The following is a 70,904-nucleotide window of genomic DNA, read 5'->3' as shown; positions in this document are numbered from 1 at the left end:
GGTTGTGCGTGAAAATCCCGGTAGATCAGCAGTTTCTGATCAGACCAGCCCGTCTGGCACCAACAACCATGCCACGTTCAAAGTCACTTAAATCACCTTTCTTCTCCATTCTGATGCTCAGTTTGAACTTCAGCAGATCGTCTTGACCGTGTATACATGCCTAAAGGCATTGAGATGCTGCCATGATTAGATATTTGCGTTAAAGAGCAGTTGAACAGGTGTCCCTAATAAAGTGGCCGGTGAATGTATATCACAGTTGTTCCAACTGCACAATTCCACAGAGCACAGAGAGGTGTTGAAGCACCACAGTCCAACTGTCGACATTAAAAATTCCATAAAACAGTCTTTTAAAAAGCCCTCTAAATAAAGAGTATAATTTTATTGCACAGATGTTCATTCCCAAAATGCTGCATTAAAACACAGAACAGGTGTCAGTGATCATAAGCGCGTTTACTCTCAGCACGGTGATGCCTCACGAAAGGGCCGGGGGGTCCGACCCGTTTGCAAGAGCACCTGAGCAAACGGGGACGAAGCCACCTCTGTCGCTCGGTGGGAACGCCTCTGCGTCGCCGATTCCTCTCGACTCTCAGAGTTTCAGAGGGAAAAGAGCTCCCGAAGAGCTCAGGTGTTTGTTGCCATGGAGGCACCCTTGGAGATGTGTTATTCCTGCTCTTCAAGTCTCCCTGGACGACTCCCGCTTGGCCGCGGGTTCGGATCTCGCTCCGCCGATGGGACGCACCCGGTTTTGGTAGAAACAAGGGCGTACTTCACCTCTTGGTGCCATCGGCATTATTTATGTGCGTCGCTGCACCAGGCCTAACCGCCTGCCCTGGCGACACACATGACATGAGTGGATGAAAGAGCATCATGCAAGTTGAGTACCGCTGCTCTTTGGAACGTGTGAAAATACGGTATAATTGTGAAAGCTGCGAGTAGCCCACTTTCATATTCTTTCGCTTACAACGCACTGCATTCGGTATGCCCTGACAGTGTTTCCACACAGAATTATTGATATATTTTATTATTATTATTTCATAGATACACTTAATTAGGCCTCCAGGGAAAGTGAAATGTCTTTTTTGTAAAGTGAATCAGTGTGTGAATTTGAGTTTCAATAGATGTATCATGTAGATCATGAGAGGAGTTTTTGCTCCTCAGTTCTGTCAGCAACACTGATCTTTTATTATTAGTTACAAGAGACGCTTCTTTTCAGCTTTCGGGCTTCAGGGAAGTAAATCCAGCAAAGGTGTGGTTTTTTTTTTTTTTTTTTTGAATAGTGTCTACAATGTTTTCCTTCCTCATTCTCGGCTTCCGGTGCCATCGATGCGGCAAATTCCCTAGGAAACCGCATGAGCTGGATTTTGGATACCTTTATATTGTCTGCATCTTGATGAGTCTTTAACCATCTCCCTGCAGTGTGTGAGGCTCCCAGCTGTCGAAAAGGTCTCCGTTCAAACCTGAACCTACATGATTAGTGGAAATCCATTTTTTATACTCGTTAACTTCTCCCATGTTCCATCTTCTGGCCTCAGATACAATTCGAATGCACTGATTTATTCAGCTGTATCTGGCTTTTCTGTAGTTGTATCGGTCTGACGGTGTCATGGACAGCTGAGTCCAGCACGGAAACAAGGTCTTCGCCTCCTTACCAGGCCGATGAGAATTTAATATGTTCGTTGGTTCGCTGGTCTCTCAACCTTTAAGCCGTAACAGGCTGATAGAATGTCTCGAATTTCTGCCGCTTTTTCATCAATAAAATGTAGTCTGTGCTATAATGATACTATGAGAAATATAACTTGCACCTGATGACTGGGTATGAAAGTATCAGTATTTTATATCCTATATAAAGTATTTGCAGTGTATAACTTTTTCCTGAGCTTTTCCTGCATAGAATCTGAAAACATGTTGCTATTGACCAGATATGTTCTGTTTTACATCCCTGGTGCCCTTGCTGCTGAAGCAGCACAATAATGCAGCGGTGTGTGCGACGCTTGTGCTGAGCGCAGGGGGGCTGTGCAGAACCCGTGTCTCTTTACTCTTCCTCATTTGTCCCAGTTCCGGCCAGGAGCAGCTGTCTGCAAGGCGAATACGACGTTTCTAACTCCAGAATGGAGGAGGTAGATGGAGCCGTCAGTCTTCAGGATGAACCTTGAAGCCACTGTGACTGAGAAACGCTGCTCCACCAGGGCTTGGACAGCCTCTCCGTACAGTTCTGTTCCAGCTGGTCTCCTCATGGTGTCCGTTCTTCTGGAGGCGTATCCTCCGTGCTGCGCACCATCTGGATCCTTCTACGTGCGCATCTTCTCATTGTCCGCTTTGACCTTTTGCTTGTATCTCACGATGTATCATCACGGCATCTGAGGGAGATGATCCTGGAGGACACCTTCTGCCCTGTGGTTTTAACCAGGTGTTGACAGGGGGCAGATGATAGAGTAGTGATTAGACATGATGCCTTTGGACCAAAAGGTCACAGCTTCAATCCCCACCTCCAGTAGCCTTGAGCAAGGTCCGTCCATCTGAACCGCTTGCCCCGCACGGGGAACCAGAGCCTAACCCGGCAACACAGGGCGTAAGGCCGGAGGGGGAGGGGACGCACCCAGGACGGGACGCCAGTCCGCCGCAAGGCACCCCAAGCGGGACTCGAACCCCAGACCCACCGAAGAGCAGGACCCAGACCAACCCACCGCACCACCGCACCCCCTACCTTGAGCAAGGTACTGGTCCTAAATTGCTCCAGTAGAATCACCCAGCTGTATGAATGGGTAAATAACTAGTTAGCGTAATGTTGCAATTCGCTTTTGGAGAAAGAGAAATGAATAAATGTGTTGATGTGTTGAGATGTTCTCCGCGGATGCCTCGCTCTTTCAGCTCGAGTGGCCAACCATCTCTGGGAGAGCCGGAGAACTCGCGTCTTCCTCCCGCCGCAGCAGTGCCCGCTTGCCAAGAAGAGCCTTGCACAGGCGCCAGACAAAATTTACCGTGTGGCAGCACGGCAGCTCCTAGTTAGCGCTCTGCGTTTGATCGCTCATTTGTAGCGATGAGTGGAAACAGACACGGCAGCCGGCAAAGACGCAGCTGGAAAAGGTCTGGGCTTTTGTGCTTTGTACCTCCTCCAGCCGAGAGTTCCCGTTAAAGCGCGCGCGCTGAGTTAAGCAGTGCCGTTAAATTCAGGGTGGCGGTCGCCCTTACTCTGGAATGTGCCGGGGAAGTTCACGCGCTCCCGGATGCCGTAATTTCACACATCTGCCCGTGGGTATTTACTAGAGTGGTTCCGCTGGTGAAGCTCACTCAGGGGTTCCGTTCCGGCGCGGGGGAAAACTCCATATCTTCAGGCCAACATCGATGCGCATTTGCATGTTCGAGCTCCTCAGGAACCCCCAGGAATACACCGGTAATGTGAGGCTCAGGAAGTGGGAGATGCGCTGCTGCAAAGCTAAGCTGACAAATGCTGTTGTGTGAGAGGGGCTTTTAGTTGTCTCGTATGAGCCCGGTCGCTTGTGGATGCGGGCCGCAGTGCCGCCCTGATGGTGGCGCGGTCACCCGGAAGTGGGACGTGCCCTGAGGAGACGGTGCTGGCTGTTCGAGGAGATCCCCCAACCGCTTCCCTTTCGGGGTCTCTGGGAGGAACGGAGGCTCCGAATTTGATGATGTGCTGAAGGAGTGTGGCGGGGGGAAGCCGTCAGTGTGATGGGGCTGCAGAATGGCATGATGGGAAACGCAGGGCTGAAGCATCTCTGCTGGACGTCTTTTCCTGGTGTTTCATGTGGAAATGGACGGCCAGTAGCGGCTGCACTCTGACGGGCGGTAATATTTGTAAGCGGGAGCTACTGTTTCCCAACAGGAGGTGGCCACTGGCTCTGGGCAGCGCTATAAATAAGCAGTCTGGAAACTGTCGGTCCTCGCGTCAACATTTCATGTGTGCCTTTCAGTGAATGGGAAGTTACTGCGAGTCGCTCGCTATAGCAAGCGAGCAGCAGTCAGCCGTGTCACCATTTCTCCACGGTGCCAAAATGTTCTCCTGCTCCTGTTCTGGGGTGTGAGGAAACAGCTTGTAGAATCCCTGCTCTTTAGTAGAATTACCTCAGCAAAGGGAAATAATAAATACATCAAGTGTCGGACCTAGAGGGCATACGTTGCACATTCTAATTAATGAAATAGATGCAGGGATGGCATGATGGTGCAGCAGGTAGCACCGTTTCAGTGGATTTCCTTCCACGGTCCAGATGTGTTTCTGTTGAACTGGTCACTCGAAATTGCTTTTTGTGTGCACGTGTGTGTGTGTGTGTGTGTGTGTGTGTGTGTGTGTGTGTGTGTGTGTGTGTGAGAGAGAGACAGAGTAAACCTGGGCTAACGTGGTGATACCTGCACTGAGCTGGAGAGGATGAGAGAGGCTGACGGTGAACTGGACACCCTTTGGGTTCGGTCACCAGTCTGGAGGCTCCGGTGTGCGGCTCAAAAATAAGCTTAAACAGCATCTTCTCGAAAGTAGCCCCGCCGAAGACAGGAAGCAAAGAAGCCGTGTTAAGGTGCCGCTCCGAAACAGCGCCCCCTGTCTGCGGAGCCCTCTGAACCCTGCAACTCCAGTCCAACCCCAGAAGGACGTGAAGGTGGAGAAGCACGAAAGGCCCTGCAGTAATTCAAGCCCATTCATGTGCTCTAGTTCTAAACCTACAGTAGTCCTGCTGTAAAACTCCTTCATCCAGGATTTATAAACATCTGACCCATCTCTAGGGCATCCTTCATTTGCATGCTGAATATTAAACAGTATCGTACCATTCTTGATAGTGTGTAAAACAATAATTCTATTTTTTTCCAGCAGCAGTTTGGTTTGCTTCGATTGGTCAGCACTGGTGCTATTCGTTTTGTTTCGGCAGAGCCAATTAAACAGCGGTAACGGCCCAGCGGCAGCCGCAGCGGGGGAGCCGCTCGCCGGCGCCACCGTCGCACCGTGAGCCGTCGGCATTCTGCGCACATCGCAGATCGCACGCACCGCAGGTAAACAGTCTTTTTCAACCACGCTTTCTTGCGTCGGCCTTATTTGTATGACACGTCACACGGTACATCCGCATAATACTTGAAACTTTTCACAATTTGCCGAAACGGCTACGTTTAGCAGAGAGGTCGAGCGCCCCCTTGTGGGAACCTTGAGATCGACGCGCTCTCTCCTGGCACTGTTTCCATAGCAATGCCACCAGTGTTAAAATTGCTCTGGAGCTTTATCCCCTCATTAAAATGAAGCTCTAATGTACTGCATCTTTTCTAAGCAGAGAAGCTGGACAACGTGAATCTGCCTGCAACATACTGTTGTTGAAAATTAGAAAAAGCAAAACATTATCTTTGTTTGTTGTTTTCCTTGTACATCCTTAGAATTAACGAGGGGTGAATAAGCCAGTCGAGCCCATTCGCAAGTGAAACCCTTGAAACTTGGTGAACAATGAACTATGACATGAAGTACTCTAAGCTGCAGTAAAGAGAAGAGTCTCTTCTTTAGAGAAGGCAATAAAGCGGCGCGTTACGTGACCGTCTGGACAGACACTGCATACTGTGTACAACACAGATGGATTTTGGCTCAGTGCTCAGCTCTGCCGTCCACGCTCAGGTTTCTTTATCAATGAAAGCAGACATCTCGTTCAACATCTGTTGCTGAAGAGATGCTGACCCCCTTATATTACCCCCTTATTAGTCAGTTATCGGTGAGAATTACAAGATGAGCATTTAATTTTTAAAATCATATTCTCGCCGGTGGAGGGGGAGCTGCTGTTTTTAATTAACATCCCACTTCTTTGCTTGGCTCTGATCTATCTTTTATGTCTGGGAAGAAGCTAAGAGTAACAAACGAGCGCTTGTCATACATTCTGTTTGATGGCTCTCGCGATCTCACTTTCAGTGCCGCGATCCCAGGTCCTCACAAATCACATATTCATCCTCAGTGGCAGTGGGTTTAGGACAGAATATATGATTAAACTTTCAGAAGCCTTGGAGGTGGGGGGAGCAGCAGCGCGGTGCAATTCCTCGGTGGTTTGCACAACTCCACTTGTCTGGTGGGTCAGCAAGGACAGTGTGTGCTCCCTTTAATCGCAGTGCTGCCATCTGATTCAAGTTTGGGTTTTTGCAGTCTTCATGAGTTGAAGTGTGATACCGATAGGACACGGTGTCGCGGCCTGCAGATAATCCACAAGCACTCACTCGCACAAATCTCCTAACTTTTTCGACACATTTCGGCGGACAGTTATCGTGTCCAAGCTGAGGGTTACGGGGTCAGAGGTCATTTCCATCAATGGGTTACAGCGTAGGTTGAAGTGCATCCCTGAAACAAGGACGACACCGGGGGGTCGCAGGGTCTGTCTGACGGTACCTTCCCACGGAGAGGAAAAGAGGCTCAATATCGATCTCTCCTTTCTCCGGTAACACAAACGTCAGGAAGCAAAGCGGTTAAGGATCTGCATTTCGACCCTAAGGCTGCTGGGTCAAACCCTGAGAAGTTTTGGGTTGTCCAGATGTTCTACCTGAGATGCTCCAGCAAAATATTCACTTGTGGGAACAGGCGAAGCCACTTGGGATAAAAGCACCAGCAATGAACTGAAGCTAAGATAAGGGAGAGGAAATGAGCTGGAATGTCAGACACACGCATGAAGTGGCCTTTGACAGGACATAATTGCCACTGGTGGGACTGCGGTGAGTGCAGCACTTTGAGATGAGGCACACCTCCACTCGGACCCTCGCACAGGACCAGGACGCACCTGCAGCCGCACCTCGTCCCTCAAACAGAGGAGCCGCACTGCGGTCAGCCGTCCCGGACGCGAATGCTGCTCCGTCCCTCGTCCAGCAGGAGCTGGCAGTCGGTGGAGCGCCGAACAAATGAGGGCACGCGCAGGCCCCCCTGCAATAGCCATCAGGCATGATGGGTATTGTTCAAATCAGAAAGCTGCAGAGGGAGCCCGGTGCCATTTAATTGCAATGAAGCCAAATGGAGGCTAATCGAGTCCCCCCTGGACAGGCTGTATGGGATGTGGAACCAGAGGAGGTGCTCTGTGTGTGTGTGTGTGTGTGTGTGTGTGTGTGTGTGTGTGTGTGTGTGTGTGTGTGTGTGTGTGTGTGTGTGTGCGCGCCTGGCCCCTACTGGGTGCAACAACAACGGCAGAGTGTTGGACGGACTGCTGCTCATTGTGCGATTTGTGCGAACCACACAAATAGTGTTTACAGAGGCAAGGTGCAGAAATAACACACACCCGCTCAGGTTCCCGAACAGCCCGTTCCCACAGACACCACATAATGAATGCGCATAATTCATGTAACCATCACACACCTTTTTTGTCCTTGTTGGCACCTATGTTGCATTTTCATGAGGCGGACCCCGAGCGGCCCGCGACGGCTCTGGAGCAGGCGTTCCGCTGCCGGCGTAGCCCGGCGCCGCGGATCGCCCTCAAAACACACCGAAACCCGTGAGTCGCTTTAGAAGAGGATCGTTTCCAAGAGGGTACGCTGCAGGGGGCCTAATTTCACCCGATGGAGTCTCTGATGAGGGTGTGCTACCTGCTGTCACTCTGCCAACGGCAGTCACACCTGTCTCGCTGCTCGCTGCCGCCCCTTCGCAGTGGAGCGTGTGCTGGGAATCGCAGGTCGCTCAAAAGTCCCTTTAAAGGCAGACGTAAAGAAAGGCGAACGGACAGATGCGTATTATCACTTGTCGAGGTCCTTATCGTCGAATTTCAGAATTGCGAGACCAATCCAGCCCCCTGCCAGTGGAATGACGGGAAAGGTACGGACGTGTCAGCGCGCACTTTGTTCTTCCGCGTTGACCGCGCTTCTTTCCTCGAAGCTGAAATCTAGCTTGTAAGCCGGGCGCGGTCCTCAAAATCAGGAGTGCCCTTTGGAAGCGAAGGGACTGAGGATTTGCTTGTAGTGGAGATATTGCACTTCTATTCTTTTACTCTGAGCTTGAAGTGCTCTTCGTATAAGGACATAGGAGGTGGGGGGGACGTATCCCCCTATAATATTTCCCAATGTCGGGAGCGAGGGGACCGTCTCCTTCCATAATAATAGCATTATATCTCATCACAGGACCTCTGTTGGAAATGTTTTGCCGCATTCTTGTTATGGAAGGTCCTTGGCTTGTTGCGAGTGACTGAGCTACTAGGTACGCCAGGTACATCAGCATGCCTAAAGTCTTCGTCTCAAGTGGAGGTGATCATTTCTCAACGCTGCGCGTCATCTCCGAAGTGCCCTGGCATTTCCATCGCTCGGCCGGAAGATTGACCCAACTGCAGTCGCCGGCAGATAAGCAGCCGCCATCAAAAAGGTTGTGCTGAGCTGCTGAATAAACAGTGGTGAGTAGCTCCCATTGGCGGTGCGAACGATCTAAAAATCCAGCTAGTTTCCCTTCGGAATCAACTGAGTCGATTGAATCGGTTAACAGAGTCTCAGTCTTTCTCTGCTATTACAGATTAAAGCAAAAATACTGTATACAATGCACTGTGATGGACTGGCATCCCATCCAGGGTGTACCCTACCTCGCACACGATACCTCCTCGCAGAACTGCGGGCCATCATAACCCTGCATTGGACAAGCAGCTCCTGATGATGGGTGGATGTGTGAATATTGCATAGGGTACATATGACACCTGACTGAATTCCAAATGAGGTGCAGCTCAGAATTTGCACTGCGGTCACATGGCGTCAATGTGGAAATAACGTACACAAATGATGAGTTCGCGACACGGCCGGGAGAGCCACGCAGGAGAAATGAGTGTGAGTTTGAGGGTGGACGGAGTTGCGCTGCGCCGTACGACCATCCCATCGCTGCAAATCGTTGTATTCTACATCACGTGTCAGGTTATGTTTTTCAGACAAAGGTCATAGGAGAGTTTTTCCAAACATCTCCTTCTGAAGCCCGATTTACTGTCCCCCACCCTCCTCTCTAAGAACTTGCACTTGAACGGTGTGTAACAAAAGCCTCGTTTCCTTGTGTTTTTGCTGTCGCCGGACGTCCTTTGGGTTCGGAAGCGGCGCATCGCCGCGGCACCCCGAACGACATTCCTCCTTTAAAAGCGCCCACGCATTTAGATTTTTGGGAGCGCATGCAGCACGTGGGCCTCTCTATCATTTTTCAGGAAAGTTCAAAGCTGCGTCGAGGACAACGTGAGGAATCTTTTCACCGCGTTTCCGCGAGGACGCTGCGGCGACGTTCGGACAAACCGAAGCGAGGAGGTAAGTGACCTTCAGATGAGAAGCGCAATTTAGAAGTATCCTACACTGCGACACATGCTTCTGAGTCCTGCGACATTCAAAATTCCAATCTGCAAAGGGACTGTGTGTGTGAGAGAGAGAGAGAGAGAGCGAGAACCATGTCTTTGCTCTACCTACATTTGTTTTATAAATCCAACAAACACCGAACGAGTTTTCTCGCAGATGTTCCATCGCAGTGATGCTCTTCTCATGTTCGCCACCAGCATGAAGCTCGTCCCCCACCCTTCTCTCCAAGAACCTGCACTTTAACGGTGTGCAACAAAAGCCACTCGTTTTCCTCGTGTTTTTGTTGCTGATGTTTGACGTGGTCGGAGTGAGCGAGAGTGATTTGCTATGCGGACCCCCCGCCTCCTGGAGGAGAAGCACGCCGCCGCCCTCCGCACCCACGCACGCGGCTCCCGATATCGAGCCCGATGAACCGTGTGCTCTCTGTTCGGTTGCACTCCAGGATGGATGTGTTTGCGGTCAACGAGGTCGTTTTGTGACGGCCGAGGTCTCCCCTTGCTCCTCGCTGTGGGCCGGAGGTGCCCAGCTGCTGCGGTGAGCTGCGTTCGCGGACGCGCACCTGGGTGTTCGCATGTACTGGAGCACAGCTATATTTAAACATCACGACCTGTTGTGCCACTTTCAATGTGGGCCAAACAGACGTGGGAGGCAGCAGCAGGAGAGGCTTTTCAAAGGCTCCGCCCCTTGGTGTTCAGTATTACTATGTTGCTTAGGAGATGCTTTCTGTTTAATTTTTTTTTTTTTTAAATCAGACTTCATAAATAACCCTCATGAAAAATTCTGCCTATTTATAAAGCAGGACACTACAGGGAAGCCGCGGGTTTAAGATCCCTTCCGTGACAGGACCCCCGTTGACCCATGTGCACACATCATTGTGCGTGGATGGCCTGGGAGCCCCGGCTGGGCACCCGGTTGACCGTAGGGACGCGGGGATGGATGAAAGGCAAAGGCGGCCCCGGCGGACACTTGGACGGCCAGGAGTCCCCGTCATCGTGCCCTACTTAGTGAGTTTCTCTTCGTTGCGCTATCTTGGGAAACTGGTGGGCCAAGCAAAGGGGCCCTGCGGGGGGGCAGGTTAACCTGAATGAGCTGGGAACGAACCCAGGACGTGCAGTGATGACCCAGATGCAAACAGCGGAGTCCCCCCTCGAGCGTGGTCCATGTTTCCCTCAGGCCTGCGGCGATGCCCCCATCGGGGACCCCCAGCTCAATTGTGTTGTTGAACACACTCTGGTTACACAGCGCTTGTCTAGAACTGCTCACAGAGCTCCCTGCTTCCTGCTCAAGTGCTTCCTACACTTTGGTCTCATTATAGTCTGTGAAGACTGTGGAATAATACCACACAGGTGAAACTATATGGATGGGATGACATTAGAAAGCGCACACACACACACAGAGTCTGAAACCGCTTGTCCCATATGGGGTCACGGGGAGCCGGAGCCTAACCCAGCAACACAGGGCGCAAGGCTGGAGGGGGAGGGGACGCACCCAGGACGGGACGCCAGTCCATCACAAGGCACCCCAAGCGGGACTTGAACCCCAAACCCGCCCGTTAGGAAGTAGTTCAATAATAATCCTTCCGGAAAACTATTCAATCTTTATTTTTTTTTTTTTCCAAGAAATTTTTTATAAATCTTTATTTCATGGCAACAGCTGCAATGCTGGTTAGAGCTGTCACCTTGTGTTTAGAGGAGCATGGTTTAAATCTAATGTTGTAAGTAGCCTTGGACAAAGGCTGAAGGCCAAAACTAAATATTGGCTAATCCAGTGCTGTTGATCCAATTCTACTCTGCCATCAGCTCCTCCATCACTGCGTGGGTCAGATCACAATGCATCACCTCCCGCTGAGCACAGAGGAACACGGGCTGCGAATTGCCCAAACTCTAGCACCTCTGCAGCTCCAGGACCAGGAGGTGTGTAGTGTGTAGGCCAGGCCAGATCGTGGCAGATCCTTCCCAGCAGAGCTGTCAGCCGTTGCAGTCGCTCGCTTCTGGGAAGCCATACTGGACAATAAGGACCCGATGAACAAAGTACAGGAATTTAAAACCCTTCCCACACTTGAACGGATACTGAAATTCCACTGTTGGCATCTTGCTCCTAAACTTACTGCAACAGGTCATTTCCACTGGTAGCAAAGTAATAGATTCATGAAGGCTTTCAACTGCAATATTTGTAGTGTTTTTCTTTTTTCGGACTTCGTTAACGTGACGCCAAATGTGTCCGAAGGGATATCCTCCGCTCAGGTTCCTCGTACGTGCAAACAAACCTGGCCGGCAAAGTGTTGCCTGATCTTAATAATAATGAATAGATAAATGAGATGCGCTGCTGTTCTATATAACATTATAACCTTTTATGCTGTTCGATTGCACTGATGTATTTGGGATCGTGCTGGGACCGCTTCCGATACCAGCCTTAGTAGAACAGCTGAACGAAGGCGATTGCCGCACATGACCCGTCCCTGGAAAGACCACAGTCCCCGCTGAACCCGAGCCTGGTCCTGAGCGCTTCAGTCCAGCGTGGGTGCACCTCATCGACGAGGGTTGTTTTAAAGCCTCCCGCGTCCCGGTGCCGGAGAACTCGCACTGGTCAACGTTGCGCTAATCTGGCTTCCGTGAACACGATTCTTCCGTCTTCTCTTTTTCACACGGGTAGCGGAAGCTTTTCTCTATTTTCCCACGACTCGCTGATGCTCGATCTGCCATGCAGTATATCACTAGTGTGCGAGTGGAGGCATCAGATAAAAATCCTCTGGGGTCCATGAAATACTGTTTCACTACCATGGATCATTGCACTGGGCCCTACAAGGAGGGAGCCAGCAGAGGCATTTTCCCACATCTTACCTTAGCCAAGGGTGCATTACAGCATAATATACAAACTAGTGGATCCAGCGTGCCTAAAGTTAAGGCTAAATACAACTGTAGAGTCACGCACTGTACTTTTTTTTTCCCCCCATGTCGATCTTTACGTCAAATTGTTTTTCATCCCTCTTCCCAAACAGACGGGGGGCCTCACGATACGGAATGTCCTCAGCCTCATCTGAGCTCTCAGAGGGCCTGCGCTGAGTTACATTGCTTTTACTCCTGACCAGGTAAATCAGAGCGAAGGTTAATTGCATTTTTCACAGCTCTTTGCTAAATTGATCCGGGACCTAATGTTTGGAATTCTTGGTTTTGATTGTCAGGGCAACACATTCACGCCATGGTTTGAATCTGCTGTCTGCGACAGTTAAGAAGTCGGGATGAACTTCGGAGCAATAATTCGTCAACGGTCGTCATTTGCTCTGATATGGTAACTTGATGAACCGCACTAACAGATTAGTGAAGTTATTTCACAGCGTTATTCAGAATATTTAATCACCGAGATCAATCTGATGTTGACAAAGTTTGAATCCCACAAGTTGATTTTAATAGATAGCTTTGCAAGCGGGAACAAACGGCGCGCAACTCTGCGTATGGACATCCGTCAAAATCATCTGATGAAAGCTGCCGCTGTGATGCGATAATTTGTGTGTTCATATGTGTGCTACGGTTTACCTGTAGGCCGGAGATAAGGCTCACACTCAACGGGGCATTTTGGCAGCATCCGCTGGGGTTATCTTTGTCTCTCTTTGTCTCCCTTTGTCTCTCCAGTCAATATGTTGGACGACTTGTTCCGGATTCCTAATACCGCATATCTTCACTTTCTCGTACATTTTATCATCGAAACATGTCACTTGCTGAACATTGAGCATAATATTTATGCATTTCCTGCCACAGATTTACAAAGATTGGTGCACAGATGATAGCGCAGCTGAAAGACAATCAGAGGTGAACTTTCCAAATGTGTTCCTGCAACCTGCTGCGGTATTAGTGTCCGACTTGCGTTTCGTTCCATAGCAACCGAGTTTGACTTGATAATTCTGCTGGAAATCGACTGGAGAACTTCTTGGGGCTTGAATTAACAACTTTATAATTCAGACACAATACACATTTTCAGCATGTGATTAACAGCACAGATAATAGCAGTCTCAAGTAAACCTAGTTTGTTCCCTACCGCTTGCTGCACCGAGGTCCATCGTTCAAGTAGGTGCATAAAACACAGGATAGACAAATCCTGATACCCTCCCACCAATTTTTTTTTAGATATTCTAAAATACACAAATAAGCAAGTACAATGCCAGAGTAGTGGCTGAATAAAGGTTGTATCTGGGGATACTTATGGAATTTTGATGCATGAACAGTTACACCAGAAACGAGCTGGAGAGATCTTGGGCGAAGCGGCTCTGGAAAAGGTTGGTTTTCAGACCCTTCTTGAAAATAGACAGAGTTTCCGCAGTTCTGAGTGACAGGGGGGAAGGTCATTCCACTGCACTCCCATGAATAAGTATATAATAATACTAATTATTATTATGTACTTATTCATGGGGGTGCAGTGGCGCAGTGGGTTTGGCCGAGTCCTGCTCTCTAGTGGGTCTGGGGTTCGAGTCCCACTTGGGGTGCCTTGTGATGGACTGGCGCCCCGTCCTGGGTGTGTCCCCTCCCCCTCCAGCCTTGCGCTCTGTGTTGCCGGGTTAGGCTCTGGTTTGCCACGACCCTGCTTGGGACAAGCAGTTTCAGACAGCGTGTGTGTACTTACTGGTATAAATGAACTGTACATATTTTTCAAATCCTCATTACATGATAAACTGGTGCAATTCGTCTCTTGGAAAGTTTCCACAGCTACACCTGGAGATGTAGTATTTGTAAGGGTAAAAGGTAACGAATCAATGTCAATAAACTGAGGAAAAACTGCATCGTGGCTGAGGTAAAGCGAGGGAAAATCATTTAAGGATTAACATGAATCTTTCCACTTACCGGGAAGGAATATAATTACTTTAATAACGACACTGTATTCTAAACATGAAAAGCAGAAAACACAGGATATATTTCAGGTGTGTAAAAAAGTGCAGCGCGTGTCAGTAGGGGGTTCAAAACGTTGATGTAAACACATATTTCATCATACTGCCGATCAAAGAAGTTTTCTTCGTTTTAACCTGGCTCCAAGCGAGGAGAAACACACTCATATTTCATAAATTAGATAATTTGCCAGATAACTGGAGAGGTGTCATTCTGATTTAGATATGATAAACAGGCCGTGCAAGACCGGGATTCAACGGGGCGGCTTATTGTTTTACGAAGATTGCCGCTGATTTACTGGGATAACACGAGGAAAATGACCCTGTGCAAAATATGATGAAAATATAACGAGGCATGACAGTTTCTGATGTGCATACTGATGAGGCAATCTTTTGTCACACTTTTCAATCTGCATGTTCACTGAACCGGGATTTCTTACATGGTATTAATTCACCTTTTACTTATTTTTACATTTTTTTTTTTTTTTCTAAAAAGTAATTCCAAGTTTTGCATACATATTCAGATTGCTGTTGCAGTAGCTGACTGTGAAAGACTGAGGAACCAGGGATATATAAGCCTCCTCAGTCACAGAGCGAATGTCCAAGAAGGTCCAGGAGTCGCAGCAGAAGAGCATCGGGTGGATAGAGGCTCTACCTTAGTGTCACGAGGGCTGCAGTGTGAGTCCCAGGGAACCTTCTGTTGTACTGGAGAGGAAAACACAGCCAGAGCTGCTTTAGTATGACTGTCTAGAAGCGTGAAAGTGTAAATATCTAAAATGTAACGTGTACAGTGTGAGTCATTTTAGGTAACATGAAGGTAAGTAAGCAAACATAATCCGATTTCAGGCCCCGGAGAACCTGGCTGACAGCTCAGAGCCGCTACTTCCACAGTTGGAATATCGTGATGGTAATGATGCCACGCCAATAGTGCACACACCCTGAAGAGCGAACAGGTGTTGTACCCAGATAGCGCCGGATGACAAGTTAAAGTCAGCGGAAGCAGGGCGGAAGCGGAGCCGGGGGGGGGGGCACGGAGCTGCCTGATCCAATTTCAAGATAAATAAGCAAATAAATGGAGGTGTGTCAGAAGCTGCTCTAATCTGTGTATCTGAGGGGTTTGGGCAGTGTTGAAACACTGCGAGCGCCTGTCGGGTCACGGGGGCGACACACCGAGCCACGGTACACTTTCTTTCGGCGGAGAGAGCCAGTGTGTCCTGTGTCCTGTGTCCCCGCAGTGCTACAGGGGGGGTTACATCCTCTTGGAAGTGGCAACAGAAATAGAGCTGTCAGTATTTCCAGTATTTACACCCCCTGCTGCAGTGCTCTTGTGAAATATGCACTTTTCCTTTAGCTGTCCTCTAGAGCACAACCAGATTTTACTCTTGTTTCCATCTGACACTCTGATCCAACGTAATTTGGAATTTTAGTTATACTGTATAAGTTGTATACTGTTATGCTTATACTATATGGGGGGGGCGTAGTGGCACAGCAGGTTTGACCGGGTCCTCCTCTCCGGTGGGTCTGGGGTTCGAGTCCCGCCTGGGGTGCCCTGCGATGGACTGGTGTCCCGTCCTGGGTGTGTTCCCTCCCCCTCCAGCCTTGCACCCTGTGTTGCAGTTTAAGGCTCCTGCTCGCTGTGACCACCGCTTGGTTTCAGACTCTCTCTGGCTGTGTGTGTGTGTGTGTGTGTGTGTGTGTGTGTGTGTGCACCACAGTCACAGCATCTTGTCTGATGAGGTCTTATTATTGAATTATTGTCAGAGAAATGTACGTCTTCTGGCGTGTTATGTTCTGTTTTGTGGCAAAGCAAAAATGCATACTAGACCATGGCAACAGGTATCCTTCAATTTTTTTTTTTTTCTTTCTTAGTGGAGAACGCCACCTTATGGTCCAAATGTGCACCTCCAGACCAGGAATAATGACAGGAGGCTCTTTTGAAAAACAATTTGTCTTTGATTCATGGCCAGAGTCGGGTAGAGGTGTCAAGAACGCTCGCCGACTTTCCTTAACTTCTTCTCCAAGTCAGAGTCGTGATGGTGCGGAGCCTATCCCGGAAGCAAGTAGGTATAGGTACGCAGGGCTAGTCGGAGCAGCACTGTGGACACATTTCAACTGTCACAATATTAAAAAACATATTCTTAACTTCTTAAACATATTTAAACCCGATTTTATCCCGCAGAGATCACCTGCTTGGCCATGAATGAAAGGCGAGACAAATCTCAGGAACCCAACCTTAACCTTTCCGACTGGGAGCATCATACAGAGAAAAATGAACCCTCTATGGTACTAACACGCCACTCATAGCGTGCGGGAGTCGAATGATATGCGATGGGTAAATGTAACTTTTCACCGCTCGCCTCTGTTTTTAACGCAGGGAAAACGACAGATGTCGGAGAAACGTGATCCCGGAGAGGGAGCAACCCCAAGTCCGAGTATCTTATGTGGAATATCTTATTTCTCATTTCTCGCTTTACGCAGCTGTTCTTTGAAGAGAAGCTGGGTGGAACAGACTAACACTACCGACGAACAACATAAACCATCGACACACTTCGCGCTGATATATTTATCATGGCATTCAGGGGTTTACATTACTGCTGATGTCAGCTTCCCTGTCGGAATAAAGATGCACTTTATAAAGAGCTTGTTAGTAAACTCCAGTTGCATTTGTGCACCCGAAAGGGCCTCATTTAACATGTGCCACTTCTAAAAAGAAGCCCGGGGGAAAGCGAGGGAAAGCGAGGCTGCGGCATTCAGCAGATCCTGCCGAGCAGAGCATTCCTGGCATTGGGTCACGGATCACGGAGACGAAGACGTGTGTGGCGGTGCAGAACTGGGGGACCGTACTACTGAACAAGGCAACGAGGGCCTTGGGTAGAGTGCAGCTGACAGAGATTGGCTCCCGATGGCGACGTCCCTTCCAGCTTCTCTGTTAAACTCCAACGAGGCTCCGAATAGCTCAAGACTCCAACTGAAACCAGAGGTTTTTATGTTTTGCCGAAACGTCCAAGATTCAAGAGGAGCACCTGCCAGGGATGAGAAAATATGCCAGTGTGAGCTATAAAAAGGAGCACTCCATAGTCAGTGTGTAATATTTTGGGGTGTTTTGTCATTTTCACTTGTCTAAACGTCCTGTTTTCAACAGCGGGCACATAATTCCAAATGTGTTGCGCATCAGGTACCCAGTGGACAGCAGTGTTCGCTGATATATTACAGAGAACACTGCATAAAACACACACACGGGCAGTCTGAAACCACTGTCCCAAGCGAGGTCGCAGCGAACCTGGTCACACACGGAGCAAGGCTGGAGGGGGAGGGTACGCACCGAGGGCGGAACGCCAGTCCATCGCAAGGCACCCCAAGCGGGACTTGAACCCCAGACCCGCTGGAGAGCGGGACCCGGCCAAACCCGCTGCACAACCACGCCCCCCGCATAAAACATAACATGGTAAAAATGAGGTACTTTAGAGAAAAGATTATGGACTAATAGAGATAAAAAGAGGAAAAAAAAACACAGTCACCAAACAAAGGGTTGCATCAAAGTATTATGTTGACACTGAAAGGCTTCCGTTCACAGCACAAAGCGTATTGACTCAGTGATCAGTGTCACACATCAGAAATAATGCCGCCTTTTGAAAAATGTGATTTATGAAGGAAAGTATGGCTATGTGTTTGAAGCAGTATGATGTCAGCCCACAGCCTAGAGCTCTAAACAGGGCTCTGATAGCATCCAGAGCTGCCGCAGAATTACTGCCCATGAAAAAGGACCGAAAGAACAAATATTTCAAGTTGTGCTGAACAGGAAAAAAAAAGTGTTCATCTGTTGTTTTTTTTCAGTTTTGTTAGCTTTCTTCTCTGAGTTTGGAAGATGACAAGCGCGCACACACACACACACACACACACACACACACCATCTGAAGCTGTTTGTCCCATGCAGGGTCACGGGGAGCCGGAGCCTAACCCGGCAACACAGGGCATAGAGCTGGAGGGGGAGGGAACACACCCTGGACAGGGCACCAGTTTGTCGCAAGGCACCCCAAGTGGGACTCAATCCCCAGACCCACCGGAAAGCAGGACCCGGTCCAACCCACTGAGCCACCGCGCCCCCATGATGACAGGCTCAAGGCATTATTTTCTTCAGTCAAGAAGCAAAACACATCAGTGCCATAAGAGAGCGGAGCCACTTGTTTAATGCGGACAGACATTTCTCAGCGACTGTGTCCTCCAGCAGGTCAACGGTGACGCGGCACGGACGAACGGGGGCGCTGTCGACAGGGGCGTAGTGCCTCGCGTCCCCACACACTCAGTAAAGTTGTATGGGAAACAAATGCTGCTCTTGGCTTCCACCCCGCGTGTGCGTGCCCCATAAAAACGCACAGTCAGCAGGGGGTCTCCTCTGACTCAGCGCAGTGTGAGAGGACTGCGCAAGAAAAACGCCCCTCGTCTTGAAGTTGCAGACAACATCCACAAATGTTTTTCCCTTGCTGTCCGCTGTGCTTGATTGTGGTACCAACTCTGCCTCTCCCACTTTTTGTAAGAATAGGAACAGCATGTGTCTAAAAAGTTTAAACCCGGTTTTAGGTCTTGCTTTAATTATCGAAACGAAAATAGTTGAAGACGATCTAGAAATCCTTCTTTTTAAATAAGACCTTTTAATAGACAGACCTTTCCATAACATAAACAGTTTTATAACATACGCATATAAATGACACGCTGCAGAAACGTCGGGACATTGGCTTCGATAGACAGGACAAGGCAGGAACTCATGGACAATGTGACAAATCATTGCAGTAATGCACTACAGTGGCACAAGGACAGGAAAGGGTGACATTGTCCCGGTGCTCTCAGATCACAGTGAGGACAAAATGCCCCTGCGGACCATGCATCCCCCCCCTCCCCTTGGTCCACCAATGACTCGGACCTACGTTCCTGCGCTGGACCAAGAAAATTTCCCCGGAGGAACACAAACAACAGAACAGTGATGCATATAGTTAAATTTTCATGGGGAAAATAAAATATTAAATATCCCCCATTTGAGACATATAGTCAGAAACACTCCACTCACTATCCATTAAATTTTGCATAGATTTTGCATATTTTTAGCAAGATGTGTGTGCAAATAACACTATAATAAGGCTTCAATAAACGGTATAACACGGTAACATGGCGCACAAAGTGGGGGAGGGGGAGAGCGCGATAGCCACAGCTCAGAGACATGGAGGCGAAGGTCAAAGTACAGCACCCGTTCATGGAGGAAGAAGAGTACAAACAAAGTCCTTCACCCACCGTCCCACACTGATCAAGGTGGAAAGACACGAGGACTGGCTGATGTCCACGGCCACTTCGGCTCAACGGGCAAAGCGGCCAGCTGCCAGCGCCGGCACACGAGAACATTGCTTATGTAAGGCAGCAATATCCAGGGACAGACGACCAAGAGTAGTCTAGGATCTGTACGGCGGAAAATGCCCAAGAAGAGAAATTTCAACAGCACGATATTCTGTAGCAACACTTACAGCTACTCCTTAACTTTAGTCAAGTGACCCAAACTGACCCTACTGTTTTATTGCAGTGTAATGGACTTACTACGGCAAAACCAAGTCTTGCACCCTAAAAGGACCCGGATCAGTGCAAGTGAAGGAAAGAAAGAGATACCACTGCTTTTCTGAGCTCCAAATACATAAATTAAGATCCATCATCACACAAAGGATGGCTTCAATAGTAGGAAATATCAAGATAATGTAAAATATAAGGTATCCGTATTTAAACGTAAGGTTTCGTCTCACAAGAGGTATCTTTGTTGTCAAGTAGTGTCAGGAATGTGAAAGGTTTCAAAGGGCTTTCAAATGTTCAGCTGTCAAAAATATTGTAACGGGAGGCCTGATGATGTGACCCCGTTGACCTATTCGTTGAAGGGCAGGTGGGACTGGATGGAGTGCTCCTGGGCGATGGCCGCCAGCTCTTTGAGGAACTCCGAGTAGATGACCGTAGCAAACGCTGCGTTCCTGGCCTGGGGAGGGATCCTGGGCAGGGCCGGCATGTCTCTCGGGGTCCGGCCGCCGGGGGGCAGCGTGCCACTCTCGCCGACCGAGGAGTCATGATGCGCATCTGCAACAAATGGAGAGGGTCAAAGCCAATGGAGAGGGTCAAAGCCTGATGATGGGCCACTGGGCTCCAGTGCAGAGGACTTTCTGACACAAACAGCTTCTAGAAACATTTACTATAGATTTACTGTCTGTCTGTCTATTGCTGTCTATCAGCATACTGCCGTTTCTTTAAAATTAACCAGTGTCCCCGGTGATACCGGTGGATAAATGCAGCTCTCTAGGAGATACTCACCATGACTTCTCAGCGCCTCTTCCCTGGCCTGTAAGTACCGCTGTGCCTCTGCCACCAGCACCTCAAAGTCAGGCCTCGCGGAGACTCTCTGGTTGATCTGTGTCTTCAGGGATGCGAGGACCTGCAGGTGGTACACAGGATGCTACTGCACTAGTGCCAAAGTAACAGTGAGAGCTGGGGATGTAGGTCATAACTGCATGCAACAGTGTAAGTGTTTAGCAAGTGGTGGAGTGGTTAGAGCTGTTGCCTTGCATGTGAAGGACACAGGTTTGAATCCTGTCTCCTGCTCCAGTACCCCTGATCAAGGCCCTTACTCTGAATTAGTACAGTTAAAATTACCCAGCTATAGAATGGGTAGATCGGTGTAAGCAGCCTTGAGACAAAACGTCTAAAGTAAATGAGTAAAAGTGAGTGCAGGACCTGGTAGAGTGAGCGCACGCTGGGCTGGAGCACCATGTTGGTGTTGAGCAGGAAGCAGCGCAGCAATGGCTGTGGGTACGTTGCCAGTTGAGCCAGGATGTCCGTCAGCAGCAGGTTCACATGCAGCGAGTTTTCCAGCATGTTCTCCAGGCGGGACAGCAGCACGCTGATGAATGGCCCTGTGGTACAGGGTGGAGACAAATGGCCTTTACCTCCAACATGTGACACAGCAGTTTGGCAGACACCAAATATGGGAAGAGGAGCCATCTCACCCGTGAAAGGGGCTGCCTGGACGTTGCTTCCTTGACGACTTCTTGATCCCTCTGGTGACGGGGTCTTCTCTGCTTCTGGAGTGTCAGCACTGAAGGAGGAGAAGTCCACCTCATCTTCCTCCGCAGGGCTGATGGTCCTTCTGAAGCCACTCTGGCTTTTCGTTGGGCTCCCCGACTCCACTCCCAGAGCCCCGATGAGCTCCTCATACTGGGAGATGAGGTCCTCTCCTGGCCGGCTTGGGGGGCCTGCGTCATTGCTGTGCTCTGGCTTGTCCCAAGTGACACCAACGGTCAGCTGGTTGAGTTCCTCTGGCTCTGGATGCTTTGTGATGGAGCTCAGCCCATTGAGAAGGGGAATGCCTGGCTGCTCCTGGCTCTGTCCCTGTGGGGCTCCTTTCTCCGGGCTGGACGTTGCCGGCTCCATCCCTTGGCGCTTCCACTCACTGCGATCCACCACGTCTTGGGCATCCTTCTGTGCGACAAGACTATACACCATGACATCATCCTGAAATTCAGACTCCTCTACATAGGAGCCCCTGATAAGCATGAGGGCGCTCCTCTTCATCTCCTGGATGTGTTTCGGTGGCTCTGCAGGGACCGAGGGCCTGTTGGTCTGCAGCTCTTCGCTCTCACCAGGGCAAGGGACAGCATCAAAACTGTCGTCCCACTCGAGCTCCAGGTGATTGACCTTGTCATTGGCAGAGACCAGGTGTGAGCCCTGTGTCCGTCTGGGTGGGCTTCCCAACCCATCCTCCGGAGGGCAGGACTGAAAGAGCTCAGGAGGAGGGTCGTAGCCATCGTACGGGGCCGACCATACCCGGCACGCCCGGATACTGTGGCTAACGCTATCTCGGGCATCATACAGGTACTGCAGGTAGTCGACATCCATGGAGACCTCTGGCCCGATTATGCAGGAAAATTCCATGCAGTGTTCTTCGGAAAGCGCCTCGCCTTGGTCGGAAATACAGGGACCTTCAGCGGTAGCACACAAAGGAGATATTAACAAAACAAGCTACTGCAATACAGCATCCCAAGCTAGGCGACCACCACTGATTTAGAGAGAGGATAATTCTTGTTTTCGATGATATCGAGCATTATTTCATTATTTTCAACGATGTGCTAAAACTGATCTAAAAGCAAGCATGGGGGCAAGAATCCTTGCTCATAAATCAGAGATGAAAAGTGAGAGCACACTATGATTCAGAATAAAATGCCAGTTTTGAAAAGTACCAACAGGTTACCATAGCAACGCAGACGTTACCACGGTTTCTTCCGTAGGGGCCGTCTGCGCCCTTGGACCAGAGGATGCAGTCCAGTGGCGGCGTGTGCAGAGGCCTGGGCTTCGGGAGACAACAGGCAGGGATGAGGGACAGGAAGCGAGCCGCTGACACCGAGTAGTAGTCCCCCTCCCTGAGCACCCGCCGCTGGCTCGGCATCATGTGGCTGCAGGGGACCAGGTACCTGAAGAAATGTGGTGCAGTGATTCATGTGATTCATGGTTCTCACCTTGCAAAGACAACAGGGGCTGGAAGCCTCTTTGGATCTCCATCTGTTCATAATTCAAACATTACACCATAATCAATAAAAGTGCAATAATACAGACATCCTGAGGTTAGGTTCTGTAACAATTGCAGGAAAAGCTATAATACATTTAAAATTTGCTGTGAGGACTCTATTTATTTACTCCATTTTTCTGAAGCACTTATCCTTTGCAGGGTCCCCATGTTCCAGATCCCATCCTGGAAACAAAGGGCATAAGGCAGGGAACATTGTGAATGGTAGGTCAGTCCATTATCGGTCTTTAATTTTGCTGTTTTTTTCATAATCTTGAAAGTTTTTTGTTAGCTTGAAACAACATGTGATTATTTGTCAGAATTTTGCTACTTTCAGCTTGCTTTTTTAGCTCTGCAATCAACAGAAGAGTATTGACAGAGATGTACCTGGATTTATTTATAGGTAAGGTCATGCAAAACTCTTGGATATAGCCATAATAAATAAAAAATATGCAGTATTACTTTATTATTTGAACACTTGATTAATTCTGAGCTATATTACATTTAAAACTATTCTAAAATGACAATGAAAATAAAAACACGTAATTTGTACAAATTCCTTTTTCATACAGATTAATGGATTTCTTCCATTAACTCGTAAAACATTCCTCCTCTGCTTATTGATCATCGACGCAGTGTGACGCCCATAACGGTGCGGTTTCAGAATCGAATTGTTTTTATATCTGCTGATTAATTTACTCACTTACTGTAGAGTACAGTCAACTATTTCCAGTGGCGACTCAGGGTGTTGTTCAGCTAACAGCCACTAGGGGCGCATTGCACGGGATTAGTTGCGACTGTGACGTAACACCGCTGCGTTCTTGTCGTTATTAACGAAGACGACGCGAGGATGGGAGCAGCGTCTCGTTTTGGCGTCTGTCTTTTTAAATTCGGGTTAGTGTCTAGTAAAACAGAGCCCTCGCCCTCGCATCCTGAAACTAGGGTAATATTCATCATCGCCCTGATGTGCAGGGTCACGTAGAATGTCAGTAAGGGGAGTTTTAGTAGATCCTAGATCCTGAGGCGAACTGCAAGTGCCGTCCGCGTCCCCCTGCAGAGGGAGTCTATGGGGGAAAATGGCGCTGGGAGGTGTTGGTCACGACACGAGCCGCCTTGTTTTGTTTGTACCAGAGTGAATCTTGGGCAGAACCTGTGACTCGCAGTGTGAGCAAATTTGGAAGAGTACTTCCCAGGAACGAGTGTCACTTATGTTGATGTTAATTTTCAAAGTCTACTTTTTATGAGAACCTTAAGCCTTCTCTTAGAGCTTTGGGGAACAATTCCCTTATTAAAATTTTAGAGCTAACACTACTAGTCAGTTGCCCAGGAACAGTAGACACCGTGGAAGGGAGTTGAACTGATCCAGTCCTACATTCCTACTCTTTGGCTGCATTTTCCTGCCTGCTATAGTATAGGCAGGGCAGTAGGTGGCATAGTGGTTAGAGCTGCTCTGCCCACCCCCTGCTGTAGTACCCTTGATTAAGGTACCTGCCCTCAGGTACAGTAAAAATTATCCTGCTATAAATGGGTAAATTGGCTTAAAAGTGCGAATAGCTTAACACTAAATGAATTTGGGGAAATGCATCAACTAATGGCTGGAAATGCAGGTGATGTTCACGCTGCAGCAAAATTAAAAATGTGTCTTTGAAGAGTCATAACTCAGATGTTCGTAACATTTGTGAGGACTTGGTGTACACGGTGATGTTATCCCAGTCGCACAAACTGCAGTGAAAGTTTGCAGCCTCCCTGAACAATAATTTTAATTTTTTTAAATTGGGAACCACAACCTGCGTTAGACAACACTGTTAGACAAAAGAAAGAAACAGGTGGTTAGTGGCGTACTGGCTAGTGCCATCACCTTGCAGTTAAAGGTCTTGCGTTGTCTTTATTCATGTAGCTGACCCTTTTCTCCAAAGCAACTTGCACTATTAAGGTACCTACATTTATTTACCGATTTATACAGCTGAGTAATTTTTACTGGAGCAAGTTAAGGTAAGCACATTGTTCAGTGGCACTACAGCTGAAGGTGGGAATCAAAGCTGCAACTTTTGGGTCCAAAGGCAGCAGTTCTAATCATTACAATACCAGCTGTCCCGGGCGGTTCAGATGCCCCCTCCTCCTGCCGTACCCTGATACAGGCACAGTAAAAATGACCAAGCTAATTAGTAAATGCATATATGATTTTAAGTACCTCAATACAGCATATGCTGTAATTCACCTTGGACAAAGGCATCAGTAAAATGAACATCCATAATACAAATTTGTTTGTTACTCTACCCATCTTTGAACACATAGTTAGCTGTCTGGAGGGCATCGGGGTACTATCATACTATCATAACAGGTAGCAGCCACCATGACATCAGCAGCAGCACTGCACTAATCCTGTTCCGAGCAGCATTTCTTATAAATTATATCATGTCTGGGGGGCACGATGGCACAGCGGGCTTGGCCAGGCCCTGCTCTCTGGTGGGTCTGGAGTTCGAGTCCTGTTTGGGGTGCCTTGTGACAAACTGGTGTCCCGTCCTGGGTGTGTCCCCTCCAGCCTTGCGCCCTGTGTTGCCAGGTTAGGCTCCGGCTTGCTGCGACCCCTCTTGGGACAAGCGGCTTCAGCAAGTGTGTATGTGTGTATCACGTCTGGGGCGGTTGTGATGAGATAAAGCACATTGCTCCAGAAGGTTCCCGAGCAATATAAAGAGCCACCTTGTAGAAATAAGGATGCACTTACTCACCTGAGGATAAGCTGAAGCATGACATCCTCGCAGTAGAGACCAGTGAGGGTTCGAAACAGGCCCAGGGACACAGTGCCAAGCTGCAACACAAGCACATCATGAGACTTGGTGGCACAACACACTGCTCTGCAAAAATCCACAATGAAACCTGCTTCCAATAGTTGGCTTCCTGCAACTAATGTTTCTGCACTACTGTAGGCAGCGACCTGAAGCAGATGCTGCCCCGGGTCACCTGGAAGGGCGTGTTGATGCGGCTGACCAATGTGTCTAGGATATGAACATTCTCATGCTGGTGCAGCAAGATAAAGCTGAGGAATGTCTGCAGGAGGGCGGGCTCCATGACGCTGCGCAGGAACAGCTCCAGGTAAGCTGTGGTGGTCATCACCTCCTCAAAGGTTAACTGTGGCCAGAAAGAAACGCGGCCCGTACCATTAGCATTCCACAACCCAAACAGAGCCCTCCTGACCCCCAGTGTCGGGTTTGGTGTTACCGTGCCCTGACCTTGTGAAGAGCAGGGTGCCACCACAGGCAACAAGAAGCCATTGTAGATGTAACTGACCAGCTGGCTCCTGATGGATGGGTGGGCCACCTGGGAGCATATTGAACAGCGCAGACAGCATGTGGCACAGCAGTTACTGGCACAAAACTAGAAGGTTGCCAGTTCAAGTCACATGAGCAACCAGGTTGTTCTTCCCCTTTAGCAAGGTAGTTTAACATCATCATCATCATCCTCATCATCGTCATATTATTATTATTATTATTATTATTATCTAATCAGAAGACTGGTAACAAGAGTAGCACTACCTGGCCTTGCCACTAGAGGGGTTGCTATCCTACCTTGATGACGGCATTGCAGAACTCAAGGGAGTTGAGAAACTGCACCAGAGCAGGCAGGGACCGCCAGTCAGTGTACTCCAGACGGTGCCAGTCCTCACCGCGCCCCTCCAGCTTAGTGGGCAGGGAGGAGTACAGGCCACTCAGTCCCGTAGCCAGTACCTGGTGGTGGGGGAAGGGATGGTAGAGTGTGGATACAGGGGGCCCCCAAATGTGGCATTTCGTAAACACACAATACCATATCCTGTATGAACTGCACACTCAGCACTGTAGCATGTATAGAACGGGAGATGCATCTAAAAATGTCTCTAGAATGAACAGAGATGAAGAGCTGGGTCTCAGGAGAATACACAGAGAGCCAGCTGTTTTTCTCACAAACCACAAATTCCAAATGATGTTGCAAGAACAGCAGGGTTTTTTAGTCTGTTTCTGTCTTAAAAATGTTGACACCAACAGTCTTAAACATTGGAATGAAAACATGTTGGGGATTTATCTGCTTGGTAATGAGAATATATGCATAACAAATATATATTAATTGTTGTGAAAAAGAACTGTGACAAGAAATAATTTTCACAAAGGTTACTGAAAATTCTTAAAGAATGTTCACAGCAGGAGCAACCAGATTGTTCTGTTTTCTATATCTATTTATATATTTCTACATTATTTTTTATTTTCACATTTTACATATGACTTGACTCCATAGCCCTCCTGTTTGCAAATCCACAGAAGCGCATCACTAATTTGTAACTGTAATATATATTGAATAGGTAATCCTCTTTACATCACTTTGAATGTTCAGTCATGTACTCATTCTGTGATGACAGCGGAGGGGCAATGGGAGAGCCCCCCCCACCCCAGCCCTGGTGTCAGCTGATCACTGGAGAGTGAAAAACGTGACGCAACAAACAGGAAGTTCCTCTGTGGAACATGGCCAATCAGTACACACTTGCTTTTACATGGATCTGCCCAAGTCACCTAGAGTTCAGAGATGTTGGTGGCTTTGTTTTCAACAAAATCCCATCATCAAGGCCAAAGTAATCAGAACCCTGTAATCTGATGCAAAACCGAATCATTGGCTGGATTAGGTGGTTCAAGGTCATACTGGAAAATGTCCTGGACTTTACAATGTGCAAAACTGAGGAATAAGAGTGAATCTCCAGCTAAACCAGTGAGCAAAAATTAAAAATAACTTCCCAGGAATGAGAGGTGGCCAAAGGTTTGCAAACTGACCAGTGTAGAGTGGAGTCACCACATGGAAGACCACATTAAAGACCATTAAGAAGTGTCAACCGCTTCATACCTCCACTCTCTTTTCACTTCTGTTTTTGCAAAATTTGCCAGAACACGATTCTGGTTAAAAGACCGATAAGATCACAACCACAGAACAACCCTAAACTTTATCATCATTTTTATAATTTGATCTTTTAATCACCTTGCCCTTATTAATATTTAACATTTCTAATGGAAATACACACACACACACTTTCAGAACCGCTTGTCCCATACAGGGTCGTGGGGAACCGGAGCCTACCCGGTAACACAGGGCGTAAGGCAGGAGGGGGAGGGGACACACCTAGGACGGGACGCCAGTCCGTCGCAAGGCACCCCAAGCGGGACTTGAACCCCAGACCCACCGGAGAGCAGGACTGTGGTCCAACCCACTGCGCCACCGCACCCCTCTAATGGAAATAACCAGTGTGCATTGTGGAGACTGGTGCTCACTGCCACTTATTCATAGGCAGTTATTAAGTACCACATTGTCATCGTGCTACTTGTGAGCCAATTAGTTCCGCTAATTAAACTATAATTTTCAAGGTGGGTTTAACATGAAAGTAATTGCTTTGGGGAAATAAGTGTTACACGCATCCTGAAAATGAATGCAAAGTGGAAGCCTGCAGCAGTCTCCTGTCCACTGACTGACTGACTGACAGACAGACAGACAGACAGACAGACAGACAGACAGACAGATAGATAGATAGATAGATAGATAGATAGATAGATAGATAGCTTGCCAGTGACTTAAACTTCATACTTCAGGAAACAGTCTATATTTTTCTTGAATGCAAAACAGAAATGAAGTACTTTTCATATTTCAGTGTTCCACTCATCATTAACCTTATTTGTCCTGTTCAGAGTTGTAGAGTTCCTGTCTTGGAAGTGTTGGCATGAGACAGGGTACACTCTGAACAGGACACCGCTAAGTCACAGGGCAATCATACACTCTCCCAATTCACACCCACAACAGGCAAATTTAGTGTTACCAGTGCACTTGAAACACATGTATTTGGACTGTGGGAAGAAACCCACACAAACACATGAGGTGGCAAAAGGAGAGCAGTGTGTGCTGTGCTGCATTCACTGTAACTATGAAGGAATAGTGAGACTGACAAAGAGGACCTGAGGCTGAAGAGCCACGGAGGCAGGGATCAGTGAGACAGTACTTGGAGACGCGCCCAGCAGACACTCACAGGGCAGAAGTAGGTGTTCTCGGCAATGTGCTCGGCCACCACGCAGTTCTCGGCCGACAGTGCCATGATGCAGAGGAGCGCATCGCGGGCTTGCCGGCCCACTGCACCCTCCCGGTGAATGAACGGGATGAGCAGGGAGAAGATGAGGAAGTTGGCAGCACCCTGGTCCTCACTTGCATGGAAAAACAGCTCTAGCACAGAGGGGTCATGGCCCAGGATGGAGCAGAGCTGGTGGAGAAGAAGAACGAGCTGGGCCTCAACCGCAGGTGCAGTGGTGCCAGAGCACGAGCTCAGCAGTGTCATGAGGGGCCGCAGCACAGGCTTGTGGTGAAGCAGTGGCTGCCGTGAGCCGCCCACCAGCATCTCATACATGCGCAGCTGCTCCAGCTTCATATCATCGGTGAACTGTCGCCGGAGACTCCACAGGAACAGCTTTTCCATGACATTCTCCGTCACCACGAACTCCAGGATGGGGCCCATGGCACCTGCCTGGCCGCAACCCTCTTCCATCAGCAGGAAAAGCATGTGCTCCACGTAATTCTGCACAGCGCTGGCCTCGTCACCTGGAATGGGCCCATACCGCAGGACCCCGGTGCCACCGCCACTCCGCACAGGGTCATGCTTGTCCAGGATCTTCACCACCTGAGCAGGAGAGCAAAGACACTGGGCTTTACAGGCACTGTGGGTCCCGGCACACCCACCCAGTCACCAGTCAGTTTATACCACTCCAAAACAGAAGGCTGTGCTCACTGTCAGCACTCACGCTGCACCCTACAGCCGGACAGTGCATATTGCAACTGCCAGTGCTCTCATCCTACCGAGCTCTTTAAGTTCTTTCTCAATGAATGGTTGAAAAATGGTTGAAAAAATAAGTATTGCAGATTTATTTACTTAGCTTATGCTTTTCTCCACAAGTGACACGCTGATTTATACACCACATTTATACAGCAGAGTCATTTTTATAATTTCAATTCAAGGTAAATACTTTGCTAAAGGGTTCTACCGCAGGAGGTAGGATTTAAATCTATGTCCTTCAAGAGCAAGATCACAGTGCTAACCAGTACACCACCCGCTGCCTATTCCACCCTAGCGTAACTCTAATGACATAACCAACATACAACCCAGAACTGATACTATTTTACAACTGCAATCCGAAGGAGAAAGCCAATCACACTTGTTGAGAATCCATATTGTTCTGGATTTGACAGTAATTCTTCTTACAGTGTTAATAACTTGAGACAATAAACAAATCTTATGTTGAAATTCTCACATATATACATAACTAGATTAAAACGAAAATATAATAAATTACCTGTTAGAAACAACGAAGACCAGTCAACATGATTTCACTGTGAAGGTACCTATTTGTGTGGATGTGTGAAATCTGTGAGTTCTGGTGTACAATTTTGCAATTTAATGTTTTAAACATCCATTAATGATCTTTGAAGCTGCTCCACTATTTTCTTTAAATGTTTTGAGGCCAGAATAAACCAACAGGTTAACTTCAGGCCACTGCTCCTTTGTGTGGTTCAGAAACAATGCCCATGTGGGTCCCTTCAGCCCTTTAAGTGGTGTACGTGTTCCAGGGATGAGCGCTGTGCTCTCACTCTCCAAACCAAATCTGCCAGCTATTATGAGGTGAAAGTAGGACAGGCAGTGCGGGCCAGGACGGCAGCAAAGGCTCTAAAGCCCTGCTTACACAATCCTGATCCATGAGGATACTGCCACTGCAGTCATCTTTGCCATCACGAGAGGCAGCATTTTGATCGAGACGTTTTCACGTTTTTTGTTTCAAGTGAAATCCAAGTGCGGCAAGGTGCTCATCCTGATCTGCTCTAGGGAAACTGTAGTGTAACTTTGATAAGGGTCCCAACAACTAACAATACTAAGAAAGGACACATACCTGAGCCCAGTGGTTCTGAAACACTATCATGCATGTTTCTGGATCCACCCCATTCAGCGAGAGGGGCTGCCGGTCCTGGGTGCCCTCGGCAATGGCTGAGGCCATCATCTCGGCTGCTCTGCCAGCTGTCTATGCCATGGTGGAGAGTAGGTGGAGCTCAGCTTCATACACACCTTTAGGACAGCAGGGCTGCTGGGATGAGGCGGAGCTCAGGAGACCTGGAACTGCACGCACGCACACACGCACAAGCCCTCAAATGAAGCAAGAACGTCCTGAAATGGCTGAAGAGCAGCCAAATTCCTACTGCTGTAGGCCAAGAAATTAGTGCAGTGCTAATACTCTACTGATCCATGGCCATTCATTGTTAGGATGGAACAGGTTACAGCGTCAGTTTGTGCCACCACACTGCAGGCCTGGGACATGTACCCGCTGGAGAGAGTATACATGGCTAACAAATAGCCATAGTTATGTGTGTATTAATAATATGACCAATTTTACACGAACATGGGAGGTATGACTTGTACACAGTGCAGAACTGATCACAGGGACTAACAGTAACGTGCTAACAGTAGGCAGCCATTGTGCTTTATCAGCTCTGCAGCATCTGGGTGTGTCTGTGGTTATGGGTGCAAATCTCTGCATTTGGTCCCTTTTATGTGGCTCACACAGAATAGCAAGTAACTGAGCCTAGGCATCAGGTTCGGAGGGATGGTCACAGTAAACTTGTCACCCAGGAGCACGGGGATGTACGTTTAGCTGTTGTAAACAGATGCTGTTTTAAAATTCTGTTTTGCAGTATATTTAATGTATTGTTTTAATTTGCTGGGTTCTTCAGATTAATGAATATTTGATCTAATGAATATCTGATAAACTGGGACATGGGCTTTATGAACTCCCAGAAGAGTTTTCTTTGGTTAGCACCACTCAGAAATCACATACACAGCAGAGGCAAGTGCTAACACACAGAGGGTAAACCAAAAAATTCATAGTGCATATTTAAAATTGAATTCAGTTCATATTTCATAAAACTGCCTTGTACAGTAAGGGTCAGTTGTATTGATTACACTTTGTATACCAAATCCTGCATTAGAGCTCCAGAGCTCCTTCTTCAACTGCACATTGTTACTTAGTGTTTGTTTAGTCCTCATTACCTTGTTATAAATGAATTATGATGACAACACATACATTTTGCTGTTCAGCCACAACAATAAAAAGCTTTATGGCCGTGAATGAAAATTTAGAATTTTTGCAGCTTTTTTGGCATAAAATTTCATCAGATCTTTTCACTGGTTGCAGTAGCATATGAATGGAGCCTGAGAGAGAAAAAGCAACGCCAGTATTGTTTTTATTTTGCTTTCTTGCTTTGGAAGATAATGACATGGGCAGTCATAGGTGTAAAAAAGTAATTTCCCCTTCATAGTGAAAAACTGGTTGCGGCACTTGTAGCAGCAATGGCTGCAACTAAATGTTTCTTGTAGCTCCAGCAGGTCAGGCTTCTGCTGTTTTCATGCAATCTGCAAGCATTTTAGTAAGTAACCATAGTTTTAGTTCTTATATCACAAATGAAAGGTAACCGGTTTCATAACACGGCAGGTTACAATCTGGAGAAAAGTGAGGCTGCGGGGAATGATGTCTGCTACATCCCTCAGCCAGAAGCAGTACCGGCAGAGGTTTAGCTCCCCAGCACTGGAGCAGTCTGAACTGCTCAGCAACAACATTTGCGGTATCTGCTGTAGGGCTGAAATGATTCCTTGAATGACTCGATTAATTCAAATCTTCATTTCAAATTTTCTGCTTCGAGGACTCATTCCATCAATATATATCTTTCATTATTGTTATGCACGTCATTGTGAAATAGCAAACAGTCAAGCACACGAGTGGTAACTCCTGTTATGCTAAGAGCTGGCATTCAGCTTATGATATGACCGCACTGGGTGGGAGATGGACAAATTTTTTTGGGAGGCGTGCACTCTCAATATCTCATCTAAACACTCCAGCCCATTTGGTGGTAATAATGCACCTTTTGCTGATCTGCCAGCTGTCATGGGAACTTGAACGTGTGCATGTGCATTCTCTTATGTTTTTGTTCTCGCCTTCTTGGGCACTGGTTTTTGCCTCATACAGATGCCAAAAGGCCTTCAAAAAATACTTTATTGTTCGCTGCTCCTTACATTATTACATTACATTATTGCTAAGCTATGCTTTAATTATAACAAATTATACATTATAAGTTCTGAAATTTTTTGCACTGCTTTCTCTATAAGAACTTTGAATGATGAAATATGCCAAGCAGTGTTGATTTTTTTTATTTTTCATTGTTTAGTTTTACTTTAGTTTCCTAATGCGAAGTTTTTGACTGTACCTTGGAAAGTAATTTTAAGTATATTTGTGATTTTTTCACTGGATTTCAGTGCATATGTTTTCTTTGGAACTTAAAGTGTAATTAATATGGCTCTTAATGGATACAGAGGTTTAGTTTGGACTTCAGATTATACAGTATATACAAATATTATATATTATTTTATTTTCAGATATTTAAATATTCCACTTAATAAAAATGTAAATTTTTATAAAATTAAACAAAGTAATTGTTTATTTTAAGAGACTTTTTTATCATTTTTCCTATCCTTTATATTCAGGATAATCGGTAGAGTACTCAGTTATTAAAATAATTGATAATTGTAGCCCCAATCTACTGTGAGTGTAAGAACTGTGTGTTCTGACCCCTGGCCGAAAAGGGACGAAACCGTTTGGGCACTCAGACTATAAGGACTTTCTTGATGCCCACCTCTGCTGGACCATAGCTGCCTTTCAGTTTCTTCAGGATCAGGCTGTAGGCTCAGTCTCTGTGGAAAAACAACAGTGTACAGTATAATATAACAAATATTGGACAGTTTGAATTTTGTGAATTATGATGGTTTCCAATTTTTAAACACTGCATTTTCCTTATATGTCCTATTCGTACACGAGTATACACAATGGTCATAGCATTCAGCTGTTAGGTGTCTCACTTGGGATTAGAGCCTGATGCTATTAAGATGCTGAAAAGTGTGTGCTTCTGTTACTGTAGCAATTCCAGAAAATACACTACAGAATGGCACAAAATGAACCAGGAAACATGAATGATTGGATTGTGCAATACATAACATTTCTTTTCCATCTTTTTCAAATGCTTGGTGACAGAGCATCTACTGGGACACATCACCAGAGAGATGGTGTAGAATCAACATGGGCCATCTGTCACAAGACCCTTGGGTAATCTTTATGGGCCTGGGTGAGGGCACATCCTGAAAACACTGCTGGACCCGTTATTCTGTTGTGGAGTAACACTGCCTTTAATCTGTACTTTTCAGGCCTCAGGCATTTACATTTATAAATTTAGCAGACACTTTTCTCGAAAGCAACGTATATCTCAGAAAACAAAAGTGCATTACACCAATAAAAAAGAAGAGAGCTGAATCTAGACATGTGATTCTAGAGTAGAGTCAATTTGTCACTTACCATCGTACAAAACCAGTATACTGCACATTCCACAAAGCTGCATGTAGTTTTTTTTTTTCCTAAAATCAGATAACATAGTATATGTTTATAAACCATATAGGAGATCAATGGAGAAGTGAGTCAAAGAGATATTTTCAGACCCTTCTTGAATGTTGAGAGAGATTTAATAGTTCTGAGTGAGAGAGGGAAGTCATTCCAAAACACTGGAGCCAGAAGCAAAAACCTTAGTGTTTTTATACTTTTTTTTTTTTTTAACATGGGACCACCAATCGGCCAGAGCATAGCATTCTTGCTGGAGTGTAGCAAATAATCACGTCTTTTGGATATAGAGGAGCAGATCCATTGATGGTCTTGTAGGCCGTAGCCAGTCTTGTTAAAATATGTTAAAATGAAATGCTTACCTTATATTTTTTTTGCTTATTAGAACTATATATCCCAGAATTTTCTGGAACATACTTAGTGAATAAATGGAGGTACATCTCTATTGTTTCGCTTTTATTGATTGTATAGATAATGAAGTAGACTCGGAGCAGCCAGATGCTAATAAATGTTGCACAGATACAACCCACACCTCAAGTAGAGAAAGACTTGGCCCAATTGTGCCACATACCACACACCATTGTGCCAAAAACTGCACTGTCTCTCTAATGGATCAGCCTACGTCCAGCAAGACTGTGTCACATGGCAGAGAACGTGGTATTAAAGCACCAGTCAATAACGCAATGGCAGGAATAACAAAGGTGATGCATTCAGGTGTCCAGGGCAACACCACCACACAAAGGCCAGTGTGCGACAGAGGCAAATAGTGGCCACATTTACAACCTTGTACAACACATGTATTTTAAATGGAATAGAAGAGAGACACATCATGTGACCTCCTCCTGTGGAACACTGATATCTCCTGTGGTGTTTACTCACAGTCTTTTCTGACATGGTTCCTTTGTTGTGTCTGATATGAGAGGTTTGAATGCCATGTGAGATACTGAGACTGCAAGATTTCTATTGTTGTACAACACTGGTGCAAATGTTTGCGTGCAGAATGAACATATCACTGTGTTAATGCTGCTCATATGAATCACACTTCACAGTGCTCAAAGTGTACAAAAATAAAGCTACGATGTATGAGCCAGGAATGATGAGTGCCCATTCACTGGCCCCAAAAAAGCTAAGGCACAGCAATGGCCTTATTAAATACAGTGCAGCAGAACATGGCAAATTAATTTCTGTTGCCAAATTCCATACATGGTTATATTCTGTATAACATATGTTTATTATAGTTACAGTTTACATGAATTTTCACTAAAATGAAGGTAAAATTTAATATATAGGTATTGTGTCTTACTTTAAAACCATTCGTTACAATTTGGTCCTGGAGCTGAAATTCAGTGTTGAGTGTTTTAACATTTATCTCAAAAAATACATTTACATTTAATGTACATTAATTCACTCGTAAGAAACTTTTCCAGGAAGGGACATACTCAAAGTAAACGAACTCAGACACTTAGTAAACCAAAGTGCACTTCACAACAGAGTATAACTTATAATAGTAATTGATGATAGTCTAGCAAATATATGGATAAACACCAAACAATCTACACTAAAATATTTTATGATTTAAATACAATGGAATTGTCCTAACGTAAACATGAAGAATACTGTGATGTTTTTCAAACCACACAAAGAGACTGCACTTCTCAAATAACAGCTAAAATCATGAAGCCTCATTTCCTATAGATTGAAAATGTTCTGGAATAAAGAGGATTGTGTTCTCATTTCCCATTGGTTATATGAGGTCAGAGAAAGAGGATATTAACACAGGCAAACAGAAACAAACTCCACAGTCGGACTGTTTCACTAATCCTCTTGCTTGAGCCGAGTGCAGGAACCAGCGTAAACAAGAGCGAGTGAAAATGCACCGTTTTCTTTCGCTGAGGGCTGCAGGGAAACTGCGTCTCTCCTTATTTAGAAATGTGTAAAACAGAATAAAAAACCTAAAAAAATTCCATCACAGATGAAACATGCTGAGGAGCACTAAAGGTGATAAGGCATAGACGGGGTGCTGTGGGAGCCACAGGACAGTGATAGTAGAAGAGAATCACGCAATGACATGTACAGTGGTCCTCAGACTGGTGCTGTCAGGGGGATTGCATGTTCTCTTTTCCGCCATCAGTCACTGTCATAGTGTCATCCTGGGTCTCCCTGCCACTCCTCCATGCAGCTATTTTCAGGTATCCTGGCTGGCCCCTCTGTCTAATGCGATGGTCTTAGTCTCGATGTAGGATTTCCCAGTGTGCGGCTGTGGTTGGAACACCTTCCCTTTACAGCAACCTCAGCACTTCCATTAAACAGGACAAGGGTCTTGTTCACTGAACACACTGGAGGGTTTCTGGGTATTCAGAAAGCATGTTTACAGCTATTGTCATCTGAAGAGAAAATGCTGAAAATGTGACACCTGTGTGGTTTTGCATACAATGCACTAATACACACAGTGCACATCTGCACCTGGGTGTCCAGGATTTGCACATCTTACTGGTGAAAATCGCATAGACAAGGAGACAGGTATATAAACAAACAGTACACATGGGTACAAAGCTTTCACTTCAGCTCCATCTACTCCAGAACACACTACATAAGCAGATAATCCCTAACATGCATTGATATTGATCAGTTATATAGTTCACAGAGTTTTGAAATAGAATTAATGTTTTTGTAATTTTGTTTTAAGATGAGAATTGTTGTTATTTTATATATATACACACATTTGTGATGAAAACAATCTTCCTCTTACCCCCACATGGGGTGGTGTGTGTGCCTTCCCCAAGCTCTGGTCTTCTACCAGAGTCCTTGGAGTTTGAGGGTTCTGCGCAGTATCTTAGATGTTCCTAGGACTGCACTCTTCTAGACAGAGACTTCAGATGTTGTTCCTGGAATCTGCTGGATCCACTCTCCCAGTCTGGAGATCACAGCCCCAAGTGCTCCTATTACCACTGGGACCACTCTGGAAATTCACCTTCCACACCTGTTCCAATTCTTCTTTCAGCCCTTGGTTCCTCTCGATGTTCTCATACTCCTTCCTTCTGATATTGCTGTCACTTGGGATTGCTACATCTATCACAATTGCCCTCTGCTCCTCTTTGTCAACCACCGCTATGTCTGGTTGGTTGGCCAGCAACTGCTTGTCAGTCTGGAACACAGGACTTTAGCACTGCTGTTTTCAACTACTTTTGGTGGTGTCTCCTATTTGGACTTGGGGACTTCCAGTTTTCTGCACATATGTTCTGTACACTATCCCAGCCACTTGGTTATGCCTCTCAGTATACGCTGTCCCAGCTTGCATCTTACACTCTGTTACTATATGCTGGACTGTTTTAGGGGCATCTTTACACAGCCGGCACCTTGGGTCCTGTCTGCTATGGTAGACCTCTATGGATCTGGTGCTTAGAGCCTGTTATTGTGCTGCCATGATCATAGCTTCTGTGCTGTCCTTCAGACCAGGCTTTTCCCACTACTGGTAGGATTTCTTGATGTTAGCCACTCCCTCTATCTGTCAGTGGTATAGCCCATGGAAGGGCTTGGTCTTCCACAATGTCTCCTCCTCTTCCCCATCACCCTCTGTCTTCTGCTACCTGAGGTACTCACTTGGCAGTTTTTGTGGGGGGTCATCTTCCTGATATACTCTTGGATGCTCCTTGTTTCATCCTGGGTAGTGGCTCTGACACTCACTAATTCTCAGCCCCCTTCTTTTCACTTAACATACAGTCTTCGGGTGGAACCCTCCGTGCATTGTGAGAAGTTTTTACCTTCTGGTAACTCCACTTCTTCAGTCCTGATCACCTTCCCTCTTCTTGCTACCATTCGACCACACTTTTCCAGTCTGAATGACATCCCAATGCCATCGCTATATATCCTGGTGAAGTGGATCAGTGAATTGATGTCTCGTTCACTCCTGGCATACAGCTTGATGTCATCCATGTAAAGGAGATGGCTTATGGTGACTCCACTTCTGAACTTGTATCTATAGCCACTCTTTGCGATGATCTAACTGAGGGGGTTCAGGCCTATGCAGAACAGCAAGGGGGACAGCGCATCACCTTGGCATATGCCGCACTTGATGGTCACTTGTGCAATGGCCTTGGAGTTGGCTTATAGTGTTGTTTTCCAGAGCCGCATTGAGTTTTTGAGGAAGGCTATCAGTGTCCTGTTGGCCTTGTGTAGTGTTAAGCACTCCAGTATCCTTGTGTGGAGCAGAGTCTTAGGCTTTCTTGTAATCAATCCAGGCAGTGCTCAGGTTGGTTTGCCTGGTCTTAGAGTCTTGGGTGATTGCTCTATCGACCAGTAGCTGGTGCTATGACCCTCTGCTGTTGTTTCCGATGCCCGTATATATATACACACACACACACACACACACACACACACACACACACACACACACACACACGCATGTTTTGTATATATATACTCACATTTTTCAAATGCATGCACGTACACATGGGGTCTTTTTCTGGCTACTGTCTGTTGTTTCTAAAATCCCTCTTTAACTAATAGGTTTATTTTTACCTTACAGCAGTAAGGTACCTACAGTGATTTACCGATTTATACAGGAGTGTAATTTTTCACTTTATCTGTTCAGGGTAAGTACCTTGATGAAGATTACTACAACAGGAGGTGGGATTCAGACCTGGGCCCTTCAAGCTACAGGCAGCTTCAGGCTGCAGCTCTCTGCACCATGCCACCTGCACCCTTGAGGAAATTTCACTGGAAAGTTTATTGTAGTAAATAAGCTGTGAAAGTAATCCTGTAAAGATTACTGCAAACTATTGTTCTTTACTGTATACTTCAATGAGAAAGCAGCACCCTTGTTTTTATTGGTACAATAGCACTACCCTCATGGCAGAATTTCTGTGGCCTGTGCACTAATGGTAGGCAAAGTATGCAATACTGCTTCCCTTATGGATTTCATATTGTTATAAAACACACACCACGCTTCCTTCAAACTGGTCCAGGAGAGAACAAAGCAGAACCTGGAGCATGTTGAAAGTGAAAGCGCATTAACAAACAGGACCATGACAATGCAAGAAACTCATTTAAAATCTGAATTACTATTATTATTCACTGTTATTAATGTTGGGGGGAGGGGTGTGGTGGCGCAGCAAATTTGGCCGGTCCCTGCTGCATGACGGGTCTGGGGTTCGAGCCCTGCTTGGGGGTGCCTTGCGACAGACTGGCATTCCATCCTGGGTGTGACCCCTCCCCCTTTGGCCTTGCACCCCGTGTTGTTGGATTAGGCTCCGGTTCACAGCTACCCCATTCAGGACAAGCAGTTGTTGACATTGGTTAGTTGGTTAGTTATTATTAATGTGACACACTTGTCCATTATAGTGCCTTATAGTGTTAGGTTTACCAGTACTCAGTACCAGTATAGGACTCTCAGGACCTTTTAGAGGGCCTTCCCTCCCCAATAATCATAACTTTGTTCCTGTGCAGTGGCACGACTGGGGGCTCATAATTCCAGCAAGTGAAGCCCCCTTAGCAGCCCCCTCCACAGCCTGCTGCGGACCACAAATACCCGATTTGGCTGGCCTCAGCAATGCCAACATGGGACAGTCCCACCCCGACGAACCCAGCCGCAATGGGCTCAGAGTCCAAAGAAGTGTCTGTTGAGCAGAAAGCAACAGCCTTGTTCTTTGTCAGCACCTGAGGCCACCGAAGAGGGTGAGTAAAACTTAAATAGTTCAAACAGAAAGAGACATCAATAGCTTATTGTTTTTTCATGAGATTTGGTTAGGACAAATCAGGCGTAAGAAGAGCCCAGGCAGCAAAACCCCTAAACCTGTTAAATAATCAGTGCTTGTTGTCTAATTAGGGCCCAGTGGGAAGCCACATACAGTAACGTGTAGTGTGTGTGAAACAGCCTGTCTGCAGCACGTGTGGGTGATTCCCACAGTGATGTCACTGCTCAGATGACATCTATGGGAAAGCAGAGGTGTGTATCACAAGGACAGGCCGCTTTTTTTCTGCCCAGAAGAACAAAGCTATATTGTTATACCACATACAATGGCTTGTCTTTACAAGAACCAAGTGGAGGTGTTGGCCAGAGCTGCAGGCCTTAAATTACCATCTTTTAGCACAGTCTCACAAGCAATGTTGACCAGGAGACCAAAAAATCCCTCTGCGGTAAACAACAGTGGGGTAAAATTACTTAAAGATTTTTAACTAGAAAGGGAATTAGTGCCAGTCTGTAAGGCATGCGGAAGTTAGGCATCATAAAAACTACAGTACTGCCTGCCGTTCAAAAGTTTAGGTTTTTACCAAAGACTCTCTCAGCTCTTTCCAACTTAATCTCAGCAGTATCATATGAATTTCTACATCAGAAAGCTGGCAACACATTGTCTTCAAAATTAAAGCAAGGAGCAGTTCACCAATGATCATTTGTCAAACTGGCTAAAGAGCCTGCACTTCCTAATGATTCTCAGGGAGCTTTGAGACAAACTTCAGAGCAGAAGGGCTAATTACAGCACTGCGATGCAGGGATAAGGCCGATTTGCGGAAGTCTGTCTTAGAGACCGTCTGGCCACACGTGAGCTTGATTTAGATAAAGTCTGGGTAAAGTGCTCTTGAAATCAGAGCCACTGCTTCAATATATTGAAGGTTCAAACATACACACCAAGAAGGCTTTCTGTCTTTTAATGCTTTGCAGTACATAACTTGAATGAATATTCTCATTTGTAGAGAAGTTTAACAGGCCAACTGACAGTGTAGCCATTAAGATTAACACTGTAATACTCCTCCATAAAAACTGTCACAAGGAATTTTTGTTACATTTACTCATGTAGCAGACACTTCTTCCCAAAGCAACTTCCAATGAACTCTATGAAGTATTATGAGCCCAAAAACCTTATTCACCAAGGTGAATTACACTGCTAGATACACTACTTACACTGGGTCACTCATCCATACAGCAGTGGAACACACACACTCTGTCATTCACACACCATGGGTGAGCCTGAACAGCATGTCTTTGGACTGTGGGAGGAAACCCACACAGACACGGGGAGAACATAGAAACGTCACACAGACTAAGCAGGGATCGAACCCACGTCTTCTCTCACCACCCGGTGGCACCCACTACAAATGAAAAGGTTAAGCTGTCACGTATGTTGAATATATTAGATTTTAAGGGCTTGTCTATAAATGATAGGGGGGTGCGGTGGCGCAGTGGGTTGGGCCACAGTCCTGCTCTCCGGTGGGTCTGGGGTTTGAGTCCCACTTGGGGTGCCTTGTGACGGACTGGCATCCTGTCCTGGGTGTGTCCCCTCCCCCTCCGACCTTACGCCCTGTGTTGCCGGGTTAGGCTCTGGTTCCCCGCGACCCCACTTGGGACAAGTGGTTCTGAAAATGTGTGTGTGTGTGTGTGTGTGTGTGTATGTGTGTCTATAAATGATATCAGCATTAGTTTTTTACTTGTGCCATCATGAAAATGACTGAGTGAATGTAACATTCTTACAAATGCAAGTCTGGAAAGGTATAGTAAACTGTTCCAGGCTGTATGTAATTTAAGCATTGCAATAGCAATGAGCCAACTGTGAGTGTGCCTCATGTTACATAAAACACAGTAGAAATCCTCCATCACAGCAGGATTCTCACTTCAGTGTAGTATTTCTAAATACAAGTCCAAGAATAAAGTAATTTAAAACAAGCTCATAGTCTGTAAACTGTTAAAATTATATATTTATCTCCTTATAAAAAATTGTCTATCTGACATTATTTCCTACTGTACATACAGTTTGAAATGAGGCTGAATAGAGTGTAAATCACAAGAAGTCTTTACTCTGGAAGAACTGGAAGTGTGAAGTATAGGCTGATGTTTGATTCTGCAGTGAATGGATAATCTAAATTATTAACTGACCCATTAGAAAAATCCAAACTGAAACAAACTGTAAAAAAAAAAAAAAATCCCTACTCGGACAAGGACTTCTGTTTCTGCTTAATTTCAATAAGATGTTTTTGATTTATGCCTTATTTGTATAACGTGAATGGCGTATCAGTCCTTCTAGACAGCCACATTTTTGCAGTATCTAACATTACTGCTTTGAATATTACAACAAAATTTTGTTCAATGGTTACGAAAACCTGTCACTGATGCTGCTTCGCCCAGTCTGCTCGATGCATAAATTCTGAGGACACCATCACAATTCAATCCAGTTACACTTGAACTGCAAGCAAAATGGAGTCACTGTTATTGATTTGTGAAAAAAATGAAACTCTCATGTGTGTCAATTTGAGCTAAACTTTTCCAGCCCGCTGTACATGTCCTAGTGCTGACGAATACAACGGGCCCCTTATGTAGGCTAGAGCAGACGGTGCTGAGTAAGATCAAATACATGGATTTACAGTACGTGGCGTGTAAACAACTTCTACTGCTAACAATAAAGAGTAATCATTTAAATTCCCTGTTTAAGCTGTGAAATCCTCCATGACTTGGTCGCAAAGCACAGGTGTCCCATGACACCAGGTATCTAGGAAGGTGCTCTGTCTTCTCCCTGGGGTTTCACTGGCATCAATGGGGTTTTGCACTTGTTTACACAGTGCCAAGTGCTATCTAGTCGACAGTTAAAATATTACAGTGTTACACTTACAGAGTATTCGAAACAGTCAGTGTCGTTTCCCCACTGAATCATTGTTGTGGATGTGGGTCGATACAAAGTGGAACTAACTGTTCCGCTCTTCCCAGGACACTGACTGCTGTCCAAATCAAATGTTTCATCCGTTTACCCTTTACGATGATATACTTCTATTAAATCGCTTGTTCAAGTTGCTTTGGAACTGCGCAGATCAGTTAGTCAGTATTGGAAAGAAAACCAAAGAAAAACAAGTTTCCGTTTTACAGAAATACAGAAAAGCTGAACAAATAATTATATAAATAAAGGAGAAAAGTCTTACTGTCGGGAAGCCAAAAGTGTCGAGCGGGAAGCGGTATTTTAAAAGTAAATGTTAAGAATAGAGCAGGATGGTTCTTCTCCTTCCTTGAAAAGTGTCAGTGACGCTCCCCATTGAGAAAACAATTCTTCTCGCGCTTGACAATATATAGTAAATGTCATTGCGACTGCGAGCGATGTGTGCGCGCGCACGCGCGCGGGGGAAAGTGCGCTCCCGGCGGCCGCGCGCTCCTCCTCCTCCTCCTCCTCCCTGATCCCCGCACAGGGCTCCGCGTTCATTCATTCATTCATTCCGACTTTGTTGCCCATCCCGTCTGTCTCTGCTCCTGTGTGAAGCACCTTAGGCTCCATCAATGGGGGCTACAAAGAAAATAATTGCATTCTAATATTCGTGACACCCTACAATTATTATTATTACAGTTCCCCACTCTTTTGTTCTCTTAAAAACACGTGATTCTCCCTGATGTCTTTCTTTTAAATCTTTACTTATCTCTAGTTTTCAGAACAGATTACAGGCATCTACTGATCGTATCTTTTTCCACTCAGAAAAACCTAATTTTACTTTCCACACGTTAATTTCTACTGTTAGTGAAATTATTTACTGTATATGGTGTATGGTGCAGTGTTCTCATGTCAAATGGCGGTCACGCTTCAAGAGTGCTGCCTGCAGAGGCTGCTGTGCCAGGGCTGACATGTGTCTGGTCATTCCGTTTAAACACGGAGGTTTAGAAGTGCCATGCAGGCTACGGCACACAGCCAGCATGGCCGCCCATTGAGATGAATTATCCGACAGATGTGCACTCTGCTGCGGAACCTGGTGTCTTCAGAAGAATTAATAATTTAATGTAAAGCTTCTTCCAGGTTTATCAGTGGTGAAGATTACAGTGGTTCACAAGGCCATAGCCCAGTCAGTTTCAGGCCTTTTCAGATCTCTCACCCCTCACATGTTACTAAAATTAACCTGTTTATCTCATGTCTTTGTCCAAGGTGACTTTAAATGTCATGTAAGTAACTTTACCATGTTTTACCTGTTTATATATCAGGGTATTTTTATGATGCCAGTTCAGGGCAAGTACCTTCCGTAAGGGCACTACAACAGTAGTGGGATTTGAACCAGGAGACTTGAGACTGCGGAACAACAGCCCTGGGCACTCTAAGTCCTGCGTAAATGACTGAGGGCAACAGAAGACTGTTATAACACACCTGTTAGACAGAGTCCAGCAACTGACCCCCCCAGGCACCAAATTCTTGGACAGACACAAGTTGGGTTTGGGAAATTTACAGCTGATTTAGTGAGACAATAATACACTGAGCTGTATCTTGTCACGTTTCAATATCCTTCCAGCAATCTTTGAAATAAAAGAATTGGTAACTGGTACTATTGACCTAGAAAATGTGAAAAGATTGGTTTCTTTTCTGAAATGCAGTATCAATAGACATTATAGTGTATGAACAGCATCAGTATGATAATATAACTCTGTTTGGTGAATATTTAGGTATGAGTTCATAATCTTAAAGCAAATGAACACAAATTTAGCTGATTAAATCAGGACTCACCTGTAGAGTGAACAGGTAAACTTCACAAACAGCCCACCGTTACATTAACTGACACAAATAGCAATGCCCAGATATGCAGTCACTGCGAGCCTGCAATTTTTTCAAGTGAGGAATTTGCTAGAAAAAACTCACTGCATCTCATTGCAAATAGGTCAGTGAGGATTAGTGTAACATGTCAGTCCAAACAAGCTGTGATGTGGCATGTAGTGACATCTAGTGTTACTACGGTGACTACGTATCACTCAGCGCCACTTTGTACGCAGAAAAACTGTTCTCAACTCAGTTTGTTCATAAATCAAAGTCACTGTTACCACTAAGTCTCAACTAAAAGGGCTGAATAATAGATATTCCTCAGTTTATAAATGGGTTAGATTCTGTAAAAACATCAGATATAATAATAAATACTCAGGTATATATAATATATATATATATTACTTCAAACAACACTAAAATGAAAAATAATTTGAGAGAAAACAAAAATTTGTTATCGCCACAAAGTCCTGTTTTGTCTTGTCTTGGTGGATCACTGACACTCAGGACAACCGGACACAAGCTGTAAACACTGTGGAAGAGAGCCAAATTAATCTGGTCCCACACACTGACCATTTGGGTGAGGAAATTTCAGAAAATAAGAGAAGAAAACATTAAAAATAAACCAGTAAATTGGAAAAAGTCTGCATCTTTGAAAACGTGTAACTCAAATACTTGTAACACAAGCAACCAGCGCATTTGAAACAGTGGGATGGGGTCATGTCATACGTTAAATGCTTGACCAGAAAGAATGCTTTAATTGTGTTGAGGTTTTCAAGCAGCAGCTGTGGTCTATTTGTGAGGCCACAGTGGCCTATTAAGTGCAGATAACGTGGAGATTTATCTGGGAAACGCTGTTTAATTGAAATACCAAAAACATATAATTTGACCAGTGTTCTTTATTTCTAAATGAAAGTGCCGGATAATATTTAGAATCATCAAATTGGTACATTCTCCTCACATTCTGTCCATCACTCTCACACCACACACGACAATTTCAAGTTACCACAAGTAAAAAGATTCCAAAAGAAGCAGCAGGAACAAATCCTAGTCTGTGAACACTATAATTTTGCTCTGTGGAAATGTACTGTACATGGAGGTTTTTGTTCCAACTAAATGCTCCACTCAACAAGTTATTGAGATGAATGGCTGCAGCCTACTCTGTCTGCACCTTATGCTAAGATAAACCTGGCTGTTTATGGCTGTAATACCCAGTAAATGGCTGCTGCCCACTCAGAATGTGTTTAATTTGGATTCTCTTCCAAGATCATGTCAGTTTGAGGACAAAGTAATTGATCAAAATCATTTTTTTTTTATTATGTAGCACCCTAAGGAAGACTTCTTGAAAGAATATTTGGAAGAGATTGATTTGTGCAGAACCAGAGCAATGTGATGAATATCTTCAATGCTTGACCACACATCGATTCATCATTCACCAACTTAACAGGGCGATTAGGTGGAAAAAATTGTATCAAGAGCAGGGTTTCCCAGGGTGTCCTATATTTGCTATGGGAACATGAGATGTCGCAACAGGTCAAGGTGCAGTCTTAAAAAAGCAAAATTCACAATCGATGGCGCGATTGCCACTGTTGCTTTGTTTCTGTGAAACAATGACTTGCACCATTACCAGACATTATGAGAAGGAACGTGAGCGTCAGCAGTGCGAGTCGATGCACGCCTGCATTTCTCACATGCCTTCGCTTGGGTTGCACGAAAGCACAATGTCCTGTGTTGCACTTCAGAATTATTCCCAGTTGTAGTGGAACACTTTAAAAAGTGGCTAGAGCTATTTCCTTTGGATCTAAAGGTTGTAGGTTCGATCCCCACCTCTGACTGTAGTACTCTTGAGAAATTGCTCCAGTAAAATTACCCCACTGTATAAATGGGTAAATAATTGTAACCTTTACATTACAAGTTGCTTTGGAGAAAAGCATCAGCTAAATGAATAAATGTAAAATGATGCAGATGATTGGAGAAAACCGTATAAATAAATAACTTTGAGGCAGGGTTAGTGAAAAATATTAAATATTTGTGAACTCTGCTCTGCGCTTGAAACGGAAAATGGGACGTTTGGACGGGCGGGAAACGTCTAAGCTTAATATCTGGAGGAGTTTTCATAAATTCATGTACTAAATCATGATTTAGAAGTTGTGTTGAGGCACAATGAATGACGCGACTGCGTTGCGCAAAAAGGTACGAACTAGACCGAGCGGCTGAAAGGCCGTCGTTTCTCCGCACGTCTGAACGTGTCCGAACCGAGAGGAGTCCGCGCTGCCAGGGCTCAGCCAGGGGCAGGAACAACAACTCGTTACCAAACGTTCGCCCGACCAGACGGTCCTCCTCCGTTTTTCCACAGGTAAATAAATGATGTGCCTCAGCCTTTTGTTCTCTTGTTCTGCCTACAACATTCCGATTCCCGCTTAAACTGGGACACGCAAACGTACGTTGCGCGCCGTTGTTGTGACGGTGATCATGGCGGCAAAATTGGATAACATGCGAACTGCGAACTTCTGGCCATTTTCGTCTCTTTTGTTCAGTTACACTCCAGCAGGGGGGCCGCCACAGTTTCGCGACGACCGCTTTTACTGGTCCCTCGGCGGCTCTCAGCCGTGTGACTGCGGGCAACGCGCGGTTCCGCTCTCACGTCCCGCGCACCGTTAGCGGTTCCTTCATCCTGGTCGTTCTGCGGGCTTTTCGGGGCCCCCGTGGCGCCTCCTCCTCCTCCTCCTCCTCCTCCTCCTCCTTCTCCTCCTCCTTCCTGTTGGCGGCGCGCCCTCGTGGCCCGCGGCGACACGGGGCTCCGCTCTTTCTCTTTCCGCTTCCAGCGCTCACACTTTGTTGCGGTGCAGCTCGCTGCGAGTATAAGGCAGTAAACGTCCCACGTTCCCGTCCCCACAGCGAGTGACTGTTCAAAGGGACGCCGACGCCGCGCGCCTCCTTGTTGTTTGTCTACGTCACAGTGAAGTGTTCCACTTCTGACGCGGCGCCGCTTTTCCCTCCAGTTTGTGTCGTTTCCAAGGAAACGGACAATGGCAGCAGAAGCGCGGAGAAGAAAGTGAGTGACTTCCGCGGTTCGCGCCGCGGTTCCTCGCAGCGATGGCCGAAGCCCGGGTGGAGGAGGACGAGGAGGGGCTGCGAGAGACCCGAGAAGCGGCCTTCAGACGGACCGGCTTCAGACCCCAGGACGGGTCAACAGGTAGTGGTGCTGCTACTGGTGGTGCTGGTGGTGCTGATGATGGTGGTGCCGCGTGACACGAGTCGCATCCCCCCCGGATCATGGGCTTCACTCTGGTCTCTGCATACATACATATAATTATGTGTAATAATAATACTATTATAGGCTTTCTCAAGGACATGATTGATCCCTGCAAAGAAAGTTGTTACTGAAATTTTAGCAGAGTATACATGATTACCAAATAACTCATTTCAGGAGAATTTTGTGTTTTCTGCATTATCTTTCTAGACCGCTCTTCTGTCTTACTACCAACTTTTCCCAAATTCTCTTGCTTACTAGCTTCATAATCCCGGCTTTGTTTAACCGTTTTACTTTTTAGATGCTCTTCTCAGTGTTTATAATTCTCTTTTTGTTTTAACCCCAAAAAATGTGTCTACTCAAGTCCAAGGCTGAGCTCTTGATGCAGCAATGCAGTTCTTCTTTATGGAATGTCATCATCGGATTGTTATCTCGAGAGTTATAAGAACATGTTTTGCATAACCCAAACATAATAATGATGATGTTATTCTAGAATTTAAAAAACTGTGTCCCCGTGAGCTGAGCTTTCAAACAGATGTAGCTAAATTCAAACATCATGACAATTACTGCACAACATATTTGTCCACAATTTCCTGTTTCTGCTATAACGATAATCATTCCATTGCATTTCTTCAAAGAAAAACATGAGTTTCAAGAGGGTTTCAAATCATTTCACTCCATACAAGTGCAACGCTAGATGAAGATTTCAACATTTCTTGCAAAGTCTGTGACAAGTGAATTTAAATGAGTGAATTATTGTTATTTGGAATTGGACCTTTAATCAGGGCCTTTTGGCAGAATATTTACTCATCTGTGGTTTCACTGTCATATCATATGTCATGTTGTTTTCTGCAGACACTGAGAAACACTTGGAATGTTGGTTTTTTTTCCCCACGGGTCAATACTGATGACCTTCTGGAGGAGTTGTTGCAAGCTGAAGGACCATAACTTGCTGAAACAGAAAATAGTTGTTTGGCTTAATTACCAGCTGGATTTGTGGTGCATCACTGGTGTGAAAACACCACGACAGAGGTACATTATCACTAGTGTAAAAAGGGAGAGTCAGCATGACATGACTGATACCCAGTTGGTTCTGCGCTTTTCTTCAAATTGCCCATAATGACACCATGACAACTGTGGACTCCTGGCAGCAGTACTGTAATTTACTGCTACCCGCCTATGTATTTGACTTATTGTATTTGCGTTTACTTTCTGGACGGCACTCAAAGCTCAAGTCTCAGTTTCATTCATTGTATATGGAAAATACCACACTGTTTTTTATTAGTGATATTCAAAACATACAATGTGTGAAGCCATTGTATGGTAATAAAAGGATCCACGCATGTGAGGTGCTCACCTTCTTTGTGCTCTGATTTAGCTCCCATCACTGTTGAGTTGGATATGCTCTTACGGCATGTGCTGAAGTATACTATTTTGTATGCTTTCAAACATCAAGAATCACCTGAAATGGGCGAGTGAAACACTTCGCTGGTGCTAGAAACATGCTGAGTAAAATATACACTTGGCAAATACTTGTTTGTCAGACGGAGGTTGGTAAGTAGGAGTTGGTGCTACTAAGGCCACTGGGATCTGCAGAATAAAGGGGAAATTACTGACTGCGTGATAGTGGGCATGGAAATGGTTACTGTGAAGCAGTCTTTCCGAGTAATGACGACTTACGGAGCTGTCGTTGACATGACAAGCTTTTGAGTGAAGCCACAATCCGCTGTTAGAAAACATGTTGAGGAATGTCAGTTCTGTGTTGAACAGCAGTGTTTGTAGGTCTGAGTAAATATTAGCCAGCCCCCAAACAGAACTGTGCCGTTAACAAACCGTCCGGAAACTCCTCCTTTCCCATTTCTGTCGCCTGTAAAGGTGGAACATCAGCACTTTGACAGTGTTTATTCCATTCAGGTTGTGTAGTATAGTACCCGTCCCAACGAGGTTCATGACAGCGTCATAAGGCAATAAAAAAGTTCAAATCAACATGCAAACGATAACATTATTAATAACTGCACAGAATTTAAGAGGAAGTTTTTGCGACAAAGCCAGAAGGCACGAGTGGGACAACTAAGGGTGGAGCAGGAGATAAAAATGCACGAGTCCAAGGCCAGCTGGCCGCCCACCCCTCCCGGCTATGACGACACCACATTGGCATCGTGTGAGCACTTTCTGGATGGCCGGGGCTTCGCGCGGACACCCCTGTCTCTTGAGCAGGCTTTGCATGCGGTGAAGCCGTGCACTTCTTCTCATCCTGGCAAAGTCTGAAGAGGGGAAATGGTTTTTGTGGAAACGACATGTTAGAAAGCAACATGACCCACAGCACTAGTGGCTTCAGTCGGAGAGCTATAAAGCAAAGTAACAGGCTTTAAGTGAGATTGGGAAGAATTAACCAAAAGGTCATTCTTAATACTGGTTGACAGACTATGGTGCAGCAGGTAATGTACAGGTCAGGACTGTTATTGAGCAATCTGAAGGTCCTAGGTTTGAATCCCATCTTGTGCTGTAGCACCCTTGAGCAAGCTACTAAGCTGAATTGATGCAGTAAAAATTGCCCTGCAGGATGAATGGGTAAATGACTGTAAAGTTTCTAGCTTTGTAAGTTGCCTTGGACAACGGAGTCAACTGAATAAAGGAGAGCAGTAATATCTCAGAGTTTAGGGACCCTACAGCTAAAGGTTATGCCACGCGCAGTTAATTTATTTTACTGATCAGGTGAGAGGCTGCAGTCTCTGCCTGGAGAGTGTGTTGTGCCTTGTTCGTACTTAGGAGTGATGATGAATAAGGAGGAGTTAAACCGTTCGAAGATTTCGGCGTTTGTTGTAAACTTCACTGCGAGTCAATGCATGGAGCCGAGGACAGGAGTAATGTAATTATCCCATCTGGTTCATGGTGTCACAGGGCACCCCAAGCGGGACTCGAACCCCAGACCTGCCGGAGAGCAGGACCCGGCCAAGCCCGCTGCGTCCCTGGGTGTGTCCCCTCCCCCTCCAGCCTTACGCCTTGTGTTGCCGGGTTAGGCTCCGGCTTGCCGCGACCCCACTTGTGACAAGTGGTTTCAGCGAGTGTGTGTGTGTGTGTGTGTGTGTGTGTGTGTGTGTGTGTGTGTGTGTGTGTGTGTGTGTGTGGGGGGCTTCATGCTGTAATCCTTGATACAACATTGTCAGTTATAATGTGGCAAAAGCGGTGCAAGGCCTTACTATAATCTAACTGGCTGTACATAACCTTTTTTTTATTTGTAATATTCCCAGGATGCATACAACTCCTAGATGGAGTTTAAATCCTTCAAATTTAATACTGGATAACAACAAATCCTTATCTGCCTTCCTTCCTCCGAGTAATAGAACAGCTCACACTGATAGAGAAGCATTTTTACACCAAATTGCACATTTTGTTCTTACTGTATAATTTCACAGTAAGAACCTTGCTCAGGGATACATCGGCAGGAGTGGGATTTGAACCAAGAGCCTTCAGATTGTAAGGTTACAACCACTGACCACTGCTACCTGCAGTTTCCGCTGTACTCAGAAACACCGTTCTCAATTCTGCTAAACAAAAATAAGCTACATTAACTGTATATTTTTCGACCAGTATAAGTCCACCGCTGAATTTTAGCCAAAGTGCAAATAACTCAGACTTGTGTACAACGTAGTGGCCGTCGACTCCAAACCCTGGGGGGGGGCTGAGTACAGCCCAGTCTCCTGAGCTAGTCCCCTGTCAGTCAGACTGGATAGTTTAATTCCAGTTTTCTGACATGTTCTCTTGTCCGTCTTTAAAATATAACCGTTCAGTACAGTTAATTCTGGGGGGTGCGGTGGCGCAGTGGGTTGGTCCGGGTCCTGCTCTCCACTGGGTCTGGGGTTTGAGTCCCGCTTGGGGTGCCTTCCGACGGACTGGCGTCCCATCCTGGGTGTGTCCCCTCCGGCCTTGCGCCCTGTGTGCCGGGTTAGGCTCCGGTGCCCCATGCCCCATGTGGGGCGAGCAGTTGGAACGGACAGTTAATTCTGATATCTATTGTGACTTGGGAGTTGAGTCCGTTTCATAAGCCAAGCACATATTGAGCTGGAGGTGCTGCAGGCCCACAGTGCGCAATTTGTCTCCACACGCACAGGACGCAACTTGCTGTTTTTTCTTCCATCTACGCTCTTATTCACTTTACCTCGATTGGGACCTTCGTGCCTGCACACTGCACATGGCTCAAATCTCACAGAACCTGAATTCTCTTCAGAAAAGCTGCACCAAACTGGTTTTTCTTTCTGTACGCAACTCTTCATAGATCTGACTCAATCAGAGCCATTTTTAAAGTCTGAACTTGACATTTGGAATAATATACGTATGTTAAAACAAACAGCGGGCACCTTAATTAGTCGTTTCTGTTTAACGGGTTCTTAAAACTCCACTTTATCTGGGGTTACTCCCTGTGGGGGAGTATCTGTGCACGTGGGGTACTCGTAGGGGCTGGGATATCCAAAGGGCTATCTGTAGGGGTAGTTACCCGTGCTGCAGGCAGCTGTTCGGTTCCACACCGACACCCTGATGCTACCCAGCAGTTACTCCCACAGGGGCAGCTGGGGGACTCCTCGTTCTCCTGCTCCTCCACCCTGGTGTTAATGCTGCAGTTGAACAGTGTCCTCGGTGACAACATCCACTGCTGTGTTCTGCTCAACTTAATGAGCAGCATCTGCATACTTGCATGAAAAAGTTTCCTTATCATTTTAATGGAGATGAACAAGAGTGTGTGTTCGGGGCGGGGGGCGTCTTCAATGAACGTGTTTTATGCCAGAGTGAACATGTGGAAAGTTTTGTAACTGGGTAGTCTCCGAAGGAAAAAAAACAATGTTTTTGTAATGATTAATACATGCAAATGTCTACAAGAAGCTTTTTAAAAGTTAAAATGATGGAAGTTTTTGTTGGGATTTTTTCAGGTAAGCGAATGCAATTTTACACACACACATTTTCTGAACCGCTTGTCCCATACGGGGTCGCGGGGAACCGGAGCCTACCCGGCAACACAGGGCGTAAGGCTGAAGGGGGAGGGGACACACCCGGGATGGGACGCCAGTCCGTCGCAAGGCACCCCAAGCGGGACTCGAACCCCAGACCCACTGGAGAGCAGGACTGTGGTCCAACCCACTGTGCCACCGCACCCCTAGGGCAAGGCATTTAAGATGAAAATATTTGAAAACGGTATGTTTGTTGGTCTGCTTTTATTTGCTGTTCCGAGTTTGAATCATTCAGCAGGTTGAGATTTGTAATGCCAATGCATTTCTGTTGACTGAGTTAATCTGCAGTATATATGCTTTGGCTTGTGAAAGGCAGCGCTAACAAAGACGGTGTTTGATGTGTTGCCTTATTTCTTGACTCGCAGCTCTGCGAACCGTGTGTGTTAATGACATCATTCACAGTGGTGGGGTCAAGGTGGTGGGGTTGTCTCATCCAGCAGCATTTATGCACCACCCTCGAGCCCAGCCAGGTGCCTTCATGCTGCCGGTGAGAAACAGGCTCATCCTGTGGCAGCTGCGGGCGGTGTGAAAAGACAACAGTCGGCTTGGCCGGGGCATCCCGGGGGAGTCTGCTGGGCACGAGTGTGATGAGCAACGCCCTGTTTCCCTGGGTTTGTAGCAGCCAAAATATTTTGAACCAGGGAAACAAGTTGACGGGGGGGGGGGGGGGGGGGGGCGAATACTCATCTTCTGTCTCTGTTTACAGACAAACTTTGTTGATGAAAAAGAATTGACTTTTTATTCCCTCTAGAAAAGCTGGAAGCTGGAGTTTGTGATCAAACTTTCCGCTGTATACAACTAAGAGCGTTCTATTTGGCCGTGCTGCACGTTCCTTTTTCGTTTTTTTTCTGTTAACTGGGGTGACCCGGGAGGCTCTTACTTAAAAATGCCACCATGAAAGTAGTCGGGACGGAATAGAACAAAGGCTGTTCTCATGACTGATGGCTGTCCTCCTGTCTGTAGATTGCACGGAGAGACACAAGCCTGACCGACGCTCCTCCAGGTAAGACTTCTTCAATTCCTAATGATCGGTACGTAATTTCTTGCAATCGTACGATAGACACTTTCTGAGCTCTGATGTGGTTAAGGTGCTGCATGCATGAGAATCAGGAGGTCAGGAGGTGGTGCTGGGGTTAAGGACACAAAATCACTACTAAGAAGTTTAAGTGTCAGGAGGGGTCCTTCTAGTATATCCTGGAGGAAACTACTGTCTTTACACTGAATTGTTGCGATAAAGCACCAGGAGGTGCAGATTGTGAAAGCAGAGTGAACAAAAGAAGTGAAAATAATGCCCCAAAATAGAAGAACGTAGGTACTCATTCATACACACACACGCACACACACACACACACGTCTGAAGCTGCTTGTCCCAAGTGGGGTCGCGGCAAGCCGGAGCCTAACCCGGCAACACGGGCGCAAGGCCGGAGGGGGAGGGGACACACCCAGGACGGGACGCCAGTCCATCGCAAGGCACCCGGATCCACCAGAGAGCAGGACCTGGCCGAACCCGCTATGCCACCGCACCCCCTTCCCATTCATACTGTAGGGTAATTTTTACTGCATCAGTTCAGGGTAAGTACCTTGATGAAGGCTGCTATCGTGGGGGGTGGGATTTGAACACAGATCCTTCAAGTGCAAGGCCGCAGCACTAACTGCTGTGTGACCTGCCGCCCAAATGAAATCGAGCAGAACAAATACTCATAAGCAAGATGTCCTAATTTACCCGGAAAGCGAACCTCCGCAAGCTGCTGTATGTCACCGAGCTGTCCCGTCCCGCCACGCCACGCCACTCTCATCATTTTCCCCCCCCGCAGAAATATTACCAGCTTTTACACTAAATCCTCCCCTGATGTAATCTAATCCATTTACATTCCCTCTGCCGTAAGTGATCTGCTCAGGTTAGACTTCTGCCTGTTTTCCTTGACGCAGATGATCCGTTTGTTTACGTCCTAAAACTTTAGTCTTCGCGCGTTTGTTTTTTTTAACCGGAGATCTGACGCACCGCTCAGCTTTGAGACGTTTCAGACCCGTTCGTATCTGTGCCGCGCTTTGGCCTAGACGCCCTGTTCATCGGAGCACCGCGGGGGAGGAAGGGAGGGGAAGCAGCATGGCCTTTCTTTTCCAGATGTTTTACATCTGCGGCAGTAATGAGGTGCGGTGGGCCGCTCTGAATATTTTCTCCGAGTGACACAGCGCACTAACTATTTGACTGGGCCGTCTGCTGGCACAGCGAGGCCTGCGATGTCAGTCTGGCACGGCCCGCAGCCAGGAAGTCCGTTCAGCCAGATCAGCAAGTGGTTTTAATGTGTCTCTGCGTGTGTGTGCGCGCGTGTGCGTGCGTGTGTGTTTTTTCCCTCTCTACCCTTTGCTTATTACATTTTTTGGGTGCAGCACACCCCTGAATGCTCGCCGCTGACGAGCGAAAGGTCCTCCCCCGCCAGAAGACCGTCGACGATCTGCGGCTTTGTAGCGCCGCTGCCCCGTGCTCTCCGAGCTTCCAGAGCTCATTTAGTATCTCAGGATTCGGGGGAAACGGATCTTACTGGAAGTGCACGCCTACCTCCACCGCGCCGCTGCCAAGTCGCGGCCGTCGGGAAGGACGGGCTGCGCGCGTGCAGCAGTTCCTCGGTCCGCCGCGGGTCTCGGAGTCGAGAACGCGCGGAGGCTCCCGCGTCGGCTCGCGTCGCTCGGGTCTTCGGAGGAGCAGCGGGGTAGGGATCATTTGAAACGCTCTGCGTTTACTTCAGCGTCGGGCAAATGTTAGCGAAAGGCTTTCGGCACGTTGTCTTCTCTTCGACTTCTTTTCCATGTAGACTTTCTTTCATAATTTCATTTTCAGTAGAGCTTTGGACACAACAGTTATGGATATCGTTTATGTTACTTATTTAATTACCAAGTCTCGTTAGTTTCGCTTTGTGTTTATTGTACTCGCATGGCATTTTTTGCCAAAGGGCTGTGAAAAAGTGGTGCAAAATTGATTTTTCAGGAGGGAGTGGCGTTTCCAGCTAATAAATCGCATCAGGTACAAGCGTGCTTCAGTTCCCTTTGTTCTCGTAAAGTTGTTAGAAGTGTTTTTTTTTTTTGAACCGCTATAATCATTTCCATGTGTTTTTTCAGTTGTTTGGATGTTTGTGTAATGCTTCACTCTGCTGAGGGAACTGCCAAACGTTTCAGTGGGTTCTTGGTTTATTTATGTTTTAATTATGCCGTGCAGCTAAAGATCGGTTTTGTTCAGAAGGCAAAATGAGAAAGACCGTCCTCAACGGACTTGGGTTCTGCTGGTGGTCTGAAGGATGAGTTTTTGGAAACGCGAAACCGCAGCACGGAATACCTTCGTGTAGAGCACCGTGGCTCTACGTGAGGAAGTTGAGAAAATCCAGCCCTTGTCGGTCGATCGTCATTTTTTTTTTTGTGTTGAATTTTAGATTTGCTTCTCAGCTTTTTCATTGTCTTTGGGGAGCACACTTTGTGTAGTCAGGTAAGGACCTAGAATGATTTGAGACCATTCTACCGAGCTCAGATGGGTTGGTCCGCTTCCGGTCCGAAAAGCCGAAGCCACGCCGATCGGTTTTCGTGGGGACGTTCCATCTCTGACTGCAGAAATAAAGTACCAAAAAAATCACTTTTGGGTTACAACTAGCAATCAGGCCTGTCGGAAACAGCAGTAAAGTCCTCAAGTGGTAACTTTTTCCCTTCGTTTTCTTTCAGCCAAGGGCCGCTTTCCTCTATAAGAGCCGCCATCAAGAAAAGTGAGGCTTTTTCATTCATGTTTTTGATTCTGCCTTTGTGTTTGTACACATGAACTAATAATAACAAAGCAGTGTTGAAATTAGTAATTAACGCAGTGTCAGTTCCATAATGGAATGTTCCGGTTCCATATGTAGAGTCATTATTTTTCATATCAGTTACTGTGTTCATGCTGTATTAATATGAAATCCAGCGAGAACTCTGTCAGCCATTGCACTTTTTTACTGTTGTGGTACTCATTTTTGTATTTTATGCAGCTACCAGAACAAATCCCCTCAGTGACCATCCTAGAGATAGAAGGTAAGGACATCGTTTTTTGTTTTGTGCTTTATTTTTGCAAGGAAAGATCACTTTATACAAAGTGGTACGATGTGATTGAGGTTCATGCAAAGGTACTGAACTGAAAGTAAACAATATTCAGTTATCTTACTAATTGGGCAATCATATTTTATGGTTTCCTCATATTTGAGGACACTGGAATGTTTAATAATTAAATCTTTAAAGAAAAAGGCTTGAATTAAATCACACCAGTTTAAGGAAATGTGTTGTGTAATTTGCATAATATAAATATATACCGTATGTGTTATATCTAGAGGGGGGCACGGTGGCACAGTGGGTTGGACCAGGTCCTGCTCTCCGGTGGGTCTGGGGTTTGAGTCCCACTTGGGGTGCCTTGCGGCAGACTGGCGTCCCGTCCTGGGCGTGTCCCCTCCCCCTCCGGCCTTATGCCCTGTGTTGCCGGGTAGGCTCCGGTTCCCCGCGACCCTGTTTGGGACGAGCGGTTCAGAAAATGTGTGTGTGTGTGTGTGTGTGTGTGTGTTATCTACATTTTAAATGATACAAATTGCAATAAATAACAGTGATTTTTAGATATTACTTTTCTCTTATGTTACATGCTGGGGAACATCTGGCATGGTTAGTGAGATGTAGTACTAAACACTGATCAGTTTGATGAACATGTTCGGAGATTATAATTAAAACAGTAGGGCAGAGTAGTGATCTGTATGATGAACTGTACAGTGGTCAGGCTGGCATGCCAAGAGCACAGCGTGTTCACCTGTGTTGCAGACGGCCGGAAATAACAATCGTCTCCGCGGAACCCCTTCCCACATCACCCTGGTTCCCAGGGAACCCTGCCGGATTTCCACCTCCCACACCTTCATCTCAGCCAATCTGGGGCGGCAGCATCTCAGTATCTTCCCAGGTAGCGTAAACACTGTGGAAACCTCTTGAATTAATTTGGTACCACACTCCTGTTCTGTTTGGGTTCATTTTAGTGACAGCTACTGGCTGACCATGTAAACACAGGTTGTCTTTGCTCTACTACACACAGGTATTTCAGAAAACAGAAGAGTGAAGAAAATGCAAGTTAAAAACATTGCACGAATTAGACAAAATGTTTGTACGAAAATTCAACTGTGATATGAGCAGTCAGTCAAGGTTAAAGAAATCCAACTGTATTTTTGAGGGCGAAGTCCAAGGGTTTTCCATCCCTCCCAGCTCCCTCAGCTGAGAAGGGAGGTAACTGTCTTCAGTTGTGCACAAATGAGGTAGTTCACTAGAAGAAAAAGTGTTGCAATTAGCCTGTAGGTGTTAAACTTTCATTCTCTTGATTGTAGCCACCACCTTCCTATGACCAGGTGATCAAGGAGAAGACACGGGAGCAGGTCAATCCCCTGGGCACAACCCCTCTTCGCTCCACCACCACTACAGCCACACAGACTGAGCTGGAGCCGGGGCCTGGAGCCCACTTGGATCCAGGACTGAATGTCATGTCAAAAGCCCTTGAGAAGAAAGGGTTCAACTGTAAGTAAACTGGGCTTGGACTGTTGCTGCACCAAATGTCTGTAATTTAATTTAATTATTTTCCCCAACTTGACATGAATTTTTATGGAAATGTTCTCAAACGTCTTGTAGTAAGAAGACCTCCAAAGCCACCGAGACCAGCGTTTCCTTCGGAAATCAAGCCAGTGCCAAGCGGAGCAACAGTCGCTCCGGAAAATTCTCAGGGAGACAAATTGTCCGAGGAACGTGTTGAGATCGACATTCATCCAATCGAAGTCAGCGACGGGCTCCTTGATTTGGGCTGCCAACTCCCTTCGGATCCCCCTGTGTCTCTACCCGAGCGGAGTCGTGTGCAGCCAGACCTCTGTGAACCGTGCCTAATCTCTTTGGATTCCCCCACCGAACTGAACGAGTTTTCCATCCCTTCCTCAGATGCTTCAGCCTTCCGTCCCACTGGGGAAGAAAACAAGCGTCCGGTGCCGCGGCCGCGCTTGAAGACACCTGCCGCCAAAGAGGTAAAAGTTCAGACGCTTGTGAGGCTGACAGATGATGGGGAGAACGCTCAGCTGACCTTTAACAGTGGGGAAGTGTCCACGGGGAGGTATCTACAGGAGCTTTTAGACATTTTTGGTCCTGAAGAGCCGCATTTCCCAAGCCAGCCTGGTGACCAGAGCGAACGAAGTGAAGACATGAGTACTTTACGTGCAAAGATCCAAGCCTTTGAGAAGCAGTCTGCCACAAGCAGCGAGGATGGAGAAGTTAAGAAACCAGAACCACGTCCTCGTGTTCAGCAACCCAGGCCCGCAGCGATGGCTGCCAAGCCGACCCTTGCCCCTAAGCCAACCAGTAAGAACATCTGGGAAGGTGGCTTGCCAGCAGGGTCCTCTGCCGGAGCCGACGGCTGTAAAGATGTTCATTCTGCTCTGAGCTCTTCGCCAAGGCCTGTGCTCCCCACCCCATCCACGACAGAGACAGATGGCAAGGAGAAGCGTCCATCCCGACCCCCCGTAGCTCCGCGAGCCAAGACCTTCCAAGCCAAGGATAAAGCCTCTGCCATTGAGAGTCCCGCTCCCCTTGGCCAGGCAGGACCCATGACGGACCTCATAAGCTTCAGCGTGGACACTAGCAATCTGCAGCCTGTTCCATCCCACGCACACAGTGAAGACACAGGCAGTGACTGTGCGTGTCAGTATTTTTATTTTTGGCTTTTGCATCATCATGTGTTCATGTACACTGTAATGTGTTTTTCATGGTTCGTGTCTTGCAGCTTATGTCCCAAGTAAACAGGATTCAAATCCGCCAGTTGTTCCCCGGAAGCCAACTTTAACCAGGCTGCCTAGCAGACCTGGCAAACGTGAGTGTTACCCTCTCTTTTTTTTTTTTTATTTAAAGTAATGTGCGCACTGTCATTGGCCAGCATCGTACATGAAAACATTACGGTTGTCCCTCTGAACAAGCACAAAAGGTAGAGGCGGCCCAGCTCGAGTCTCTCTTTGCGTTGGGTGTGTCGCGATAACGTCAGTGTCTCCGGAGACGTGCTGCGGCCGTCCGGTGCTGTCGGGGAACCGCGGGAGCCTTGTGACGGCGCTCACCGTTCGCGTCTCGTCTCTCAGCGTCGGAAGCGGAGCCCTCGGACCCGCCACCGCCCCTCCCGACAGAGAAGCCAGTGAGTGGACTCCCTCCGCCCGTGGCCCAGAAACCCAGCATCGCCTCTCAGGCGACGGCTGCGCCCCGGGCACTGGTAAGAGCCCGTTCCCTTCGAGCGATTCCAGAACACTGGAACGGTGCGGAGAAACGTCTGCACATGTCCCTTTCACTGAGTCCTCACTCGAAGTTCTGAGCGTCCTCAAATATTCACTGTAGTAATACCATGCTCTCTAATAATAGCCAGCAGGTTGCCTAGATGTTATGAGGGCTGCTTTACAATCTGAGGCTTGTAGGTTTGAATTCTCACTACTGCTGTAATACTTGTGCAAAGTTCTTACCCAGGATTGCTGCAAAAAAATACCCTATATTATAAATTGATAAATAAGTGTAACGTTGATTAGCTAACATTGTAACTCACCTTGCGCAAAGGCATCTACTAAATAAAGGTTAATAACATATAGCAATTAAAAAAAAAAAAAAAAACTTGTTAATAAGATATAGGACAATTGGCTGTTTACTCCAGTAAATCTGTGTAGCTAACACTGAACTTTGGTTCGTTCGGTCACTCGCTTAAATTAATGAGAAGTATTTAATTCACAAGTAGCAACTATTTAAAATGATTCTTCCTGCTCTTCAGGAATCCTCTCAGTCAGAGGGCTTCTGCAGCTCTTTGGCAGGAAAGTCGATTCCTCAGCGGTGGGTATCTTGGTCTCCTCTCCGAGGTCCTGTAAGAATATTTGTCCATCTCCACATGACCGACCCTCATTCCAATATCCGGTGCATCACAATATTATTTGCGTATATATATTTGCACGCATATATATTTCCCGGAATTTCCAAAAAAACACAAGAAAAATTGGCAAGGTGGAACACAAATGATTAAAAATTTCAATATTCAAGGATTTACTTGAATTGTACCATCATGGTATTTTTCTTATTCAGTTGCTATACCAATGTCTTTTTTCGGCTAAAATAAAAACATTTTATCTGAAAATAGTGAGACCTCTCATATCAAAATTATTTAAAAACAGTCATGTATATAATACATTGGAATGAGCAGTCAGCAGCATCACCTGAACCCCCCCCCATTAGTCCAGTGATGTGAGGATCTCCCGTTTCGTTTTCTGACGCACCTTGACATTTAAAGACCCTTCCTCAGTCTAAGGTAAATTGCACTTATGATTAGGTGTTCCAGTTGCTTGCTTTACTTCTGACCCCATTATGTTGGACCAACAGCGGCAAAATTCCACCCCCCCGACCTCCTCCGCTTAAAGGAACCCCAGGAAGGCCGCCTCCGCCACGCCCCGCCCCCTGCCGATCCGGCCCGGACTCGGGACCAAAGGACACGTCGAGCCAAGGGTCACAAAAGAAGGGTCCTGCCTTGCCTCCACGGCCAAGCCCTGGCCACGCCCTCCTCAGCAGGAAGACGGTAGGCATCATGTGACCCTTGAGCACCGGGCACGATCAGTATGGATTACCGTGTGGCCAAACGCACGAATTGAACGACGGTGCTACGATGGACAAAGCCTCCCGTTTTGTTTACCCTGAAGAAAGAAGAGGTTCTGATAGAGCTGGGCCAGAGCGAGGGTTCGGCAGCGGAGCGCCGAGCCGGAGAGCCCAAAAGTCCAGAAGCGCCATCCTCCGTGAGGATTGTGAGCCCCGCTGCGTGTGGCAGCGCACATCTGCAGGTGATCGCAGTGAGGCAGCGTTCGTAAGGGGGCTTAGTGTTCTTACTTAATTTTTTTTTGCTGTCTTTACCGCTTGTCTGTATTCCAGTGCGACACCAGCAGCTGCTCAGATCCATGGTTTTATTGCTGGTTTTAGTGTTGACCTTCCAACAGATGCTCATCTGGGGAGCACCGTGGTATCGTGAGAATAGCATCAGTGTCACTCCTTCCCATAGGCTCCTGTTCCTGGACAAGGTTTGAAAGACAGCCATGGTCTACATGCGGAAGTACTACGCGATTTCACTGCAGGTCAGTGGCATTTGCGATTTTGCTCCTCTGGCCATTTAGCGGCTAAGTGCCGGCGTTTCACTTGTAAGGTCATCTGCAGTTCATCTGCTCCTGACCAGACCTTGTGTGTTTGGGTATTGAGTGCATCACAATATTTTTTCCCATATTTTTCTGGAATTTGGCGAAGTGGAACTAAAATTAAAGTGTTTTTAAAAAATGTATCATAAATGTAGATTTGAGAAGGAAGAGTCGTAGATGCTGCGCCATGTTCCGACATGCTGCGTCTGTGTTCTTCTTCTTTTGCCATATTCTTCTGTTTTTTTTGTTGCCTTTTTTTTTTTAATAACAAAACATTTTTTCAGCATCATGTTAACTTGAGTACCATTTTTATAGCGGGGGGTGCAGTGGCGCAGTGGGTTTGACCGGGTCCTGCTCTCCAGTGGGCCTGGGGTTCGAGTCCTGCTGGGGGTGCCTTGCGATGGACTGGCGTCCCGTCCTGGGTGTGTCCCTTCCCCCTCCGGCCTTACGCCCTGTGTTGCCGGGTTAGGCTGCGACCCCGCATGGCACAAGCAGTTTCAGACTGTGTGTGTGTGTGCGTGTGTGTGTGCATGCATTTTTATAGCGAAGATAACAGCCCTTCTGCGTTTCGTTAGATACTTTCCTGCACGCTAGTAAACCGTAGGGCTGCAGCTGCTCTTCAGCAAGGGGCTACACTAACTGCTGCTCACGGGATGTCTTTGGCTGCCAGGGGGTCCGGATGAGCTGCCCCTCAAAGCGGGCGACCGTGTCTCCATGATGCAGCGGGTGGACGGCGACTGGTTCCGTGGCACCTGCAGGAGCGCTTCCGGCATTTTCCCTGCCAGCCACGTCAAAGTGCTGGTAATGCACGTGCCGGTAGCGCACAGCGGGACTTTTGTAGCAGCCCGTTTTACCAAACGGTAGCTGTAAATATTTCTTATCATTTTGTATTTTCCTTTCAGTCAAGCGTGCCATCCGCAGAGAGCGGAAAGACGGCAAAACCCACAGCCACTCTGGTTAGGTGAGTTCAGCAAAATGCGTGATGTAAAATGACACGAGCGCCACTTTCGCTGATGCACATTAGCAGAAAGGGCAGTGTTGGAGGGCTGTTTCGGGACGGCCGGGGGCCGGAGTTGCGGTGACCGCGGTGCTCGGATGCAGCGGCCCTGACCCCCGGCCCTCTGTGACGCAGCGGCCCCAGGTGCGTGGCGCGCTTCGCCTTCGCGGGGGACCACGGAGACGAGCTGTCCCTGTCCGAGGGCGACGTCGTCAAGCTTGTCGAGTACGTGGACCGGGAGTGGGCCCGTGGAGAGCTCGACGGCCTCGTGGGGATTTTCCCTCTCAATTTTGTGGAAATCGTGCAGGACCTTCCGGCTCCAGCAGCGCAGCCGTCCGGCGTGTGCGGTAGGCCACCGGCGCTCTGTAACCGGGGTACACGTATCTGCTACCGTGCATGGCGGAAGTGTGCTTTTGTCTCTTCATATTAGCGTTGGCATTACATTTCATTGAGTGTATAACTCAGTATGACGTTATGGGGCAGCCGGTAGCGCAGCGGTTAGACCTGCTGCCTTTGGATCCTCGAGCAAGGTACTCGCCCTCAGTTGTTCCAGTAAAATTACCCAGCTGTTTAAATGGGTGAATACTTATAGATGGCTTAGCATTGTAAGTTGCTTTTGAGAAAAGCGTCACATAAAGTTAATTTCAACTGCTGTGAAGAATAAATATGCAGGTTTTTGTTTCATATTCCGTAGTAATTACTGATGAGCAAGATAGACTGTGTTCTGGTTCACATGTGATCATGTGTGATATGCTTTGTACCAACAGGCATGACTTCTTCACTCAAGAAGCAAGAAGCTGCTGAAGTGAGCGCGGTAACGGTAACGATCACTGTATAGTACTGTGCTGTGCACTGGCTCCATCTCTTACGAATCCCTGAGTTCCAAATTTTAAGATTCTCAGATATTTCCCAAATATGGTTGTAATTGAGTTTTTCACTTATAATTTCTGTTTTCGTTCAGCAGCAGCCCAGTGGATAGATTCTAATGAAGAACAAGCAAACGGAGCAGGATTGTGAGACAGCTCATGTCTGGTGATCCCGATTGTTGGCGATTCACATAGCGCTACCAAGAAGAGCTGTACTGTACCATTAATTTGGAGAGCAAAGTGCAGGCAATGAAATTACAAGTGGCGAGAATCTTGGAGGGTGCAGTGGCACAGTGGGTTGGACCAGGTCCTGCTCTCCGGTGGGTCTGGGTTTTGAGTCCCGCTTGGGGTGCCTTGCAACGGACTGGCGTCCCATCCTGGGTGTGTCCCCTCCTCCTCCAGTCTTACGCCCTGTGTTGCCGGGTTAGGCTCTGGCTCCCCGCGACCCCGTATGGGACAAGCGGTTCAGACAATGTGTGAGAATCTTGGAAAATTCAGAGCTTGAGGAGCCGCTCTGCTGGGAGTTAAAGATGAGGGCTCTGAAAGGTTTCATTGCATTTTATTAAATTGCAGTGAGGGCCCTGTGATCATCAGGCCTCTGTGCGTTTCTGCCTCAGGGAGACCCCCCGGGGGAGTGGGCCGTGGCCCTCTACAGCTTCACCGCTCAGACGGACGAGGACCTATCCTTCCAGCAGGGAGAGCACATTCTCGTCACGCAGCACGTCGACTCGGACTGGTGCTGCGGGAGGCTTAACGGCAGGGAAGGGCTTTTCCCGAAGGCCTTCGTCCAGATCCCTGCAGGCAGGTGGCATGAACACTACTCTTCGAAATAGTGTCCGCGCGTTTTGTTTGCGTGTTATTTTAAAAATTAATTTTGCAGTGCTACAACCCTTAACATTTTTTCATATGGCGAACAAAACAAGCAAAATGGAAATCAGTTTTCAAGGTATTTGATTTGGGGTCATTTTACACACTGCTTAGAACAAAAGTCATTCTACGTAGCATATTCAGCAAGTTTGAATATTCTAGGGTTCTTTCCTGAAGTGACTCATGGACCTTTTATCAGGTGCAAAGTTTTGAACACTGTCTCGTTCTGCCTCTTTCAGGGGACAAGTGCGGAATGTGACCAGAGGTTTGGAGGCAATATAATGTCCAAAGCTTTGGGAATTCAGCAGAAAGTGTGATTTCTGTCACAATGAAAAACATCTGCAACATACTGTAAACCCTATGCAGCTGTAGTCCTTAGCGTTTGGATATAGAGTCCAACTCTGAACTCAGCAATGCTGGAATGGACCACCGTTGGGATGTTCAACTGAGTCTTTGACAATTTTTGTCCTACACTATAATGTGGACCGTCTCAGCCATACACATCGTTTTATGAAATGCTGGCATTTTCTAATTTTTACTTTTGGATGGGATTTCTAACCCAACCCTTTTGAAATTGAATCATGTTAAGAAATTTTTGCCTTATTGTACTTATTTTTAAAGCCAGGAACCACTAGTCTTTTCTAATTGTTCCAGAAGTCATTACAAATGTATCTGTTCACAAAGGCATGAAAACCTTGATACTGTACAACTTTGAGAATCAATTTTGGTTCCTTTCATTACAGCACCACCTTGTGGCCTCCTTGCAATGTTACTCAAATGTTTTACGTCTGCCTTGGAGTAAACGATACCCAAAAATCAGTTGCTTGTTTTTACTAAATTGAACTGCATCCTAGGCCACTTACATATGTACATAATTTGCAACTTTAACAGACTACGTTTCAATCTTCAGTGAAGGAACTGCCCCTTTTCAAACTAGACCAGGGTTTTTTTTTTTTTTTTTTAAATCTATGCAGGATGCTTCCCAGAAAACTTGATAATCTGGGGGAAGATGGGAGGTATAAACACAAAGGTCAGAGTTAGCTGAAGTAAGAGGGTAGAGAAGGTTAAACATCCCTGAGCTGGATGCGTTAGAGGCTTCTGTTAAAGCATCCAGGAACCTCATTAAATCAGTATTACTGAAGAGAACTTGAGTGCCGATACATCTTCTGCAGGGGTTCCACGTGAATTAAGGTGCTCAGTTTGGACACAGCCATGTTCTATTTTTTTTTTTTTTTTGCTAAAAACTAATGTTTCAGAAAAACTCCAGTAAAGCAATCTTACAAGTCTGACCTTACCAACCATGCTTGAACATCTTACACTGTGGACAGCGAGACTGCACAACTTGCTGTAGGGATTTGTGTTTTATTGAACTTTGCAGGCATGAGTTTAGACAGATTCCTGGATGGGGGGCTCATAGCCATCAGCCCTCTCCACCTTGGCACCAGTGTCATCTCCGGTGGGCTTGGCAGTGGTGGTGCTTCCCCCCTCACCATGGAGCTCCATCAGCTTCCCCACTGTAATGAGAATGCTCCAGTTAATTCCAATGAGAAACTAAGCCAAATCTGTCTGCCGGCTGCATTACAAATTGTACGCGGACAAATCCAAGCTCATTTACATGAGAGACTGCTGAAGTTAACCTGACTGCAGCCGAAATGCACATAAGCAGTTTAAGGTGATAGTGGTGGCACAACTACCGACAGGTTATCTTGAAGTTAGCTGTATTATGGGGGGGACTTTGGATCATTACTACAAACCACTACAGCCAACACATCTGAGAAGGGTCTGGTGACATTTACCTACAGGAACTTTTTAAAATCAGACTTGTGCACCACTAAGTTATCCAGCTTCACACACACACACACACACACACACACACACACTTTCAGAACCACTTGTCCCATACGGGGTCGCGGGGGAACTGGAGCCTACCCAGCAACACAGGGCGTAAGGCCGGAGGGGGAGAGGACACACCCAGGACGGTTATCCAGCTTCAAAGAAATCAAAACATACTGAATCTTTATCTTCATAAAGATAACAGTAACCTAAACTTACATTCAAATTTGGGCTTCTTGAGCATTTTAACCTTCCTGACGTAGACATCATGGAGGGGGTAGATGGACTGGCAGGCCTTCTCAATGTCTTTGCCAACACTGTCAGGGATCCTGCAAGGTCAAAGAAAACACCCTGTGAAGAGCTGCTGCATCTTACCATGACTGAAAAGTTTCTAATTAATCCACCCCCTCTCCAAAAAAAAAAAAAAAAAGTAGAACTGCATTTTACAAGTTTCCCACAGAGATCTCAAACAAAATGACATGCAGGCAACTTACAGTTTGTTTACAACTTCCTTGAGGTCATTGGTCTGCACCTCACGGGTCATGATCTCCATCATCTTCTTACGGATCTGACGGACCTGCTGGTGCTGAGCATAGGAGGTTTTCCTGATCTGGTTTGTGCGTTTCTTAGTGAAACCGACACAGAAAAGGCGAAGCAGGTAGCCATCGGTGGTCTTCACGTCCACATGTGCCTCAATCATGGTCTGCGAGAAGTTTTGATAAACACTTAGCACAAACAAACAAAAAAAAAGTGCAAATGCTTTCATAATTTCTGGTGAAAAGCCTCAGCTTCCCCATGACCAATGTCATCTTAAGTACAGACAGGCTCAGAACTAGTTTAATGTAACTTATGCCTATTCAGTGTTTGACTACCCATCTTTGGGAACATCAGAAGATCTCATAACAGTAATCAATTTCTATTCATTTGGGACCGAAACTGTTGTCATCATGTGTTCCCAGGGTCAAATCTTTATAATAGCAGGCATAAGGTGATTTAGTTCTTGGTGATCACATAACAGGCATGCTGGTTCACACCTCTGCAGCGCCACTACAGTTGTACTTTGACACTGCATAAAACTTTACCTGCCATTTTTTGACCATGGAGCACATCTTGTCACGAGTCAGATCCATGCCATGGAAGTTGGTAAGGCAGTTCTTGCCCTGGACATCCTCAGTGATGAGCTTGAACTTGCGGAAGGCAACCTCATCGTTCTGCAGGTCGGCCAGACTCACTTCAAACACACGGCCCTTCAAACCATCCGATGCAATTTCTGGTTAAAGAAAATGGTAAAACTACAAGGTTTAGCTTCTTGGCCACCTGCAGATTAAAAGTACTGGGCACTGGTATATGGAACATCAGGAGATGTCAAATGGTAATCGACAGTTAATTTGGGACCAAAACTTGATCAATTGCTCCTATTACCATACGTAATACAACCTTGTTCCGGCTTACAAAGAAAAAATACGTAAACAAATCCAAACAGAATGTAAACCACTCAAATTACATAAAATATACATATGAGCTGGAAGTGAGGGATCTTACTGGTTCCCTGTGTCCTGGTGACCAGAGTCTTGCCCAGGTTGCGGATGTTGAACATAGCCGGCGCCTTGACATCATACCAATCCTTTTTGGAGAAAGGATCCACACTGAAAGAGCAAAAATAAGAAAAACGTTACATCCAGGAGCTCTGACATCCAATCCAATTCAACGTACGTTCGTGTAACAAACAACAGTTGAGCATTCAGGGCTCGAAAGATGAAGATCTCTCCTTCGAATCCCATGATCTCCTGCTGCAGTTACCTTCAGATTGGTACAGCCTCAATTACTACAGGAACTCTGTCTAAATCATCTTAAATTGTACTAATTTGACGTCATTTGAAGCCGCTTTTGAGGATCTCAATGTAAAAATGACGAAAAAAAAATGTTGGTGACAATTTCAACACACACACAGCCTGGGAGCGTCACAAAAATAACGTTTCAAACTGAAAACCACTCCACTCACGTCAGGCAACCGCAAAAAGCAGCGTGCCCTAATATTACTTGAATAAATAATGCAACACGCGCGAAATTCGCCACGTGAGACATTACCGCGCGCCGTCCCGCACTCGGGACTCGAGTCTTCACCGCGGTCGTCATCATTGGTAAAGGCCATAAACATAAAAACGGCCAGGGAAAGGAGCTGAACAACGCATAAAAAGATAAAAGCGAATTGTCAGCTTATAGTATAATTAAAGCTCTTCATAAACTTAGGAATTTAGCAAGCGCGAACGACACTCTGCAATTACTCAGGTCGCTGTACCAATCGAGGTACAAGCGGCGCAAAGAACGGGGCGACACCATCTAACGAATATCTACACCATCCTTTCAACTGGAAACTTATAGAAAGGTCGACAAATGCTTGAAAATGTATACTTCTCCCCTGGATTAAAATTGTGGAACTTACATCTTCTTCTTGGCACCTTTCTTGCCTCCTTTGGTCAGTCTCTTATTCTTGCCGACTGCCATGGTGGACTCAAGGAGCGGAAAAGGAAGATGAACGTACTAACGCGAGAATTTCTACTCGAGAAGAGCCCAATGACGTCTCGCGAGATTCTTGCGCGACTTCGACGCCTGCTGGAAATTCACGGTAGTTTGGCTGGTCACGGTTCGGGGCATTTTACCTCAGGTTTTTGCTCGTTGTGTTCAATTTTTTTTTTTGCATTAGTGGTGGCACCGAGCATTTTAGATGCCCATTTGTTTAATATTTGGGTTATTTACATTTTAAAGAAGTTTAAACCGTTGCAGTTACAGCTTGTCAGTTGCGGCCTGCGCGTTAGCTACGTTAGGACAACTCCAGAAGGATCCAGTGCAGTACATAAGTGCAGAAGCGCATGCGTGAAAATATACACGGAAGAGAAAGAATTGCGATTATAACTCGTTCCGTCGTATTGGAGAAGTGTGAATGGTCACTTGTAAGTGCAGTCAGTTTAACGCACCAATATGATCTGTTTCTTCTTGAGTCAGAGTCCTGATGGCTGGGCCCCCTGGGGGTCGCAGAGGACAGCTTTGTGTGACACCCCGAGGCTGTGGAGTCTGCTGCCCCCCATGAACTCACATGAGATGAGACGGGTGGACACGCTGCGTACGCACTGGTTTCGGAGGCTCTGCAGCTCTCATATTTCAGTCTGTCTGCGACAGCCCAACATCTTTAAGCTTTTACATGCACCATCATGTGTCCTGGGGTTCCATGAGGACTGTTACCCCGCTCTCCAGTTCTAACAGCTCTTTCAGTTGGTCAAGGGCTTGAGGATTAGAGACTGAGATAGCGGTGAAACGGTGGCTCGGGGGACCACTGGTGGTGCCTCACAGCTCCTGAGCTGCAGGTTCAGATTTGTACTGTGTGGCATTTAGATGTTCGCTCCATCTCCCTGTGGGAGTAAATGTAAATGTGTCCTCCTGCTGTGGTTTCCTCCCACAGTCCAAATATGAGTGTTTCAGATGAGTCGGTGGCTCATTTTCTCAATGCGTGTGTTACATTGCTCTCCTGCAGACATGGGAGAATGATTGTAGGGAGTTTAGTGTAGTGTATCAGCTAAGTCTTAGAAGAAACAAATTGTTCTTGTCTAATTGTGATGATTTACTTCCAGTGGGATTTCAGTGTCTCTGTCACTAAATTGGTGTTTGTGTGCTGCTGTGTCCTCGTGCAGTTTTTGTTGGGACTAGTAAAGTTCCCGTGTAATATGGAAAATACGCTTTCAGCTATGAACACATTTAATAGGGCAGATTTCAAGCAAATCTGATAGCAGCTTCATGCACAGAAAATATGCAACAATGTATGTGCTTTCAAAAAAAATCTGATTTATTAATGTATTTTGTGCATCACCGCACTGATGTTTACTACATGCTTATTAAATCAGTCTTTCCAACCTTCCGGTTTCCAGTGTCTCCAGAGGTGACAGTGAGCAACCTGTAGAAGGTGCTATTGCAGTTCCGATGACAGGAGTACAGCAAATACAGTATTTCACTCAACTTCTCTGTTTTCTTATGATTTTGTTTCACTGTGCAGTCTGAAATATGTGTTTACTGGTTGTGCTTTTTGTACAAATAGACCAGAGACCCCAAAACTAACATTTGTGCTGCCTTATTTATTCTCGTAAATTCACATAAGTTTTAATCCTGCTCTTCCCAAGCACATCGGTAAATTACACTGTCACTTTAAGCATTCTCATTCTG

The 70,904-nt window shown here is 46.4% G+C and overlaps 3 protein-coding genes, 1 long non-coding RNA gene and 1 other non-coding gene across 5 annotated transcripts; 2 read left to right on the top strand and 3 right to left on the bottom strand.

Moving 5' to 3' along the window:
- Positions 1-19,788: 19,788 nt before the first annotated feature.
- LOC114910157 (protein FAM160A1-like) lies at positions 19,789-30,745 on the bottom strand. Its single transcript, XM_029249989.1, is given in 12 exon segments — positions 19,789-20,227; positions 20,459-20,579; positions 20,879-21,057; positions 21,151-22,122; positions 22,412-22,611; positions 25,433-25,512; positions 25,665-25,832; positions 25,934-25,948; positions 25,950-26,021; positions 26,270-26,428; positions 28,735-29,376; positions 30,638-30,745. Coding segments are annotated over 12 exon segments (2,922 nt in total). The 3' UTR covers positions 19,789-20,021.
- On the top strand, positions 23,535-27,117 carry LOC114910159 (uncharacterized). Its single transcript, XR_003797535.1, has 3 exons — positions 23,535-23,597; positions 25,631-25,796; positions 27,091-27,117. It is a non-coding gene; the product is annotated as an uncharacterized LOC114910159 (long non-coding RNA).
- A 16,669-nt stretch (positions 30,746-47,414) lies between the features above and the next one.
- LOC108936662 (SH3 domain-containing protein 19-like) lies at positions 47,415-65,741 on the top strand. The gene is made up of 20 exons (XM_029250166.1): positions 47,415-47,857; positions 53,881-53,920; positions 55,224-55,628; positions 56,626-56,666; positions 56,922-56,964; positions 57,733-57,868; positions 58,284-58,470; positions 58,582-59,634; positions 59,717-59,803; positions 60,063-60,190; positions 60,734-60,792; positions 61,333-61,525; positions 61,647-61,784; positions 62,000-62,072; positions 62,800-62,930; positions 63,032-63,090; positions 63,262-63,473; positions 63,894-63,946; positions 64,610-64,793; positions 65,099-65,741. The coding sequence occupies exons 1-20, from the start codon at positions 47,758-47,760 to the stop codon at positions 65,116-65,118; spliced, it is 3,342 nt and encodes a 1,113-aa protein (XP_029105999.1). The 5' UTR covers positions 47,415-47,757; the 3' UTR covers positions 65,119-65,741.
- A 460-nt stretch (positions 65,742-66,201) lies between these two features.
- On the bottom strand, positions 66,202-69,206 carry LOC114910158 (40S ribosomal protein S3a). The gene is made up of 6 exons (XM_029249990.1): positions 69,136-69,206; positions 68,235-68,338; positions 67,775-67,962; positions 67,187-67,395; positions 66,912-67,021; positions 66,202-66,373 (listed from the first exon to the last, which is right to left on the bottom strand). The coding sequence occupies exons 1-6, from the start codon at positions 69,195-69,197 to the stop codon at positions 66,246-66,248; spliced, it is 801 nt and encodes a 266-aa protein (XP_029105823.1). The 5' UTR covers positions 69,198-69,206; the 3' UTR covers positions 66,202-66,245.
- Positions 67,576-67,646, bottom strand: LOC114910294 (small nucleolar RNA SNORD73). Its single transcript, XR_003797596.1, has one exon. It is a non-coding gene; the product is annotated as a small nucleolar RNA SNORD73 (small nucleolar RNA).
- Positions 69,207-70,904: the final 1,698 nt, after the last annotated feature.

This window comes from Scleropages formosus, chromosome 3 (assembly GCF_900964775.1).
Source record: "Scleropages formosus chromosome 3, fSclFor1.1, whole genome shotgun sequence".
Lineage (NCBI taxonomy): Eukaryota > Metazoa > Chordata > Actinopteri > Osteoglossiformes > Osteoglossidae > Scleropages > Scleropages formosus.
The sequence above is the reverse complement of the archived record's forward strand: the minus strand, read 5'-3'. Positions and strand labels throughout refer to the sequence as shown.

Excerpts from the sequence above, each read along its gene's own strand:
- LOC114910158 (XM_029249990.1), bottom strand. The coding sequence starts at position 69,197 with ATGGCAGTCGGCAAGAATAAGAGACTGACCAAAGGAGGCAAGAAAGGT. Across the intron at positions 67,963-68,234 it reads CACCAGGACACAGGGAACCA|AAATTGCATCGGATGGTTTG; the intron begins GTAAGATCCCTC and ends TTCTTTAACCAG. Across the intron at positions 67,396-67,774 it reads CCATGGTCAAAAAATGGCAG|ACCATGATTGAGGCACATGT; the intron begins GTAAAGTTTTAT and ends AACTTCTCGCAG.
- LOC108936662 (XM_029250166.1), top strand. The coding sequence starts at position 47,758 with ATGGCCGAAGCCCGGGTGGAGGAGGACGAGGAGGGGCTGCGAGAGACC. Across the intron at positions 56,667-56,921 it reads AAGAGCCGCCATCAAGAAAA|CTACCAGAACAAATCCCCTC; the intron begins GTGAGGCTTTTT and ends TATTTTATGCAG. Across the intron at positions 57,869-58,283 it reads GCATCTCAGTATCTTCCCAG|CCACCACCTTCCTATGACCA; the intron begins GTAGCGTAAACA and ends TCTTGATTGTAG.